The sequence below is a fragment of the Amblyraja radiata genome, chromosome 24, assembly GCF_010909765.2.
Source record: "Amblyraja radiata isolate CabotCenter1 chromosome 24, sAmbRad1.1.pri, whole genome shotgun sequence".
NCBI lineage: Eukaryota > Metazoa > Chordata > Chondrichthyes > Rajiformes > Rajidae > Amblyraja > Amblyraja radiata.
This window is the reverse complement of record NC_045979.1, coordinates 26,590,937-26,654,493: the sequence shown is the minus strand read 5'-3', so window position 1 is coordinate 26,654,493 and position 63,557 is coordinate 26,590,937. Positions and strand designations below refer to the sequence as shown.

The 63,557-nt window shown below is 45.3% G+C and overlaps 1 protein-coding gene and 1 non-coding gene across 2 annotated transcripts; both read left to right on the top strand.

Annotated features, from left to right (window-relative positions):
- Positions 1 to 23,284: 23,284 nt before the first annotated feature.
- Positions 23,285 to 35,814, top strand: srsf3 (serine and arginine rich splicing factor 3). Its single transcript, XM_033042699.1, has 6 exons — positions 23,285 to 23,402; positions 26,543 to 26,750; positions 28,369 to 28,503; positions 32,977 to 33,018; positions 33,723 to 33,809; positions 34,621 to 35,814. Exons 2-6 carry the CDS (start codon positions 26,545 to 26,547, stop codon positions 34,646 to 34,648), a joined length of 498 nt encoding a protein of 165 aa, XP_032898590.1. The 5' UTR covers positions 23,285 to 23,402; positions 26,543 to 26,544; the 3' UTR covers positions 34,649 to 35,814.
- LOC116987119 lies at positions 25,492 to 25,628 on the top strand. Its single transcript, XR_004415652.1, has one exon. It is a non-coding gene; the product is annotated as a small nucleolar RNA SNORA41 (small nucleolar RNA).
- Positions 35,815 to 63,557: the final 27,743 nt, after the last annotated feature.

Below are 63,557 nucleotides of genomic sequence, written 5' to 3'. Positions count from 1 at the left end.
CATCAACGCCGACAACGGGGACGGATTTTATGTAGGGGACAGGAAAGTAGTTTATTTTTATGTATAAAAGTGTTTCTTAAGATGCATTTAATTCACATTTTAAGTTGCGAAACGGTGATTTCCCCCCCCCCCCCGAAGAACCGGCAGTGTATTTGCTGCCGATATGGGGGACTAAAATCACCGCAACCTGAACGTTCCAAATGGTCCCGTTCCAGAAAATCCAACAGGCAAGTTGATGGCCATTAATTTACAGGTATTAAACATTAAATTCCTTCCATTTGGCCTATAAACCCATGACAATGAGATTTAAAAATTATGTTATATTCTGAATTCTTGTGTGAATGTTATTTGGACATTTAGGCTATTTAAAAATGTTGATCTTAAAAGTCATGGGCTTTTAACTGTTCTCGATCACAGCTTTTGTGTTAAGTCAATGAAAAAGCAATAGGGAACAAGATGCCAATTTCCAAGTATGAAAATCTCCATGACTTTTTTAATACTGAAGATATGAAACTGAATTAGGTGTCAAATTAAACTTCTTTTTATGCTTTATCTGATGGGATAAATTAAAGACTTGATTTTTGTAACATTGCTAAACCAAGCATGGTGCAAAAATTAACCTTTGAAAATTATTAGCTCTCCAGGGCAACATCTCCCCCTAATAAAAGAAAAACACAGTCTAAGAATCTTGCCACGCACTCATTCCACTCATCAAAGTCCTTTTGTCAAACACTTGATGACCACCACTCCAACACTGGTCCGTGATCTCTTGTGGGCAATGTTCACCAGGTTTGCCAGAAAATAATGCAAAGTAAATAGAGTCTTACAGCACATAGACAACCTCTTTAGCTCATTGAGCCACAGAGCTAGGAAACAGATGCAGCCTTCTGTGGCAATGAATTCCACAGACCCACCACCCTTTGACTAAAGAAATTCCTCCTCATCTCCTTTCTAAGGTTCAGTCCTTTTATTCTGAGGCTATGATCTCTGGTCCTAGACTCTCCCACTAGTGGAAACATCTTTTCCACATTCACTCTTTTCAGGGCTTTGAGTTCAGAAATTGGGACATCATGTTACAACTGTACAGGTTATTGGTGAGACCGCACTTGGAGTGTTGTGTGAAGTTCAAGTCACACAGCAATAGGAAGGAGGTCATTAAGCTGGAAAGATGAAGAAAAGATTAATGAGAATGTTACTGGGAATAGAGGGCTTGAGTTATGAGAGGCTGGATAGACGGAGACTTTTCCCTCTGGAGTATCGGAGGCTGAGGGATGACCTGCACAAATCAATAATCTGTCAATCTCTGCCTTAAACAATCAATAATATGACATTTTGAGGTAATTCTAAAAGGATTTGCATTAATCACCATTTCTAGAATAATAGAGGATGTAGAAATGACACAAAGTACTGGAGTAACTCAGCAGGCCAGACAGCATCTCTGGAGAACATAGATAGGTGGTGTTTCAGGTCGAGACCCTTCTTCAGAATGATTGTGGTGGGGGGGGTGGGGGGGGAACAGAAGAAGGTTGGACAAGGGGAGTAAAAGTGAGTAAGGGGAAGGAAAGTTACTTAGGTTAACCGCTTAGGAATGAAACAATGATAAACTGTTCCTCTCGATTAGCACTCATTGTCCCGAACAAGAACATTCAACATATTAATGATACAATGATGGAATGATAACACTCCATCAGAGTCATGGAGGCTGCGATCAAATTTAACCAGAAAGCTTCTGTCCACTGCTGGCACCAAAGTGGCGACTGGGCATCGCAGTGGCGCCTGGACGGTACAATGTCACAGCTGGTAGAGACGCTGCCTCACAGCGCCAGAGATCCCGGTTCAATGCAGACCTCGTGTGGTCTGTGTGGAGTATGCTTGTTCTCCCTGGGATAGTTGAATACCAGAACTAGTGTGAACGGGTAATCAGTAGTCGGCATGGACTTGATGGTCTATATCTCTGTTTCCCTAAACCCAAACCGAAGAAAGGTCTTGACCTGAAATGTCACCCATTCGTTCTCTCCAGAGATGCTGCCTGTCCTGCTCAGTTACTCCAGCTTTTTGTGTCTATATTCAGTTTAAACCAGCATCTGTAGTTCCTTCTTACACATCTATGAAGAGCAGATAGATTAGTTTCAACACAAGAACACCTCCTCCACCTCCTGCACCTACACACAACTGACTGACTTCATCCACTTCACCACCAACTTCCATCCGGCACTCCAATACATCTGGACGATTTCCGACACTCCCCTACCATTCCTTGACCTCACCACCTCCATCGCAGGGGACATACTCCTGACCGACATACATTACAAACCCACTGACTCACATGGCTATCTGGACTACACGTCTTCCCACCCTGCCCCCTGTAAAGACTCCATCCCCTACTCCCAATTCCTCCGCCTACGCCGCATCTGTTCCCAGGATGAGACATTCCATACCAGGGCATCGGAAATGTCCTCGTTCTTCAGGGAACGGGGATTCCCCTCCGCCACCATAGATGAGGCTCACACCAGGGTCTCATCCATACCCCGTAACACTGCTCTCTCTCCCCATCCCCGCACTCGCAACAAGGGCAGAGTCCCTCTGGTCCTCACCTTTCACCCCACCAGCCGGCAAATACAACACATAATCCTCCGCCATTTCCGCCACCTCCAACGTGACCCCACCACTCGCCACATCTTCCCATCTCCCCCCATGTCTGCCTTCCGCAAAGACCGCTCCCTCCGCAGCTCCCTCGTCAATTCTTCCCCTCCCTCCCGCACCACCCCCTCCCCGGGCACTTTCCGTTGCAACCGTAAGAAATGCAACACCTGTCCCTTCACCTCCCCCCTCGACTCCATTCAAGGACCCAAGCAGTCGTTCCAGGTGCACAAAGGTTCACCTGTATCTCCTCCAACCTCATCTACTGCATCCGCTGCTCTAGATGTCAGCTGATTTACGTCAGGGAGACTAAGCGTAGGTTGGGCGATCGTTTCGCCGAACACCTCTGCTCAGTCCGCAATAACCTACCTGAACTCCCGGTGGCTCAGCACTTCAACTCCCCCTCCCATTCCCAATCCGACCTCTCTGTCCTGGGTCTCCTCCATTGCCAGAGTGAGCAACAGCGGAAATTGGAGGAACAGCACCTCATATTCCGTCTGGGGACCTTGCGTCCGGATGGCATTAACATTGAATTCTCCCAATTTTGCTAGCCCTTGCTGTCTCCTCCCCTTCCTTAACCCTCTAGCTGTCTCCTCCCACCCTCCCATCTGCCTGCCCTCGGGCTCCTCCTCCTCCTCCCCTTTTCCTTCCTTCTCGCCCCCCCACCCCCCATCAGTCTGAAGAAGGGTTTCGGCCCGAAACGTCGCCTATTTCCTTCGCTCCATAGATGCTGCTGCACCCGCTGAGTTTCCCCAGCAATTTTGTGTACCAACACGAGAAATAATATTGTTTTAGCATTCATTCACAATGATATTTATGCACCAGAAACTGATGATACCAGACCATATTTATGAGCAGAGTAAATGGAAGACCATCCCTCGAGTTGTCATAACCACAGTGACTGCAGCATAGAAACATGCTCTTTGAGTCCATGCCAACCCTTTTGTTCACAAATCCTACTCCAACCCATTTAATTCTCTCCACAACTCCCTCACTTCGGCCCCCCTAGATTCCACCACTCTGGGCCATTTACAGTAGCCAATTAACCTAGCAAGCTGCTCACCTTCGGGACATGCGAGGAAATTTGTCCCCAAGAGGAAATCCATGAGGTCACTGGAGAAAGTGCAAACTCCACACTGGCCACACTGGAAGTCAGGATCGAACCTGTGTCACTGACGCTCTGAGGCTCTACCAGTTGTCAGTGTGGGCTTACTGAGGGAACTGGAAGGTGTACAGTGCTCACATATACATGCTATCCTTATTTTTCAGGTTGTGCACTTGAAGAGGAAGAGCTCTGGTAATTTGCTGCTATTCATTTTGTAGATGGCACACACTGCCAGATTCCGCATACTCTCTGTGGAGAGAGAGTTCAACTGAAATGTTGTCTGCATTATTCCCTCCATACACATTGACTGATCTGTTAAATATTCCCACCACTTGTAGTTTTCGTTTGTATTTTAGATGTCCCAGCATCTGAAGATTTGTTTTACCGTAAGATGTGGGATGAGGGGTGAGCTTAACTTTAGGATGTGGGCTGGTGGGTTGTCATACAGGTTACTTTGTTTTGAGCATGTTGAGCCTCTTCCCTGTGTTAGAGCTGCAGTCACCCAAACAAGTGAATCATAGTCCATCAGATTTTTGACATCTACCTTGTAAATGGTGGAAGCACTTTGGAAAAGCAGGAGGTGAGCCATTTCCCTCAGTGCACAGAAAAGTCCAAAAAAGGTCTAGGTGACAAATAACCAGATAATCTGCTTTGTTTTATGCAGAGATGTTAGTTGAAGAAAATATATTAGCCGGAGTAACACAAGGATGTCAGCACTGGACCTGTGGGATTGGTGTAAAACCATGGGTGGGAAACCTGCAATGAAATGGATGGTAACTACCAGAGATTTGTTTTGTTTATTAAACACAAGGTGCTTAGGGTCCGAGCCCTTACTTATAAAACTGGCCTGGTGAAACCAGTGACAAATTGCCAACGTGATTAATGTCCCTCATGTTGGTTCATTTCAAGTTTCCAACTGCAAATCTCCTGATACTCATTACATCCCACAAGGATATTTGTTTGTGGTTTGCAAAATTCTGAAAAGAAAAACTTAAAAAAAAAAATTAATGAAGCATGAGAACCAGTGGCTCCTGGGTCAAGAAACATGATGTACAAAAAGATAATAGCGAATATAAGTGGTAGCAGTTCCAAGTATGATAGCAGGCAGATGTACTGGATGCCCCTCCCTGTCTCTTCGATGTTTACCTGTGATGCTGGTGGCCCTACTTAAAGTTGAGGACTCTTGGAGATCCTCAGTCTGCTCGTACACCTTCGAACTAGAGGCTCAACTCCACTGGACTACAAAGGTACAATCAGAAGGAAGCTTCGGTGAGACACTTACTGCGCTATCACTCCACGGTAAGTACTCTTCAACCTTACAATATTTTATTCTTCATACAGTGGCTTGCAAAAGTATTCATACCCTTTGAACTTTTCCACATTTTGTCACGTTACAACCACAAACATAAATATATTTTATTGAGATTTTATGTGATAGACCAACACAAAGTGGCGCATAATTGTGAAGTGGAAGGAAAATGATACATGGTTTTCAAATTTTTTTACAAATAAAAAACTGAAAAGTGTAGCGATCAAAAGCCACCTAAACTGACTGGCCGGGCAAGGAGAGCATTGATCAGAGAAGCAGCCAAGAGGCCCATGGTAACTCTGGAGGAGCTGCAGAGATCCACAGCTCAGGTGGGAGAATCTGTCCACAGGACAACTATTAGTCATGCACTCCACAAATCGGGTCTTTATGGAAGAGTGGCAAGAAGAAAGCCATTGTTGAAAAAGCCATAAGAAGTCCCGTTTGCAGTTTGCCACAAGCCATGTGGGGGACACAGCAAACATGTGGAGGAAGGTGCTCTGGTCAGGTGAGACCAAAATAGAAGTTTTTGGCCTAAATGCAAAACGCTATGTGTGGCGGAAAACTAACACTGCACATCACCCTGAACACACCATCCCCACTGTGAAACATGGTGGTGGCAGCATCATGCTGTGGGGATGCTTTTCTTCAGCAGGGACAGGGGAGCTGGTCAGAGTTGATGGGAAGATGGATGGAGCCAAATACAGGGCAATCTTGGAAGAAAACCTGTTAGAGTCTGCAAAAGACTTGAGACTGGTGCGTAGGTTCACCTTCCAGCAGGACAACGACCCTAAACATACAGCCAGAGCTACAATGGAATGGTTTAGATCAAAGCATATTCATGTGTTAGAATGGCCCAGTCAAAGTCCAGACCTAAATCCAATTGAGAATCTCTGGCAAGACTTGAAAATTGCTGTTCACAGATGCTCTCCATCCAATCTGACTGAGCTTGAGCTATTTTGCAAAGAAGAATGGGCAAAAAAGTCAGTCTCTAGATGTGCAAAGCTGGTAGAGACATACCCCAAAAGACTTGCAGCTGTAATTGCAGCGAAAGATGGTTCTACAAAGTGTTGACTCAGGGGGGCTGAATACTTTTGCACGTCACACTTTTCAGTTTATTATTTGTAAAAAAATGTATCCATGTATCATTTTCCTTCCACTTAACAATTATGCACCACTTTGTGTTGGTCTATCATATAAAATCCCAATAAAATACATTTACGTTTGTGGTTGTAACGTGACAAAATGTGGAAAAGTTCAAGGGGTATGAATACTTTTGCAAGCCATTGTATATCTCTTGTAGCTCCTTAATTGCCTTACAACTGCACTAAATGAGTTAAAATACTCTGGATATTTTCATTCTTTCTGCTAAACTATCCTGCCTCTACCAGAAATGTGTGTGAGTGCACGCAATTATCATCTGCTCAGCGAAGCATCAGCAACTATGGATGCCTGTACATTGGAGTCCTCCTGTGCAAAGCCATGAGTATTTCTGTTCCCTATTTCCAGATATATGCAACAAATATACCTGGAATTATGGACGCAAAATGCTGGAGTAACTCAGTGGGTCAGACAGCATCTCTGGATAAATTGAATAGGTGACATTTTGGGTTGGGACCCTTCTTCAGACTGATTGTAGTAGGGAGAGTGGAAGCAAAATCAAAAAATCAAATCGGAGCCGGCAACAGAACACCTCAGTCAAGGAGAATCTGCAAACAGGTTGCCTGTTGACTAGGGTCAAGTCTGAGTAAGGCTGGGTAAATACCGGGGCACAATATTCCTCCCATATCCCAAAGATCTGCGGGTCTTTCGGTTAATTGGACTCGACAAATCCATCCCCAATGTATAGTGAGCAGATGAGATAGAACTAATGTAAACATGTGATCGATGGTCGGTGTGGACCGTGTGTGTCAAAGGGCCTGTTTCCACACTGTATCACTAAAATTCTGACTTCCCACTTTAAGTTCTTTTGGTTTAAACAACCAATGGAGTTTTGTGCTCCTCCCTCCCACATGCACCTCATCTCCCATCCCATTTTCCTCCACTGCCATTGACCATGGTCAGCAACATCATCATCTCTGGTGACCCATCTTCTGCTCTATGCTCATGATCGCAACATATTGTCAGAACTAGGCCATTGCCCCTTGAGGCTTCTCCTCTATTCCGAATACATGGCTGATCCAAGTTGATTTCATTCCAACGTGTACCTGGACTCTGCGAGGCAGATCCAGCCTCTCACAGTAAGGAGATCCACTCAGAACACCACAGTCTTACACGTAGAATGACTTTCAGCAAACCTAGTTAATTTTATTCCACAGAGGACTTGGGACTATCAGTGTCTTGGTGCTCAGGGATGTTCAGTCACTAACAGATTTCAATGTCTTGTTTGAAGGAGAATCTGACATTATGAAGATGTCACCCATCCACACTCTGATGATAATGGTTGCAATTCTCTTCCTTTGCTCATCAGTCAGCACACAGGAAAACGAGTAAGTGGCACGTGTTTTGCGACGGTACAACCCTTCTCGGGGTATGGGTTATATCTGAATGAAATGAAAACAGTTTTCCAAGTTTGTTCCGTCAGAATAGTATGGACTAAGGAATAAGCTGGAGCGAGGTGGCCTTATTGCTTTGGTACATACGCATGCAGGAAGATGCAATATTAATGGAACACAAATGTAACTTTGATATCTGGCTTTCATGGGATGCCCACTAATCTATTAGCAAAGCAATCAATGTAACATAGGTATGACCGTTGGGCCCAGTGAATGCACTAGAACATATACAACTGTTTTAATGAAAAGCAATGGGAGGTTGCTCCTTTCACCCAGCTAACACTGATGCATCAACTAACACCAACACACATTATCTATTCATCAGAACGTAAAGGATGAGTAGTGGACGTTACCCTGCAAGCCAACCCGGCCATTTAGAACATATTCATCTCTAGTCCCTTGATTATCATGTTTGTTTTCTGTCTTAAATGTACTCAGCAGCCACGCATCTGGAGCCCTCTAACAGAGAAAACCCATAAAAACACACAACCTTTTGAATGAATATTTTCCAAGTGCTAGTTTACTAATTCCTCATTCCCCCATCTAGGAAAGGTGTTATCCAAGTTTCCACCCGTTCAAGTTTGTGAAGATGGTATATTTCAATTAGGTTTTATAGCTCTTTCTGGCCAAGTTTACTCAATCTCTGCTCATAATTTCATACCTGCATCTGGAACACGGCTGTGTCTAAAATGACTGCCAAGTATCCCACATTAGATATTAATTGGTCACTGTACCTTTGTGATGTACTGAATTCATGCGAACATTCTGTAAAATTCAATAAAACTTCCTCTCTCTGCCCAGCCTCACTCAGTAAATGACCTCAGCAGAGAAGTTGCAACACTCATCCAAACACATACATTTTTGGTATTCAGATGGTCAATCATACTCTCTTGGGCAGAATGCTACTCATCCATTAAGCTACAAAAGAACTAGACTTATGGATGTTACTGATGAATCTACACCTCCTGCAGGTGTGGGGCGAAGTACTTGGGGAGGGTAAACCTATCATTCTATCAACCTCACATATGTAGGAATTAAATGTGGACGCTGGTTTAAACCAAAGATAGGCACAAGAAAGCTGGAGTAACTCTGCAGGGCAGGCAGCATGAGTGAAGAAGGGTCTTGATCCGAAATGTCACCCATTCCTTCTCTCCAGAGATGCTGCCCGTCCCACTGAGTTACTCCAGTTTTTTGTATCAACTTCACATCACGTGTATCCCCCTATCTTTTGTCTGGCTTTATCCTGCCCCCAAACCTCTTTCAGCCTTCTATCCCCTTCAACAATCAGTCTAAAGACGGGCTTGGAGCTTGGAGATGACGTGGAAAACAAAAAGGCTGCAGATTCATGAATCTGATGGGAAAGGAAAGCGAAGAGTGGAACTGAATAAAGAGGGAGTTGGGAACAATAGGTGGGGGGGGGGGGGGGGGGGGAGTGGTGAGCAGTAGTAAGATTCTGCAGGAGATGTGTGGATGGTGGGCGGATGGAGTAGATGGAAGAGGGAGGAACAAGACAAGTTGTGAGCAATCTGGGACTTGTTGTGGGAAGGGAGTGTGAGAGAGGACCAGGGTGGGTAGGAGAAAAAAGGGAGAGAGGTGATGTGAGTTACCTGAAATTGGAGAATACAGTGAAGTGACTATGCCCTTGGTACGAGTAAACTCCCCAAATGGAATGTGAGGTCCAGACAGAAGGAACAGCAGATGCTGTAATCTTGAGCAAAATACAAAGTGCTGGAGTAACTCAGCGGGTCCGGCAGCACCTGTGGAGGGAATGGACAGGCGATGTTTCAGATCGGGACCCTTCGTCAGATTGATTGTAGTTGGAGGTGAAAAAGGGGTGGGCGCCTGGCAAGTGATGGGTGGATCCAGGGGAGGGGAGTGTAATGGTGCAGATTGGAATATGAGGTGGTCAGGGAGGCCGGGTGGCTGATGATGGGAGATTATGTGACAATGCCTGTGTGAATACAACCGACCAGAGCTGGTAACCTCTAACGAGTCGCCTGGTTTATTTCAGCAAGCGGGCAGTAAAATCGAAGTTCTCCACCTTACGCAAGGGGCTGGTGAATCTAAAGTTCTTCGCTAAATTCGTAAAGCAGTATGGCAAAGCAAACCCTAGCAAGCGGACAGGAGAATTGGAGTCAGCGAAGTTACTCAAGGAGCCGGCGAGTAAACTCGCTAATCTCATGCCGCGGTTTGACACAGCAAACCCTCCGATCCATACGAGATGAATTCAGGAGACCCAGGTGGACCAAACCGGCAAATCAAAAAACACTGGTGCTTCTGGATCATTTCATGGGGCAAAGATCCTGAACAAAGTGGATTAGATTCCAACACATTGAACCAATGCATCCAGGGATCTGCTCATATGTTGCTTGTCCGTCCCCACCATTCGTCTCTTGTGCCTGTCTTTACCTCTACGGTGCGATGCTGATTGCTTCTGTAAAATCTTGGTTCAAGCTCAATTAAAAATCTCTGATTCATTAATGGAACTGTTCTCTTTTTTGCCAGCATGGGCACAGCCCGTACAGTGGAGGGAACATGACGGGGCGAACAGGCGGCAGGGAGATGAGAATGGGGATTAAAGAGCAGAAAGTGGGGGGCAGGTGGGATGGAGTCAAGTGTTGAATTGATACCAGGAATGAAACAATGAACTTCTTACCTGCTACAGCTTTCACGGGTGCAATAAATCATTAGTAACACCAGACAAGCAGATCATAGTAGTGCAAGCCAAAGTCCGTTGCACAAAACTTAAGCAAAGCACACCGTAGTTTATTGCGGAGGTAGGGGATCGTTCTGGTCGGCATAGACCCGGTGGGCTGAAGGGTCTATGCCCGAGTACCGACGAGTGGCCATTACCGTAAATCTCCGAGTTCGAATCAGGGCAAACTCGGGAGAACTCTTGAAATGAACTCGTACCGTGGGACAGGGCTTTAAGGATTGTTACACCTCACTGCTCCAGAGACGCAGGTTTGATCCTGTTCTTTGGTGCTAACTCTGTGGAGTTCGCACTTGCTCCCTTTCTTGTTAAAAGGACTTTGGTGATTGGAATGAGTGCGTGGCAAGATACTTAAACTGTGTTTTCTTTTGTTAGGAGGAGTTGTAGCCTGGGAGAGCTAATGGAAAGTTAATTTTTGCATTCTTCTTGGTTAGGATTTCAAAGGCTATTGATAGAAGAGAATTGGTTTAGTTTAGTTTAGTTTACAGATACAGCGTGAAACAGGCCCTTCTGCCCACTGAGTCCATGCCGACCATTGATCACCCGTTCACACTAGTTCTATGTAATCTCATCCACTCCCTGCACGCTGGGGGCAATTTTCAGAGGCTAATTAACCTACAGACCTGCACGTCTTTGAGATATGGGAGGAAACCATATCACCCAGTGGAAACCCACAAAGTTTCAGAGAGAACGAGCAAACTCCACAGTGACAGCACCCGAGGTCAGGTTCGATCCCGGGTCCACTGTGGCGTCAGAAGCTGTGGACAGAAGCTTTCAGGTTAAATTTGATCCCAGCCTCCATGGCTCTGATGGAGTGTTATCATTCCATCGTGGTATCATTAATGTACTGTATGTTCCCATTAGGGACAATGAGTGCTGATCAAGAGGACCAGTTTATCATTGTCCTTGTTCCATTCCTAAACAGTTAGCCTTGTTAACGGCCCATACTCTACTCCCCTTCTACAACATTTTTCTTCCCCCCCTACAATGAAAAAGGGTCTCAAGCCAAAACATCGCCTCCCCATGTTCTCCAGAGATGCTGTCTGACCTGCTGAGTTACTCCAGCACTTTGTGTCTTCTCTACATCCTTTACTATTCTGGAAATAGTGATTAATCCTTTTAGAATTGCCTCAAAATCTCATGCTCTTTAAATTGTAGACAAATTCTTGAATCACTTAATTCAGGGCAGTTTTGGGACACTCATGAATGAATATAACAAAGGGCATATTACACTTGGGTTTTACAGCTCCAGTACTCATCTATCCTTCCCCATTGTTGGTGTTGTGTGGTATTTCTAAAGTACCTCTAAACCAAGGGTTCCCAACCTGGGGAAATTTACCCCCAGAGGGTACATTTTGCCTACCCAGGGGGTAAGTTTGTTGATTCTGGATTTGTACATATTTTCCCTCATTGACTGACTGTGTTTGGTTCTGGTACACCAGTATCTGTTCATCATCAGTTGTTCATAAATAAGTGAAATAACATTGTTATGTGCTATTAAAGTTGCCAGGGGTAAATGGGACAAAAAAGGTTGGGAACCCCTACTCTCAACACAGTTTGCACTGAGCATTCTGTTCCAGGCAACGACTGAAAACCATTCACAAAACTAATCACACAGTACTAATAAGTATTCCTCATACTGGTCTGTTCTTAATTGCCATCAGTGGCTGGGCATTGCCTCCTTCACTCCCTGCTGCCCTCACCTTCACTCTCTGTTGCTCCCACCTTCACCCTCTGCCGCCCTCACCTTCACCCTCTGTTGCTCCCACCCTCACGTCCTCCCCTTAGTTCCTCCTAATTCTCCACCTCATCCTACTGTGCCACATCATAGATAGAGTTGTACAGCATGGAGACAAGCCCTTCAGCCCCACTCGTCCGCACTGCCCAAGAGGCCTATTTATACTGTTTCCATTTTCCTTCATTTGTCTGACAACCTTCTCTTTCTTTCCTGTCATACATCACTGCAATGGCTGGGCCCGTGAAGATGGTCCCATAATCAGAAATATATATAACAGTGGCTTCTCCATAAACGTTTCATTGCCTAAAAGTCACCCATCTCCTGCCAGCGTATTTATGGTGAGTGGAATGAGTGCCTAGCGAGACTGTGTTTATTGCTGTTAGGGGGAGTTGTTGCCTGGGAGAGCTAATGATGGCAAAGATTGATCTTTGCATCATTCTTGGTTATGATTTCAAAGGCTAATGATAGCAGAGAACATAGGCACAAGATTTGAATTTAAATTTAATCTCAGCCAGAATGTTATCTTTGGGGACAATGAGTGCTAATCGAGAAGTCCAATTTATCATCGTCCGTGTTTCACTCCTTATCACTCAGCCGAGGTAATGTCTCATCCTTTACTATTCTGTAATTGGTGATTAATGCAAATACTTTTCGAATTGCACTAAGAAATTTCATGTCATTGACTGTTATATTGCAGACAAATGTTTCCCAATCTTGAAACACTTCATTCAGGGCAGTTTATGGAGCACTCGTGAATCCTCTCCACTTCACCTATTCTTATCTCCACTTGCCCTTGCCTTCATCTTTGACCCCTGCTGCTCCCACCCTCACATCCTCTCCTCAGTTTCTACAGGCTCTCCACCTCACCCATCAGACAAATCTGTTATTTGGGTCTTATTCAGTACTGTTCACACTGTCACGTAGTATAGTTCTCCTATACAAACTGCACCATTCACCAAAAAGTCCTCATCCATCCAGCAGCTGTATACTGTATAGAGTTATACAGTATGAAAAGATACCTTGATTCTATCCGATGCCGCCTTGTCCAATCCCTTCCAACCTACATCCAAGATCTCACAGGCCCTTCAACTCATTAATACCTTTCAGTTTCAAGGCCCCTATTCACTCATCGTTACCATGAACGTCCAGTCCTCCTACAGTCTCCGCTACATCGACGACAGAATCGGTGCTGTCTCCTGCACCTGTGCGGAACTCCTGGACTTCATTAACGTCGCCTCTAAATTTCACTCTGCCCTCAAATTCTTCGATAACTTCCTGCCCGATGGTGGCAGTGGGAAGAGGCCATGGCCTGGATAATGGGAATCTTTGATAACAGAGGCCACCATCTTCAGGCTGCACACCATCTAGATGTTTTTGATGACGGGGAGAGTTGTGCCCACGATGGGCAGAGCTGAGTGCACCACTCGCTGCATCCTCATGCATTGAAATTGATAAAGCAGGCCATGATGCAACCAATCGGGTTACTTTCTGCAGCCAAGGTCCCAAACAAAGGTCCCTGAAACTCTAGTTATCCAAATGCAGTCATCATAGACAATAGACATTAGGTGCAGGAGTAGGCCATTCGGCTCTTCGAGCCAGCACCGCCATTCAATGTGATCATGGCAGATCATCCCCAACCAGTACCCCGTTCCTGCCTTCCCATATCCCCTGACTCCGCTATCTTTATGAGCATTAGATCATAAGATCCCACTCATGATCATATCATAAGTAATAGGGGTGGAATTAGGCCATTTGGCCCATCAAGTCTACTCCACCATTCAATCATGGCTGATCTATCTCACCCTCCTAACCCCATTCTCCTGCTTTCTCCCCATAACCTCTGACACCAGTGCTAATCAAGAATGTATCTATCTCTGCGTTAAATATATCCACTGTGCCTCCACATCTTTCTGTGCTAAAGAATGCCACAGATTCTCCACCCTCTGACTAAAGAATTCCTCCTCATCTCCTTCCTAAAAGAAAGTCCTTTAATTTTGAAGCTGTGACCTCTAGTCCTAGACTCTCCCACTAATAGAAACAACCTCTCCACATCCACTCTATCCAAGTCTTTCACTATTCTGTACGTTTCAATGGGGACCCCCCTCATTCTTCTAAACAGCCTACCGGCAACGATCCATGTTTGGACGACAAGTTTAAACTCCGAATTGATTCATTCAATAATGCTAGGAGAAAATGTGCCTTTTATATAACATCTGCACAACTATGTTGATCTACCATTTGTTCCCACTGTTCCACACCAATCTCTGGTAAAAAGGAGAATATTCACCCATCAAACTTGATTGTTCCAATCCTCCACTCTTTCCCCAGGAATTTGATATTTTTGCCCTTTAAATAGTTATTAATTTCCCTTTTGAAATTTATTCCACTACTCTGATATTGGATCGCAAAAATTGTTTTTCCTCATATCATTACTCGTTCTTCTTTTTAAAAATCTATTCTGCACTCTGTTTACTTTCCCATTTGCGCTACCTATTGCACTTACGAGTAACATTTCAGGTTGAAGATCTCTCATCAGATTGAGGGTTTTTAATTCATCTCTTCAAACTTAAATTGCCATTTTCAAAGAAAATGTGTATGTACTCCCTGGACCTCTCATTCTTTACTGCAAACTGGTTAAAATCGTATAAATTTATTTATGTTGCTTATTTACCCTTCAACATAAATCACACTTTCCTGCCATGTGCATCTCACTAGATTGTCCTCCTGAAACGAAATACTCAGCAGATCAGGCAGCATATGTGGAGAGAGAAGCAGAATTTCCAGTCAATGACCTTTTAGAGTTAGAAGTAAATTGAATTTTAAGTTGAGGGACACAGGGAGGAGAGAACTAAATGAAGCTTGTATAACAGGGAGGAGATCAGGAACAAATTGAATGACAAGACCTATGACTTGATGACTAAATGTTAGTGGCATCTTTTGAAAGCGAGTTTTTACATAGAAACATAGAAAATAGGTGCAGGAGTAGGCCATTCGGCCCTTCGAGCCTGCACCGCCATTCAATATGATCATGGCTGATCATCCAACTCAGTATCCTGTACCTGCCTTCTCTCCATACCCCCTGATCCCTTTAGCCACAAGGGCCACATCTAACTCCCTCTTAAATATAGCCAATGAACTGGCCTCAACTACCTTCTGCGGCAGAGAATTCCAGAGATTCTGTGAAAAAAGCTTTCCTCATCTCGGTCCTAAAAGATTTCCCCCTTATCCTTAAACTGTGACCCCTTGTTCTGGAGTTATTGTAAAATAACAAAAGGTGTGCCAATAACAAAAGGAGATGTGAATAAGAGATAAATGAAAGCTGAAATTCAATAGAAGCCTTTTACCAGGGCGTCTTTCTGGCATTAAAGAGCAAATTATATCCCGTGTGTAGGAAGGAACTGCAGGTGCTACTTTAAACCGAAGATAGACACAAAAAGCTATAGCAACTAAGTAGGCAAACAGCATCTCTTGGGAAAAGGAATAGGTTGTGGCGCCACTCAGTGGTTAGGCGACATATTAGGCGAACCCTCAGCCCTAGGACTGGCAGGGTCACGTGACTAGGTTTAGTGGGAAGAAGTCATCACGTGGCTTAAGGATGTGCCCGGTGGTATATATAGAACTTTGGGAGTATCCTCCTCAGTTGCGTGTGAGCTGTTCTTGTTCAACTTAATAAAGATCACTTTGTTTAACAACACGTGGTGACCCCGACGACCTAATACGGTTATTTTGGATTCGGAAAATGGAAGAGGACAACGCTCAACCCGAAGTTGCCGCCGATCTGGCCCAGCAAAACGCCGCCACTCTTATGCTGCCCGTGTTCTGGACATCGCAGCTCCAAGTGTGGTTTCAGCAGGCCGAGGCCCAGTTCCACATTCGCCGCATCATGGTTGATGACACCTGGTACCATTATGTGGTCGGCGCGCTGGATCTGGAGACGGCCGGTCGCTTGGTCCCTTACCTACGCGCCCCGCCGGCTGTGGACAAGTACGGGGGCCTCAAAGCGCTTCTCCTGCGTACCTTCAGGCTCAGTCGCCGGGATCGAATGCTCATGCACATGGGCGGGCTTGGCGATCACAAGTCGTCGATGCTCATGAGCGAAATGCTCACTCTGATGGACGGTCATCAGCCCTTTCTCGTGTTTGAACACGCTTTTCTGGAGCAGATGCCGGATGACATCTGCCTGCTCCTCGTGGGTGAGAAATTTGAAGACCTCCCTGCAGCTAGCGGAGCATGCAGACGAACTGTGGCAGTCCTGTGGTTCACTCGATCGGGTGTCGGCAGTGCCTTGGAAGGACCAGTAACCAGGCCCTGTATCCATCGGGAGCTTGGCTGTGCCGCCGGTCCCGGGAGAAGCCGGTGAAGGGAAGTGTTGTTACTACCATCAACACTGGGGTTCCGAGACCGTCAATGCCGCCCACCCTGCTCGTTTCCGGGAAATGCCGGGGCCGGCTGCTAGTAATCGCTGGAGCAGTCGGCCAGATACACCGCCTCTACGCTTGGGACCGGCAATCGGGCCGACAGTTCCTCGTTGATAAAGGGGCGAAGGTTAGCATTTAGCCCCCATCGGGGGTTGACACCCGTTCCAGAAAGCGAGGGCCCTCGTTAACCGCAGCAAATGGCAGCTCCATACAGACGTATGGGGTTCGCACGGTCCCGCCCATCTTTGGCTCCTGCCATTTTGCCTGGCTGTTCATGGTTGCCGACGTCTCCCAGCCATTGCTGTGTGCCGATTTCCTCCAGGCTCAATCCCTGTTGGTGGATGTGAGGGGGCAGCACCTCGTTCATCTGCCGTTTCGTTTTCGTGCCTCTGATTCTGGGTGGGGGGGTGGGGGGGGGGGTGGGGGGAGGGTTCTGTGGCGCCGGATGACATCTGCCTGCTCCTCGTGGGTGAGAAATTTGAAGACCTCCCTGCAGCTAGCGGAGCATGCAGCCGCTTATTGGGCGAACCCTCGGCCGTAGGACTGGCAGGGTCATGTGACTAGGTTTGGCGGGAAGACGTCATCACGTGGCTTAAGTGTGTGCCCGGTGATATATTTAGAACTTTGGGACCATCCTCCCCAGTCGCGTGTGAGCTGTTCTTTGTTGAACTCAATAAAGATCACTTTTTTTTAACAACAGGTGTCTCGCTATAAGGTTATATTTCGGGTCCTGAACCTTCTTCAGACTCTTGTTGAACCAGTATCGGTGCCAGTATGAGGGCATATTTTACGGAAACAAGTGCATTAAGACAAGGTCATGCTCTTCTATTGAAGCATTCTGCACTGGAATCTCTTCCTACTGTACACGTCACTCTGATGGTTACAATGCAGGGGTTCCTTTCCTACCTCTTTGAGGAATCTCTGATGAGAAAATAAATAAATGACAGAGGGTACTACAGCAATGAGCTTGTTCCTGGCCCTTATCCATCCAAACCTTTCCCATCCGTGTTATTATTGTACCCACCTCTATCACTTCCTCTGGCAGTAGGTACCATATACGCACCCACCCTCTGTGGAAAGTTGTTCTTCGGGTCCTTTTACCTCCACAACCAACATGGGTCATAATTGTACTGAGAATACATGCAGTCTGCTGCAGCCCGCAATTACCCTATCTGTATTATCCCACTTACCTTGGTCTTGGTCTGTAGCCTCCTATGTTTTACCAATATAAATGCTCATTCAGATGGTTATTAAATGTTGTACCCACCTCCACCTCCTGCCGGGTTATGTACTACATTGAGTACACAGGCAAATAAGACCGACGTGGATGGACATTTGGTTGGCATGGACAAGTTTGGCTGAAGGACCTGTTTCCTTACTGTGTAGAAACATAGAAAATAGGTGCAGCAGTAGGCCATTCGGCCCTTCGAGCATGCACCGCCATTCAATATGATCATGGCTGATCATCCAACTCAGTATCCTGTACCTGCCTTCTCTCCATACCCCCTGATCCCTTTAGCCACAAAGGCCACATCTAACTCCTTCTTAAATATAGCCAATGAACTGGCCTCAACTACCTTCTGTGGCAGAGAATTCCAGAGATTCACCACTCTCTGTGTGAAAAATGTTTTCCTCATCTCGGTCCTAAAAGATTTCCCCCTTATCCTTAAACTGTGACTCCTTGTTCTGGATGACATGCACAGGTAACACATGTTATTCACAAACTTTCTAAGTAAGGCATGGCTCTGACAGCAGCTGCCACACCCATGTTATTTATTTTTACATTATTAAGTAGATCACTGGTACTAAAAGCAACACATATGATACAGTACGATACAATGTGATATGATAGAATTGTATTAATCCCAGCAGGGAAATTGGTCTGCCAACAGTCATAACACAACGATACATGAAACATTAAAGTTTAACAGTTCTGACGCTTTGAGAATGTTTTCTAAAAATTGAAAATCAAATATACAAACAAAGTAATAATTACATCTTTCAGTGAAAAGAAATCCCCAGTATCTTGACGGATCAGGAACATTGCTTGTAGGTTTGGATGTCCGAGTGTTACACTGTATTTCCTCCCCTGAGTGGCTGCTGCCTGACGTCCTTTGAGACTGAATGGATATTGTTGGTGATCCATGAGATTCCCTGGCTTCAGATTGCTGCCCAAGACCACCGGATGAAAAGGTCAGGGTCTGCCTTCTGTGGGGCGTGGGTGAAAATGTTCCATGAGAGGCTATGACTTTTTAACTTTTTTTAGAGATACAGTGCAGAAACAAGCCATTCGGCCCACCGAGTCCGCACCGATCAGCGATCGACGCATACACTAGCAGTCACTTACACTCTAGGGACAATTTACAATTTTTACCAAAGCCAAATAACCTACAAACCTGTACGTTTTTGGCGTGTGGAAGGAAACCGGAGCACCCGGAAAAAACCAGCGTGATCACAGGGAGAAAGTACAAATCCCATACAGACGACACCCGTAGTCAGGTTCTATGGTGCTGTAAGGCAGCAACTCAACCGCTACACCAATGTGCCATGGAAGGTCTGAAGAAGGATCTCGAACTGAAACATCACCTATTCCTGTTCTCCAGAGATGCTACCTGAGTTGCTCCAGCACTTTGTGTTTTATTGTTCATAAGTTCATAACTTCAAGGAGAAGAATTAGGCCATATGGCCCATCACGTTTTTGTTTTCAAGTATATTGTTAACAGATGTACCTTCAATGTGGAAGCTTTGGAGAGAGTGCAGAAGAGATTTACCAGAATGCTGCCTGAATTACAGGATATTAGCTGTCAGGAGAGGTTGGACAAACTTGGATTATTTTCTCTGGAACATCAGAGGTTGAAGGGACACCTGATAGAAGCACATGCATAAAATGATGAGAGGCCTAGATAGAGTACACAGTCAGAACTTTTATCCAGTGTGCAAATGTCAAGGACCAGAGGGCATAGCTTAAAGGTGAGAGGAAAATGTTTAAAGGGTACGGTCAGAGCAAGTTTTTTAGACAGAGAGTGATGAGCGTGTGTTACACGCTGCCAAGGTGGTGTGGAGGCAGATACATTGTGGTATATAACATATTTTTATATAGGCACATGGATATGGGGGATATGAATCACATGCAGGCAGAGGGGACTAGTTAAACCTGGCATTATATTCAACATGGATATCGTGAGCTGAAGGGCCTGTTCCTTTGCTGCACTATTCTATGTTTTATAAATAGTGCAAATAGGTCAGACAGATGCTATGTATCTGGCTTTGACTTTGTGAATGTGAAGCAGGCTCACCTTATTAACACACTGAGCATTCACTGGGTAGTATTGCAAATACTGCGCATGATTCAAATGGGCAGTATTGCTATCAACATTCAAATGGAAGGATCTCAGTGGGCCAGGCAGCATCCGTGGGGGTAAATGGACAGACGGTATTTCGAGTCCTGTCCATTTTCATCCACAGATGCTGCCTGACGTGCGCGTGTTCCTCTAGCGGTTTGTTCTTTATTCAAGACCTCAGATTCTGGGGTTTCTTGTGTTTCTACTACTCCCATTGATTGGGCAATGTTAAATGTATGCTTAAAAATCATTGTTGTCACTGGGCAGTCCCACTTAGGCACTCACACTATAGATTTCACAAACTTTGTTATCCTGCAATATCACCTCCAAACTTGTAATATACTCATTTTTGGACACAAAGTGCTGGAGTAATTCAATGGGTCAATGGATGGATCAGCATGGATAGATAACGTTTCGTGTTGGGACCCTTCTTCAGATAGGGGCGGCAGTAGATTTACTGCCTTACAGCGCTAGAGACCCTGGTTCAATCCTGACTATGGATGCTGTCTGTACAGAGTTTGTACGTTCTTCCCGTGACAGCGTGAGTTTTCTTCGGGCACTCCGGTTTCCTCCAACACTCCAAATATGTTCAAGTTTGTCGGCTTCGGTAAAATTGTAAATTGAATGAACACTCAAATTGCCCCTCGTGTGTGTAGGATAGTGTTAATGTGCGGGGATCGCTGGTCGTAGTGGACTCGTTAGGTCGAAGGACCAATTTTTGCCCTGTATATCTAATCTAAACTAAAACTAAACCCGAAACATCACCTATCCATGATCTCCAGAGATGCTGCCTGCCTTGTTGAGTTACTGCAGCACTTTGTGTCCTTTTGTGTAAACCATCATCTGCTGTTACTTGTTTCTATCATACTCATTTTATTACTTAATCTGCAACAGAGTCCAACTCAGTTTCAGCTAGATACTGTTTCCAGTGGTACATTTGTACTGTTACACTATTCGACTAGATTGGGCACTCATTTGTTTGCTACCCAAATTAATTCCCCTTCCCATTTGCATCCTGACCTTTCTGCCCAGGGCCGGCTCCATTGCTAGAGTGAGTCCACATGCAAATTGGACGAACAGCACCTTATATTTTGTGTGGTAGCTCGCAACTAAGCGGTATGAACGTTGAATCCTCTAATTTTAGGTAAATTCTACAAACACCCCTATCCCCCTCCTCTCGTTCTTTCCCCTTATCCCCTATCTCCACTAAAAGTTGGTTAACCAGTTCCACAGTTCGCAACCATGTATCCCTCGGGATCATACTGGCCCTTGCCAACAATTAGCCTATCAGGGAAGCTCCCTGCTTGAGGTTATCTCCTGGACTTTTCTTGCTTCCAGTTCCCCCCCTCCCCCCCGTCTTCCTCCGTACAAGCAGTCAGATAAAGGGTCCTGACCAGAAATGTCACTTAACCATTTGCTCCAGAGATGCTGCCAGCACTTGTGTATTTTGTGTTTATCATGGGCACTCATGCTGTTCAAACGATTTAATCAGTTCTTGCCTTCTCGTTTGGTTGGAGCCAACATCATTAAACTTAACATTTACGTCTGGGAACAAAGTGGATTTCTCCTTCCCTTCGGCAGTGTTACTTGTTGCAAATAAATGTTTCAACCTGTTCCAATGTTCGATCTATGACTCAATTGAAAGAATTTAAATTATCATTTGACTAAACTCTGTTACAGCCCAAAGACTCTTGATTATAGGTGTCTGAAAACTGTTATCACCAGGTTCAAGAATAGCTTCTTGCCAACAACCACGAGACTCTTGAAGGCTGTACGATACTCATGGACTGGCTTTGGTTGCTTATTTGCACCAGTACTGGGGTTATTTATGTTTTGCTATTTTGTTTATTATATATCTGTGGGTGTTGCTGCTGCAAGTAAGAATTTCATTGTTCCGTTGTTGATCCATATGGCAACTAAACACACATATATATAAAACCAATATCTGCAGTTCCTTCCCATATATTTATACATATACTGATCTTTTTCCCTCTGTTTACAGAGTACTATGTTTATATATTTTGTTGTGCTGCTGCAAGTAAAATATTAATTTAAATGAGAGATATAGACGGTGATGTAGAGAGATATACAATTAATGAATGAAAGATATGTAAGGGACTGGGGACTGTCCTGATGGCTGCAGCCATGCATGTCTCTTTTGTGTAAAATGGACACAAAATGCTTGAGTAACAGCGGGTCAGGCAGCATCTCTGGAGAGAAGGAATGTGAGACGTTTCGGGTCGAGACCCTTCTTCAGACTGATGTCAGGGGAGAGGGAGGTACATAGGTAAGGGAGTGTAAGGTGTGAAAATAGGACAAATGGAAAGGAGATCAAAGAACGTATAGAATAGATCATTGGTAGACACAAACTGCTGGGGAAAACTCAGCGGGTGAGGCAGCATCTATGGAGAGAGGAATGTGTGACGTTTCGGGTCAAGACCCTTTTTCAGACTGATGTGGGGAGGAGTGGGCGGGAAAAATATAGAAAGTGGGCGGAGACAGTCCAATTTGAAGGAGAACCGGGAAGGGGGAAGGGAAGGAGAATTGGCAATGGGGAGGGGAAGGAGAAGGAGGGAGCACCTCTGCCTCACCTGGAAAGACTGATTGGGTCTTGGATGGACTTGTGTGGGGAGGTAATGGGTGCTGGGGCAGAAGTACACTTGCACCTCCTCCAATCTCATCTACTGTATCCGCTGTTCCAGGTGTCAATTTCTCTACATCGGTGAGACCGAGCGCAGACTTGGCAATCGTTTCGCTGAACACCTCCGCTCAGTCTGTCATAACTAACCTGACCTCCCGGTTGCTCAGCACTTCAACTCCCCCATCCCATTCCCAATCTGAGTTTTCGAGCTCCTCTAGTATCTTTGATTTACACCCCAGCGGTATGAACATTGACTTCTCTAACTTCAGTTAGCCCTTGCCTGCTTTCTCCCTCCTTCCCCTCCCCAGTTCTCCCACCAGTCCTACTGAGTCCGCCCACTTTCTATCTTCTATCTCCCCCCCTCCGCACCAGTCTGAAGAAGGGTCTCGACCCGAAACGTCACCCATTCCTTCTCTACATAGATGCTGCCTCACCCGCTGAGTTTCTCCAGGAATTTGTGACTGCCTTCGATGTTATTCAGCATCTGCAGTTGTTTCTCACACAGAATAGATCATTGTGTTTAAGAAGGAACTGCAGATGCTGGAAAATCGAAGGTACACAAAAATGCTGGAGAAACTCAGCGGGTGCAGCAGCATCTATGGAGCGAAGGAACCTATTTCCTTCGCTCCATAGATGCTGCTGCACCCGCTGAGTTTCTCCAGCATTTTTGTGTACCTTCGATTTTCCAGCATCTGCAGTTCCTTCTTGAACATAGAATAGATCATTGTTAGCCAGGGGAAGGTATCCTTGCGTAGTTTGAAATGAATGAATGGGCGCTCTGCACCAATCGGCTTGTGGAGGGCGGGCCACCCGGCTGCATCACGTGACCGCGGCTATTTCCATCGGTTGCGGTGCAAGGCCGCGGCCATTTTGCTTCGTGAGGGGAGAGCGGTCGGTCGGTCGGTTGGTTTAGAAGGACAGGCGGTCGCAAGCAGAGAATAGCAGGTAACCGAGGACCCCCCTCCCCCCGATCGACGCAGCCATCGGCCGATGACCACCGTGTGATGATGAGGCTCGCCCGGTGGCGGCATCGCGACGGCAAGACGCCGGGAAAGCCGCGTTGTCAGGCCTCGGGGCCCTGGCGCGAAATGAAATGGCGGCGAAGCGGGTGGCCGAAGCCGCTGCTCTTAACCGAGCGGTCGTCGACCCTGACTCGAGGATTGAGCCCCCCGGGAGAGAGGGGGAAGGGGAGGAAGAGGGAGAGAGAGAGAGCGGCTTGGCGGGCGGGCGGGGCCATGAGGACGGCGGCGCCATTTTCTGCCGCCGTCAGGCCCATGTGGGCGAGAACAAAGGGGCGGTGGGGCCTTGCGGCCGGGACCCCACTCCACGGTTGTATGCTTCCTTGTCACCTTCCCCATAGCCAACAATGAAGCATTCTAGACACAAAAAGCTGGAGCAGACAGTATCACTGGAGAAAAGCAATCGAGACCCAAAACGCTCCCTATTCTCCAGAAATGCTGTCTGAGCCTCTTCTTGGTTTCTTGGTCCTCCAAAATATTCCAAATGGAATTTAAACTGGAGGTGGTGAAGGGAGGGCTTAAGCCAGAAAGGGTTATTGGGAAGAAAGAGCTACTTTAAATTTAGTTGCATCTGGTTGGGTAACTGTAGTTGGGTGGATTATTCTGAATTAATCCAACATTTTGTGTCTTCGATTTAAACCAGGATCTGCAATTCGTTCCTACAGAATGAACCATACTACGTTTACTTGATAATCGTCTGCTTTGATGTGTCGTTTTCACATCTTGCCCTTCCATATCTGGTTTCCCTCTCCCTTGACTCGCAGTCTGAAGAAAGATCTCGACTCGAAACGTCACCCACTCCTTTTCTGCAGAAGGTGCTGCCCGTCCCGCTGCGTTACTCCAACATTTTGTGTCTAACCACCGTCCCCCTTACTAACTGCACATTCTCCATGTTGTGGCCGAGGTCTGTCCGGCACCCGGGACGTTAGCTCTCCCAACGCCTGATGCTTCAACTCTACAGATCAGTTCTAGGGCTCCCCTTCCATAACTGCTCTCTCACCGAGCTCGAACTATTTTTCTGCAGACACTTATACATCTTCGGTGTACGCCAGCATCTGCAGTTCCTTCTTGCATATTTTTCTGCATCTTATGGTTGTTTCTCACCCGTTCTTATATTAAAATCACGTTTAATATAAGCTGCAAACCCATTTGCATTTTATTTTCTAGAGGATGGTTCTGCCAATCATTTTGGCATTGGTGGTGTCCAGATTTTACACCCAATTAGAATGTGGAGCTATTCTGAAAATCAAACTGCCCCCCTTCAGCAACTGTGTCCTGTTATATATATAACATATAACAATTACAGCACGGAAACAGGCCATCTCGGCCCTACAAGTCCGTGCCGAACAACTTTTTTCCCTTAGTCCCACCTGCCTGCACTCATACCATAACCCTCCATTCCCTTCTCTTCCATATGCCTATCCAATTTATTTTTAAATGATACCAACGAACCTGCCTCCACCACTTCCACTGGAAGCTCATTCCACACCGCTACCACTCTGAGTAAAGAAGTTCCCCCTCATGTTACCCCTAAACTTCTGTCCCTTAATTCTGAAGTCATGTCCTCTTGTTTGAATCTTCCCTTTTCTCAAAGGGAAAAGCTGATCCACATCAACTCTGTCTATCCCTCTCATCATTTTAAAGACCTCTATCAGGTCCCCCCTTAACCTTCTGCGCTCCAGAGAATAAAGACCTAACTTAATATAATATAATAATATAACAATTACAGCACGGAAACAGGCCATCTCGACCCCTCTAGTCCGTTGATACCTCTTTGACAGAGAATCAGGTTACTCTAGTTTTCTCGGGACGTACCCTTCTAAGATTTCTAAGTAACCCATTAACTCACTCGCCTGTGGCATCTAGAAGCCTTTCATCATGTTGCAATGCAACATTTAAATGACCTCCAGTCTTTCAAATCAGTTTGCAGTTAACAAGTCTAGTTTTGCCATCTTATCTCACAACTATCTGCCTGTTGTAATATTTTGTATACATTGAATACGTTGTAGGGCCACTTCCACAGATACTGGTCTGGAATTGCTTGATCGGTAGTAGTTTCAGCATTCCTCCTGTGGGAAAGTAAACTTTGGCACTGCCTTCAATGAGCCTTTTTCTGATGTTTTTAAAAGGTTAAGCAGTGTTATTAACATAACATATTGACACATACCAGACAGGTGTAGAAGCTAAATTTCAGATTCTCATTCTTTGGTAACTTTAGAGTAGGCGTTAGACCAGTCTCTCCTGTTAATTTAAGTCCCATGTAAGTTTTGTTTGAACTGCTTTTAAAGGCGGTGGTTGTGTGTAAATTTGTCATCACCTAAAGAAGCTCAAATAATTATAGTAATCCTATCTCCCTTAGTTATTAGTTTATTATTGTGTACACCAAGATAATGAAAACTGTATGTGTTGCATGCATTAGAAACATAGAAATTAGGTGCAGGAGTAGGCCATTCAGCCCTTCGAGCCTGCACCGCCATTCAATATGATCATGGCTGATCATCCAACTCAGTATCCCGTACCTGCCTTCTCTCCATACCCTCTGATCCCCTTAGCCACAAGGGCCACATCTAACTCCCTCTTAAATATAGCCAATGAACTGGCCTCAACTACCCTCTGTGGCAGAGAGTTCCAGAGAACTCCATTAGGTAGTATGCATGGAAAAATGTACATGGGCTGTGAAGCAGTAGATTGGGAATTCATCTTCAGCATATGAAAAGTCTGTTAAAGAAAATGATAACAATGGGGGAGAAATTCTCTAATCCAGTGTAGAAACAAGGAACTGCAGCAGTGGTTTAAAAAAAAAACCCAAAATAAAGAGCTGGAGTAACTCAACAGATTTGACAGACACAGACAGCATCCCCGGAGAACATGGATATATTGTTAAATACGATTATGTCATTTTGGGAGGGAGAGGAGCGCAGAGTGACTGGGGGGTTGAGTGGTCTTGATTGCTTTCCAGTAAAGAGTAGATTGAATCAATTTGATGGGCAGAAGGCAGAGAATAGGGGCTGGTTTTGCTTGATGTATTGGCTCCGTTGATAACTCTAAAATGAACTCTTTTTGCAGCCATGAATCATGGTTCGTGTCCTTTAGATTGCAAGGTGTATGTTGGGAATCTTGGAAATAATGGGAACAAGACTGAACTGGAGAGATCATTTGGATATTATGGCCCACTTCGCAGTGTGTGGGTTGCCCGAAACCCACCAGGCTTTGCTTTTGTTGAATTTGAAGATCCACGTGATGCTTCAGATGCTGTCAGAGAGCTCGACGGAAGGTAATGATAGTTTCCTCGCCATTCAATCTCTTCTCAACAAGCCATTCAATTCTGTACACCTCTTCTCCACTGCATTCTTTTCAGTTAACAATTGTGCAAATGTTACTACGATACAGTCTACTACGATGGAGACATTTTTTTACAGTGGTTGCAGCTGTTGAATATTGTTTTTCCCCCACACTTGCTCCACCTAATGACTGGAATGAGAGAATGCAGAAAGACACAGCTGTGAAATACTCTCACTTTCCAAGTGTTCATTTTGTGTGACTGCAGCTCCATGATCATTGCCGGAAATTCTTGTCACTGGACAAATTATTACTGATCCCAGATTTGTGATACAGGAGGCGGTTGAATCCATTAACATTTTTAGTAAAGCTTTTAATAAGTGTAGGTTTAGCACCAAATAGAGCAGTAAAAACTGTCAATTATTGTGACAGTGAAAGTTACAGCAAATTGACTAATGACTATATAGTACATCAGAAACATTTGATATATTCAGCATCTCTTCCAGCCACAGCCTTTGCACTGGTAATAACCACGTTTTTATTCCATTCCAGACATTTGGTTATCCCTACTTTTTGACTTGTAGAGTTGCAGCTGGAAGCTAATTTGCAATATCCTTGGGGTTGAACTATGTAAGCAGTCCCTCTTTCCACAAAACGGAATAGGGAACACAGCTGGATAATTTTCCTGAAGTTAGTACTGATGCTGTTCCAGATTGTGGTGTATACTGGGGCATATTTAAACTTTTTGGGGGGTGGTAGGAGTTCTTTTACCAGATGCAATGTCTTTATAATTGCTCAGAAGGAACCATTGGGTCTATGTTGGCTCATCGGTAACACTCCCACTCATCCCATCCCCGCTCCTGTTTACTTTTGCCCCTGCAGCCTTTTTCTCTCAACTTCTCTGATTCTTTTGCCATTTACCTAGACTGGACAGTAATTTACAAATGCCACTTAACCACCAGCTTATCTTTGGTATGTGTGTGAAAACCCATGCAGCTCAGGAGAGAACGTGCACAGTCAGCACAGACTTCACTGGTGCTTAGTGTTCTTTAGCTACATGGCAATAATGATAACTGCTACCCACTGGGTATCTTGATTGATAAGATAATTAGTCCCTTGGTATATGTGCATGTACATCAATAATATTGCTGATCTTTGATTGTTCTTTGTCTTTTTTGGCTTTGATGATTTCTTGGAAGAATTGCATGGATTTTTTAAGGAGGATATCAACATGTTTGTATATCAAGAGCCTTTTTTCATGGGATTCGATGTTTAAACTTTGGGATCCAAACATTGTTTCTGAGGATAATGTTGCCGTTACGCATGATCAAGATAATCCAAAGACTAAATGAACATGATACACTTTGTCCTGCTAGGCACATACGCACTTGCTTTGCAGAAATTGCTGAGGGCACGGCAAAAAATTGTATATTTTAGCGTAGAATATCTTGATGATTTGTTCAATACAGATGCCATTGTATTCATATTCTGTTAGAATTTCTACTTTAGATTTTCTGCAGACTTCTCAATGCACTGTGTAGACTACCTGGGCTGCCTGTGTTTGTGTAGGATATGTTTTGTGAGTAGGCAGCTTCTGATTTGATGATTTTCAGGAATCTCTGTGGCTGCCGTGTTCGCGTAGAGCTTTCTAATGGTGAGAGACGCATTCGTAATCGTGGCCCCCCTCCAGCTTGGGCCAGGCGTTCTCGTGAGGATTATCGCCGCAGGAGCCCCCCAGTCCGGCGCAGGTAACACCCATGGGCTTTGTCTTCTGATGATAGCTGTGCATGCAAAATATCAAGTAATTTTTTTGTGTGTGTAATTTATCTATTTAAAATGTTTGCTTGATGATGTATTGGCTACTAGTGATGGGCGACATGGTTTTCAACAACAGCCTGAACTTTCCTGCCGTGTTCAGTTGCATTTTGATAAGTTTGTCTTTTAAGTTGTCAGATGTTAAGTTAAGATGTCACCAAGGATGTCATGAAATAACTCAAAACCTGCTGCCACAATCTGATAACCTATTTGCTCCTTTGGAATGTCGATTGAATTCCTTGTAGTGAAATCAGTTAGAGTGAAATTAGAGTTGATCAAGAGGGGAATAATCTTGGCATGGAAATGCCTCTGGCCTCAAGTGCCATGCTATTTCTGCTAAGAGCTAGTTATCACTTAGCTTTGAGTTTCAAGGACGTCCCAGTGGAGATGATCATCCATTGCTCATATGTTCCTTGTGAATATCATATCTGGTTCCAGTTGATTTGCCTTGTGACAATCGTGACATCCTTAGTTGTTGGCCCAATAGCCTCTGTGGGCTTGGAGGAACCCCACGTGTCAGCAGAGTGGTCTACCGCTCGGGTTGTAGCTCTATCTGATCTCTGCCATTGTTGGCTCAGAGCTTTTAACATTTATTTTACAGCATCACAAATTAAATTTCTAAAATACTGGTGCAAAGAGATCAGAATTGGCCAGTGGGCTAAAGGGACTGCTCTAAAAGTAGCCCTGAAATGGGATTGTTTTCACTTTTTTTCAAAAATTTAATCTGGTCTATATTTTTGCAGTCGAGTAACTAGTTAATTGAGTGTCCAGTAAACTGTTGCTTTACCTAATCTGGCTAGCTGCTCTGTACATTTTCTCCAGTGGGTTGCATTTATGCAACAAACAGAATCTATGCATTTGCATGCCAATTCTGTATCTCCAGAATCAATCTTTTAGTAAGTGTTGTTGCAAAATACGGGCTTTCATCACCCGACTTCCCTTGGGATAAACTATATAAAGGTGGAAATTTGAATGTGAAAATTGCATTCAAATAATCTGAGATGCTGTTTTTTTTAAGAATGTTTTCCTTTAAAGGGAATATTGGAAGATGGCCCTTTGGTGACCAGAGGTTAAGATAAAGATATTCAAAATGCTTCCAAACATACTGTGCATTTGAACTGCTGCCAAAATGTTAATGACTTAAATTGTCCGTTTTGGTGATTTAACTCTAGGCTTTATCTGAGCCGCTGGTTTACTAAGCTTATCAGTGCAAACTATCAGCTGAGAGTTTTTGCAGAATGCAATAATCTGAGCTGAAATTGTTACTGAGGTGCACTGCCTTTTTGAAGCTTGTTGCATTCTAGCCAGGGTTCCTTCTGCTGTAGCTTTATTGACCATTGGGTGAGAATTAAAAACAAGGCGGCACTTTCTCCTGGGTGTGGGAGAGTTTTGGCAAGTTGGCGATAAGTAAGTTCATATGCTGTCTGGCATATTCTGCCTGGGGCTCAAGGCTATCCAAGATTCAATGCTGTAACTGTCCAACTCATCTTCATGTTTGAGATGCAACTTAGATTGCTGACATTCAAGTACAGCAGAGTTGGCACATCCCTTCCCCTTTAGGGATCCAAATTGTTCTTGCCACAGAAAGGAGCAGTATGCAGGTTAGTGGCATGTATTTCTTTTTATTGTTTGCATCCAGAAGGAACCCTGAGTATAAATTGCTCCGCATGTTGCTGCATTCTGGCCATTTGCAATCAGAATGATATAAAGTTAATAGGTTAGATATTGTTGTTTTGCATTGTCACTCATCACTAATGGCTAAATGACTTGATAATCAAGATTGGTTTTACTGATGGCTTGTATATTGCACTATTTTTAAAGTTGCCTTTTTTCCATTTATTTATTAATAAAAATGAACCCCCCTTGCAGAGTCACCATCATGCCTCTTCTCACCACCCTTCGAATCTGCATTAGCCAGTCAACTAGCCCTTTCAGCGTCATGTGACCAGCGCGCCCCAATCAGCTTGGCTGGTGTCGGTATCACATGACCAAGGCATGTCCAGTCGTCAGGTTGCACCACCGCCCTTTGGTTCCCCAGCATGCTGTTTCTCAGCCTCTTCTCCAACCATGACCAATCGGCAGCGGCTGCCTCAACTGCCCGCACAATACTGGTCAATCAGCTGTTTACTTTACTCGTTGTCTTCACAACAGCAGCCGAACACTCAGCATTTGTGTCAGCAGCCTTCGGCTAAATAAAAAGCAGGAAAAAAACCACTACACCCCCCTCTGCCAACCAAATACCACGCATCTGGCAAACCTTTTCAGCAAATTCTACCTGGCCGTCAGTCCGGCAGCCTCACCTCTCCATTTCTAGCTTGTTGAAAGCCAAAAGACTAGTAAGTTTTTCCTGCTTTATACAATAGTCTACTGCTGGTATAATGGAGTAAGCTTTTTGACAAGGTAAAGAGACTAGTGTTCTGTTAGGGGCTGGCTGTGTAAAGACTAAATTAAACTTGAAAGCTCTTTAGAATGGGCAGGACAATTTTGCACTAGGGCACAGGAATAACATCAAACTAAGCATTTTATTTTGTGCATTCATTAATTGTGGCACATGATTCCTGAGATATTCTTGGCCTTCAGTGCAAAAATTTTGATAATCGGGCCAGTGTAACTCTGAAGGGACGTGTCCTGTTTGAACAAAATTGGGCACTCTGATTTTTTTTTTAAATTAAAATTTTGTTTATTCTTTGTGTTTCTCTGTAAACTCTCCTGAGTTTTGAAGATTTGTATCTACAGCCATTGGGTTTTTCCTCAAGTCTCTGGGCTATGTTAAAATAACCAGTGATATCCAAATCCTGCCTGTCCTTTTTATGAAAGAACTATGTTCCCTTGAGAGCTGCTCTGGCCCCAGTGATGCTAAAGTGGGAATTACAGCTGAGATTTGTTTGTTAAAAATTTAAGGTTAATCAGAGTAGATTTGTCCTAGGTAAAAAGGATAAGTAAACAGCATGATGGAAAATACCATAAATGGAAACTGGCTGTCCAATAGCTAAATGTGGTGCTTGTGCCACATTGAATTGGCAGTGGCCACTTTGTGCCAACTGTCCCGCAGCAGTCATGGTGATATGGAGGTCCTAATTGTTTTTATTTTTTTGAGAACTAGGCCCTAGTTTTTTTTTTTATTGAGGATAGAATACAGTGGTGGCTTCATCAGACTTTTTTCTGCATCTCACTATAAATTGTATGGGGAGCAAATGCAATAATGTAAAATTTATGCATATTTGTTTGTTTTGGTGATAATGGCGGGGGGTGGGGTGGTAGATGATTGTTGTGTTAACATAACTTTAATGAAAAGCTATAATTTTTTTCTGTTGGCTTCTGAGTAAATGGTTTGTAAGCCACTACTGGATACATTGTTTCCTCAAGTAAGAGAAGTAGGGTTTGCAAGTTTAGGATGCAGAAGTCAGGCCTGGCAGGTACTGCAGTGAGTTGATGAAATTGGACTCGAGCCAGTTAACCCAGACAATTGAGGTAACAGAACACTTTTCCATGTGGGTCTTTATGAATATGTATTTATCGATTTATCATAACTATATATAATGTCAAACAAAGTATATTGCTATTATGGAACCATTTGTGCACCTTGGTGTTCTCGGGGATGGAAATCAAGCAGGAAGATAATCTACAGGGAATTTCTCCCTCATTTGGGATTCATTTACAAACTAAAATATTAAGCAGCCACAGTGTAAGCTATTCACGTGGAGTGCCAGCAGCATTGTGGGTGCTGCTAATGTGCACAAGGCCTCATATGTTTAGTTTTGTTACTAACCAGTGGGCCTGTTCCTAATGTTTTCCATCCCTGCTGTTGAACAGTAGATTCCACTCATTTCTGGAACATGTAGTGTGCAATTGATTTGTTCCACCATAGCAAGGACCTTAGTACTTGTAGCGGTTACATTACACCAATGCAGGGTTTTCCAGGATTGTGTTTCACCCCGGCAGGCCCATCAAGAGCTGAGCAGTCAGCAGATGTCTTCATGTTGGTTCAGCAAGTTAGTTTTCCTTGTCCTTGCTGCTTTACTGTCCGTTTGTGACAACGGTTATGAGTTGTCCTTACAATTCACTAGCTTCCATTTTTGTTCAAGTTAAATTATACCAATTTTCCCGTGAATTTGTTTATTTGCAGCACAAGTAATCACTGAATAGGTTGGAAGGCCTTTCGAGGCCCTACAATAAGGAAAACCCTGCAATGGTTTGACTTCTCGAAACATTTTCCTTGTATTGTGCAGATTATTTTTAATCTTTAAAAAGATTTTTGTGCAGGCGGTTTGTCAGCCCTCAGGTGCATAGGGTACTGCGATTAATTGCCTTTATTAGTGAGTTGGGTTATTGGGACCAGCTGCGGTACTTCACACCAGTCATTGTGCAGTCAGCATATTCCTAACTAATTTTCCTCTCGCTTCCAGATCACCACTTCGCCGGAGGAGCTTCAGCAGGAGTCGGAGCAGGTGCGTGTAATGTTGCATGCAGATGATTATTATAGTAGCAAGGTGTCTCACTCATTCCAGAATCTTCCGTCACAATTACTCAAGCCGCCAATGATACTACAAATATCAAACCACCGTGTCTTTGCTGTTTCTGCAATTCCTTTGAATTGGAACCTGATGTGCTAAGCTCATCTGTGTATGAAAGCTCATAGTTTCTCAGCAGTTAAATTATGTTTGTGGATCATTGCAAGTTTTGTTTTTTAGTAATTGGCCATTTCTGTGGAGTGATTTCTTTGCTTGCGCTCAATTTTTCAGTTTTTCATTCATGCAATTCTTCACTATTTGCAACTCATCACTCCTTTTGTATCACCTGCTTTTTATTTCTGGCCTTTATCCACCATCTGCCAATCAAGCGCCCCCCACCCTTCCTTTACTTGTATTAACCTATTACTTGGCCAGGCTTTGTCCTGTCCCACTTTCTTCCCCACCTGCAATTGGCCTGAAGAAGGGTCCCAACCCGAAACGTCGCCTATCCATCTTCTCCGGTGATGCGACCTGTCCCGCGAAGTTACTCTGGCACTTTTTGTTTTCATTTTAAAAACTATTCGGCAAAGAGGATTTGTGATAAGTGGACTGATGAAAACGGCTATGTATGTTTGATTCAAGTGGCCCGAGGTAGTTAAATGAAGTATTATGATCTCATAACATGTTTTCCTTTTATATAGGTCCCTCTCAAGGGATCGAAGGAGAGAGAGGTCCCTATCTAGGGAGAGGAACCATAAGCCATCTCGCTCATTCTCCAGGTCTCGCAGGTAGGTTAGAATGCTCACGTGCTCTGTGGAGGGAGGGGCACCATGGGGGAGATGTGGAGGAAGCAAGAAGCATTCATCCTGGAGCAAAAGTAGCTAAGCTTTCACTTGAAAGTTCCTTTTCTAGTTTGCAAATCGTTTGTTTTATACCGCAGTAGTCTAGATCGTATTGTCCGCAGTCTAACTGCTCTGTATGCAGAACATAATTTTACACTGCCTATACCTGAGTAACATTATTCACAGGCATGATATTCTTCTGATTTATATTTGAATCCATATTTTTTTATTTTCCTATTTTTCGATTTTTTTGCCCGATTATTTGGCGGACAATCAACCGCTTTCTCTAAGTGAGTTGTGTCCAATCACCGACCAGCTTCCCTTACTGAGGCAGAAGATGGCTTCAGCCAAAATCACTTTTTCTGTGCTAGGCAAAGAGACATTTTAGGTAACATTGGGTTGGGGGGGGGGGGGGGGGGCGCTAACTGGCCTCCTGGACCCCATGCCAATGCTTCCTACTTTTTTTTCTGGAGGTGAATTTCATGCCTGTATTCAGTAATATCTAGTTAAAGGATGACATTTTGGATTTTGTAGATCCAGAGAATTATGTTTAATTTTTATAGAAACCTTTTTTTAAAAGCACTAAGCTTGGGGAATAAGGTGGACCTGAAGGGGGAATGTGTGAGGATGTAGGGACAAGACATTCTGGTGGTGTGCAGCTTGGTCTGTCGAAGGAAAACATGGAATATTCATCTCGGATGCAGCAAATGTGCAGTTGGCTCTATTCTAAGCTTTGCTTTGTTTCTTTCTATTTTAGCCGCTCCAGGTCAACTGATAGGAAGTGAATCTGAAGCACAGTTGCCTTTGAAGATCTCTGTACAGAATGTCGGAGTTGTTAAGAATGTGATTTGCATTTGTTTAATAGACTCTTAAGACATGTAGTTAAACATTTTTTTACCCTGTTTTAGCTGTTCATTGTTTTTTCTTTTCATGTATTCAGTAACCATAATGTAACCAGTGATCAGATTTTCATATGCAGAATTTCAGACGTGAATTCAAGGCAGAATTGAAGTTTTTATAAAGGTGGGATTGTATTGTGGGCAGATCACTGACTTCTACAGGGGTTACACTTCGTCTCTTGCTGGAATTGCTAAGCTTGTACATCTTCAATTGAGAATTACATCCCGTCTCCTCTTCGCCCCATCCTCCCACAAGCAGGTCTGACCAGCAGTGGTTTTTGTTCAATTCTTGGTTATTGTGAGATAACCATTCCAAGTCCCGAGGGCATTTTTAACATTATAGCGTACCTGTGCCATGCTATCTGTGGGTTGAGTGCTGTGATTAGTTTTTGTATGTATTAGTTTTTCATGTTTCCTGAAGTGCAGTGTAGTGTAACTGTTTGTAAATCCTGCACTTGTTACTTTGTGGTAGAGTTCATTTGTGTAGTGATTTTTGCGGCATTATTTGGAGGAGCATAGTTATAGATTGGGTACAATGGAAACAAGATTGTGCTATTCCAGTGTGTATTTGGAAGTGTTCCTTGAATTTCAACAGAAAATAAGTACATTAAAAGATCGTCCTGCAGGCTTTTAAAATGACTTGTGATGTGATAGCTCTTTGAAAGGATAAATTTAATTAAGAAAGTGACATTTCTTGCTGTTGTATTAACTTTTCCTGCATGAAGTTCACAGATACTGGCTACAGTGTGAGGAGAGAAGAGTTTAGTATTTCTGGTATGGGTAATTTCTGACTTGATTAATTGTGATATGACCTTGTGTCCAGAGATTGAAGACTGTTGTTTCCTGTGTCAGAAATGCTGGTGCTTAATCCTTCACTCGTCATTGACTGCATTGTAAATATATGCGCTGCCCTGATGTGCATTTTGGCCACTGGACGTATTGAAAACTTGGAGCAATACATTTTCTCCTTTCTGCACTTGATCCTGCCATTAAACTGCACCATTTGTATGCTGTTTTGTGACTTTCTTGGAAATAAACTTTGGTTACAGAAATAAATGTTGTAATTTCTTGACTTTGATTCTGGGCGGCAGCTATTCTTCCGATTGAAGAAGGGTCTTGACCCACAATGCCACCTATCCATGTTCTCCAGAGATGTTGCCTGACCTGTGTTACTCCAGCATTGTCTCTTTTGAATAAAAATAATGTCCGAATTTAAAGCAGGCATGGCCTCAAATTGGGTGAATGATCTTGATATGAGCCTCTCCACAATAGTTGATGAAGATGACAAATCAATCATATCAGCCCTCAAAGGTGATGGACCACTTTCAATCTCCACTGTGCTGAGGGTACATGGAGTGGTGAAAGATTGTGTTGCTGTCTTGTGGCTTCAGCAACTATGATTTGATCCTGACCCATGTTTGTGTAGCTTGCATGTTCTCCCTGTGATTGTGGGGTTGACAAAAATGCTGGAGAACTTAATTAAATGCTAGGGGTCGGGAAGAAGAAAGGAAGAGGTGGAGCCAGTGGGCTGAGGGAGAGCTGAGAAGGGGAGGAGAAAGTAGGGACTACCTGAAATTAGAGAAGTCAATGTTCATACCGCTGGGGTGCAAACTACCCAAGCAAAATATAATTGTGGGGTTCTTGCTTTTCACTGGTTTCCTGCCATGTCCCAAGAATGCCAGTTATTAAGCAAATTTGGGAAGGTGGTGAAAGAGGGATAGACAGGAGTGGAAAATCAGTTACAAGAGAATAAGGGGATGAAAATCAAAATCTGTAGATGCAGCACAGGAACAGGCTCTTGGGGTCAGAGTCTGCAGATCTGGCACGTGACATCAGAGTAGGCAAGGTAGGCAGTGCCTATACCCTGACTAAAATTATAATTATAAATAGTAAAGGCATGGGAGAATTATGCCTACCTAAGAGATCGATTTCTCATAATTCGCAGAAACAGCAGGTACAGCAAACACAGTACCTGGAAACAAAGGGGAAGCCTCCATTGTGTCCGGAAACGTGGCCGTCGGGCAGGACTTCAGGTCAGAATGAAGCGCAGGGGCCTCCGGCCCCCTCTCCCTACTATCCTACTGGCTAATGTACAGTCCCTTGAAAACAAAGTGGAGGACTTAAGGGCAAGACTGCTTTATCAAAGGGAGCTGAGGGAATGCTCTGTGTTCTGTTTCACAGAGACATGGCTCACCCCCAGCTCCCCAGACTCAGCGGTCCAGCCTGAAGGGTTCTCCATCCACCGCATGGACCGTACCCTGGCATCTGGGAAAGGGAGAGGAGGGGGCGTCTGCCTCATGGTCAACTCTGCGTGGTGTTCCGACGTGGCAGTCCTGTCCAACTCATGCTCTCCACACCTCGAACATCTGGCGGTGAAGTGCCGTCCCTTCTACCTCCCGAGAGAATTCACCTCCGTTATCCTGACCGCGGTCTACATCCCACCCCAGGCAGACGTCCGTCTGGCACTGGAGGAGCTGCAGGCCGTGGTCAACAAACACCAGACGTCTTACCCCGAGGCATTTACCACCATTGCTGGGGACTTCAATAAGGCGAACCTCAAGAAATCACTCCCCAACTTCCACCAACATGTCTCCTGCTGCACCAGAGGACCAAACACCCTCGACCACTGCTACACCACCATCAAGAATGCCTATCGTTCTATCCCTCGCCCTCACTTCGGTAAATCCGACCATACCGCGGTGCTGCTTCTTCCTGCCTACAAGCAGCAATTAAAGAGCGCACCCCCAGAAGTGAGGACAGCACAGAGCTGGTCGGGGGGGGCAGAAGAACAACTCCAGGACTGTTTGGAGTCTGTAGACTGGGCAATGTTCAAGGACTCGGCAACGGACTTGAACGAATACGCCACAGTCGTTACAGACTTCATAAAGAAATGTGTGGAGGACTGCATCCCTACAAAAACCTTCCGAGTGTTTCCCAATCAGAAACCTTGGATGAACTTTGAGATCCGCACTCTCCTGAAGTCCAGACACAGGGCATTCACCTCCGATGATACAGTGGCCTACATGAAGACCAGATACGACCTTGGTAAGGCCATCAGAAAGGCCAAAAGGGACTTCTGCTCCAAACTGGAGGACGAGACAGATGTTCGGCAGCTGTGGCAGGGTCTGAATGCAATCACCTCCTACAAGGCAAAACCAGGAGGCAGCTCGAATGCCGGTGTAACATCACTCCCTGACGAGCTCAATGCATTTTACGCACGCTTTGACAGGGAGAATACTGATGTGCCTTCCTGATCCCCCATTCGCTGCGATGGCATTTCAGTCTCAGTCACAGAGGCCGATGTCAGGAAATCCTTCAGAGGGGTGAACCCCCGAAAAGCACCTGGTCCTGATGGTATACCCGGCCGTGTTCTAAAAACCTGTGCGGACCAACTGGCGGGAGTTTTTACGGACATTTTCAATCTCTCACTTCTGAGGTCTGAGGTCCCCACCTGCTTTAAAAGGGCATCAATTATACCGGTGCCCAAGAAGAGTAAGGTGACATGCCTCAATGACTATCGACCAGTGGCACTAACGGCGGTGGTGATGAAGTGCTTTGAGAGGTTGATCATGGAGCAAATCAACTCCTACATCGACAAAAACCTGGACCCACTGCAGTTCGCGTACCGCCACAACAGATCAACGGTGGATGCGATCTCGCTGGCCCTCCACTCCGCACTGGACCACTTGGACAACAAAAACTCATATGTCAGGCTGTTATTCATTGATTACAGCTCGGCATTTAACACAATCATCCCCTCCAAACTGGTTACCAAACTCGCAGAACGGGGTCTCTGCGCATCCCTCTGCAACTGGATCCTCGACTTCCTCGTCCACAGACCACAGTCTGTTCGTATTGGTGGAAATGTGTCAGCCTCAATAACAATCAGCACGGGAGCACCTCAAGGCTGCGTGCTCAGCCCCCTGCTGTACTCACTCTATACCCATGACTGCGTAGCGAACCACAGTGCGAACTCCATCATCAAGTTCGCTGACGACACCACTATTGTGGGGCGTATCACTGATGGGGATGAGTCAGAGTACAGAAGAGAGATCGAGCAACTGTCCATATGGTGCCAGCGCAATAACCTGGCCCTCAACACCAGCAAAACCAAGGAACTGATTGTGGACTTTGGAAGGAGTAGGAGGGGGACCCACAGCCCCATTTATATCAACGGGTCGATGGTTGAAAGGGTCAAGAGCTTCAAATTCCTGGGCGTGCACATCTCTGAAGATCTTTCCTGGTCCGAGAACACTAATGCAATCATCAAAAAAGCACATCAGCGCCTCTACTTCCTGAGAAGATTACGGAGAGTCGGATTGTCAAGGAAGACTCTCTCTAATTTCTACAGGTGCACAGTCGAGAGCATGCTGACCGGTTGCATCGTGGCTTGGTTCGGCAATTTGAGCGCCCTGGAAAGGAAAAGACTACAAAAAGTAGTAAACACTGCCCAGTCCATCATCGGCTCTGACCTTCCTTCCATCGAGGGGATCTATCGCAGTCGCTGCCTCAAAAAGGCTGGCAGTATCATGAAAGACCCACACCATCCAGGCCACGCACTCATCTCCCTGCTACCTTCAGGTAGAAGGTACAGGAGCCTGAAGACTGCAACAACCAGGTTCAGGAATAGTTACTTCCCCTCAGCCATCAGGCTATTAAACCTGGCTCGGACAAAACTCTGATTATTACCAACCACTTTCTGTTATTTGCACTATCAGTTTATTTATTCATGTGTGTATATATTTATATCATGGTATATGGACACATTTATCTGTTTTGTAGTAAATGCCTACTATTTTCTGTGTGCTTAAGCAAAGCAAGAATTTCATTGTCCTATACAGGGACACATGACAATAAACTAACTTGAACTTGAACTTGAACTTCTCCCGTGCCTTTCATCCGCAGTACAAGTAACACGCGAACGTATGCAACTCGCGTGCCGTCAACACTGCTTCAAGCTATCAATGACAACAGTCTATAGAGGCAGCTGCAATTCTGCCTTTGCACCGTGGGCTGCGTGCGCAGTGCAAGTTTCTTGGCGGGTTTTTCAAACATGGATTGTCATTATCTTAAGAGTAACAGAGAAGAAGGGTTCGTATACAAATGTAAGTAGTTCCTTCGCTCCATAGATGCTGCCTCACCCACTGAGTTTCTCCAGTATTTTTGTCTACCTTCGATTTTCCAGCATCTGCAGTTCCTTCTTAAACAATGTGGTAAGTACATTTCCTTGAGCTATATGTTTGTAGATAATTTATGAGGAGAAGGCTTTTGAAGACAAATTACTTTATAAAAATTGACTGATTGCCTACTATAGAGAACAGTCTGCGCATGCGTGTTTTTCAAGATTTTTTAAAAATCGACTGACTGCCTACCCTGAATAATTACTCATGACAAGTGCCTGCTGCAGACCATGATGCCAACCTAACCCCATCTGCTGACACATGGTCTGCATCCTATTCATGACTAAATACCTTTTAAATGTTGCTATTCTATCTGCTCTTATGGCCTCCCTGGCAATCTTAAAAAATAAATTCTGCAATTATTGCACTTGCCAAACTGATGGAAGTTAAATAACTAGCATTTCAGGACCAAAGGCACTTTGACAGAATAAGGAAAGCCATAGAAGCTTCAAGGGTGGTGGGAGCTTCAAGGGCGTTCCCCTGAATAATATAGGAGTTTCAAAAGGTAGAGCAAGTCTGGCTTGGTATGTCCTCTACTTCCAAAGGGGAATAAATTTAACAACAACAAAATTCCAACATTTCAAATTTCCTCACTTCTGTTATTCTAGCTACTTGTCAGGATGCCCATCATGACCTTGAGATTATGAAGTATGGGATGCAGAAATAAGCACAGTTAAACAAGTCATGCATCAAGACTTAGACTGAGTAGCAGCATATCTGATCCAAGATCTCCATTATGTAATTTATAGGATTCCAAGAGTGTTTTATTGTCATATGTTGTGGGTAGAACAATGAAACTCTTGCGTGTAAGAAAGAACTGCAGATACTGGTTTAAATCGAAGGTAGACGCAAAATGCTGGAGTAACTCAGCGGGTGAGGCAGCATCTCTGGAGAGGAATGGGCGACGTTTTGGGTCGAGACTCTTCTTCAGACTGATGTCGGGAGGGAGCGAGACAAAGGTAGAATAGTCGGAATGTAGTAAGACTAGTGGGAGAACTGGGATGGAGAGAGAAAGTAAGGGCTATCTGAAGTTAGAGAAGTCAATGTTCATACCGCTGGGGTGTAAACTACCCAAGTGAAATATGAGGACCAACTGGCTGGAGTTTTTACGGACATTTTCAACCTCTCACTTCTGAGATCTGAGGTTCCCACCTGCTTTAAAAGGGCATCAACGCCCAAGAAGTGCAAGGTGACGTGCCTCAATGACTCGACCATTGAACCGGCCTCCCCCCCGGTGGAGGGGTAGACCTGACGCCCCTCGACAACAGCTCATTGAACTAGCGACAGCGCCTGGACGGCGTTACATAAACTGCTGCCTCAAACACAAGAAGAAGAAGAAGGCGACATCCCGATTTTATTAAACTTCTGAGGATCGCATCATTAATCCCACATAGAAAATAGGTGCAGGAGTAGGCCGTTCGGCCTTTCGACTAATGAACACATCAACTAATTGGATTAATGGCCTCTTCCAGCCTCACATTTGACTGAAGATATGTTTATAGTTCATAAGTTATAGAAACGGAATTAGATCATTCGGCCCATCAAGTCTACCATTTATTCATGGCTGGTCTATCTTTCCCCCTCAACCCCATTCTCCTGCTCATAATACTCTAAATGGGGTCTGACCATTACCTTATATAGCCTTAGCATTACATCCGTGTTTTTATATTCTAGTCCTCAAAATAAAGGCTAGCCTACATTATATCTATAATCTCTCAATCTGAATAATATGTGTTTTGGATTGACCCTAATTCAGGCACAATTTTAGTCTGAAGAAGGGTTTCGGGCCAAAACGTTGCCTATTTCCTTCGCTCCATAGATGCTGCTGCACCCGCTGAGTTTCTCCAGCTTTTTTGTGTACCTACAATTTTAGCTGACGTTGTCAGGGCTGCAGCCTCGTGTGTATCCACTAGAGGTCCATGTTGGATTATCCCTCCACAGGGTTACAGCACATCCTGGGGAAAGTGCAGGTCCAGAGGAAAGCATCAAGAATATTTCACTGTCCGGGAACAGGCTTTGAGGGATATGGGCCTAACGCAGCCAGGTTGGACTAGTGTCAACAGGGAATGTTAATCGGCATGGGCAAGGTGGGTCGAAGGACCTGTTTCCACGCTGTATAACTCTATGACTAACAGAATAATATAAATCTCGCACGCTGCAGCTTAGGCACATTAACACAACAATTAAACAATAAATATAAATTAATCAAAAATGCAAACTGATGTATGAAGCCTTTGCAAAATTCATAATAGGTCATTTCAAAGGTAGCATTGTAGTTGGAATTGAGTTGTGTGGTTCAAGAGTCTGATAGTGGATGGGAAGAAGATGTTCCTGAAACTGGATATCTCAATTCTCCTACAGCAAGATGAGTGCGTGGCCAGGCTGGTGTGTGTTTTAGCGGCCTTTTTGAAGCATGCTTCCTGTACTGTAGATCTCTTCGAAAGTGGGGAGGTCAATACCTGTGGTGGACTGGGCAATGTGCACCACATGCTGCAGCTTCTGTCACTCTTATTAACACAGGTTACCATGCAATGTCATGTTGCAACCGTGATAGCATGGTTTGATATAAGTAAAAGCCACCGTGCCATGATGCAACCAGTCAGTATGCTCTCTACTGTACACCTGCAGAAGTTCGAATGAGTATGCGGATTGGTAGGTTAAAATCAATGCTGTCTGTACGGAGTTTGTACATTCTCGTGACCGCGTGGGTTTTCTCTGAGAGCTTCAGTTTCTTTGTTGCGGTCTGATTGATTTTCTGGTGTGATTTACATGTATTGGCTTCCCTATGTGCTGCACACTGGACACAGTTTCACAAGGTCATTTTTTCCAGCTGTAATATCTTGGTGTTGTTTCCTGGATCGGTGTTCCTGTTTTGTATGATGTCCTGTGTTTGCTCCCACGGATATCATTTCATACCGTAAGTTTCTCTGTTGGATTTCTTGTTGTGGTGTCTGGCGTATAAATTCTATAGTCTTTCCACAGAGGCCAGTTCCTGAGTATGATCCCTTTAGACTTTATAGGTACAGAGCTGAAACACTGAGCCCACGCCGACCAGCGATCACACTGCACACTAGGAATAATTTACAATTTTTACTGAAGCCAATTAACCAACAAACCTCTCTGCAGTGGCGGACTGGGTCTAAAAATATTGGTTGCCAGGAGACAAAGGGGGCCCACTTGCCATCGGGCAAGCTGACACCCTGGCCAGTCCGCCATTGCCTCTACGTCTATGGAGTGTGGGAGGAAACCCATGTGGTCTCAGGGAGAATGTACAAACTCCATACAGACAGCATGCGTAGTCAGGATCGAACCCGGGTCTCTGGCGCTGTAAAGCAGCAACTCTACCACTGCGCCATCTGTGGCTGTAAATTGTTGCGTCTGACAACTCAATAACCCAGTGGAGTTTGACTTCTCGCCTTACTGCTGTTGGCAGGTTACCTGTTATCTTTGAGTGCGAGTGCAGTGTGCACCATACGATTGACCTCACATCACCCGTTTTACAGGGCTGTAAAGCCCCAATCTCTATCACTGATTTCCTCATTCCCTTCGCTGGACTTGGCTCTCGTTCAGTGTCATTGCTGTGCGCACTCCAACTGGGATCAAGAGTCAAGAGGCAATATATTGTAATATGCCCCAAAACTGGATCAATGACATTCTTACTTGCTGCGGTTTTATCGCACATCAGCGCCACACAACAAATAAACATGCAATAAACAATAATAGTAAGATTAAACGAGAACTTACCAGTTTGAAGTTTGATCTGTATTTTATGAGGAGTTACGATGAGGGATTACGTGAAGAACCCGCTCAGCGCGCATGCGCGGCATACTTCCAAGCAGCGGTGTGGAATCACAGATAGACACAGTTATTGAAGTAAACATAGTAAAGAAAAGGAGACATCAGTTATCAGTTTGACCTAGATTATGAGGGTGGGAGCGGAGGGCACGTAATCCCTCATCGTAACTCCTCATAAAATACAGATCAAACTGATAACTGGTAAGTTCTCGTTTAATCTTACTATTTTACTTTGGAGTCACATGAGTGACTACGTGAAGACTTCAAAGCTCTGTGATTTCAAACCGTGTAGCAGTTTTATTTCACTCACTGCCTAAGTTCTTGAGGGAGGAAGTGTGTTATCGTAACCAACCAATGAATCTGTTTTTCGAGAAACAAAAATGGTATTTAGTAACAATAACAAATTAAATTGCTCCCACGGGCTTAAATTAAATATTTGCAGTTTGTAAAAAATTTCTGCAAACAAGTCAGGTTTCGTCAACGGCTTATTGTAAAAATTTCTGAATGTCGTTTCCCTCGACCATTCTGCTGTCGTCAGAATATGGTCAACCGGTACGTCCATTCTTTCGGCCGTTGATGTAGACGCTGCCCTGGTGGAATGAGATTTGAAAAATGTTAGTGTCTATTCCGGCAGCCTTTAGTACCTGCTTGAGACATCTTGCAATGGTTTGGCTCGTTACCCGGCCATGAGGTTTTTTGTGGCTGACCCATAAGGCTTTTTCACTCCCTCTGATGTTATAGGTTGTGTCTATATAATCTAGTAGATAGGTCATGACACACAACGGCGGCTCTGGCGGGTAAGCCCGGAACACCACAACTGGATTGGCTATACCTGGCCTGCTCTGTTCTACCAGACCCTGGATGATGAACGAGATCTGGTCTGGGGTGGTCACCATGTTGTCCAGTCGCAATCGATGTAGTGACTGGACCCTCTGAGTGGATACAAGTGCCATCAACATGAGCGTTTTCAGGGTAGTTTGTTCGAGGCTGAGGGATCTGGCTGGTGGCCATCCCCTGAGGTACGTCAGGACCACACTGACATCCCATAAATGGGTATACCTTGGTCTAGGGGTTTGATGTTATAGATGCCCTTCATTAATTTGACCACCAGTGGATGGGATCCCATCGGCTGTTGTCCTGGTGATGGTTTCAAATAAGCAGACAGGGCACTCCTTGCTGTGTTGACGGCACTGTAGCTGATTCCTCTTTGTGGTGTAGGTAGGCCAGGAACTCCAGTGCGTTGGTGACTGTTGCTGTTGTGTACGTGGTCCCTGTTTCCTGGCAGTACTTCTCCCATTTCTTGATGCTGGTTAAGTACTGCTTCTTAGTGGATGTTCGAAAGGGATGCTGACATGGTGTTGATGGTTTGTTCTGACAATCCCAGTACCAGATAAGGTCTGTTTAAAACCCTGCAACCCATGAGTTTGATTTTCTCATGGCATGGGTGGCTTATGCCTGATACCGGGTGAGTTAACAACTCTGGGTCACTGGGGAATACCATGGGTGTTTCAACAAACATGTCATGCAGTACTGGGAACCATGGCTGTGTAGGCCAGTCGGGTACTATCAAACCCTGATGCAGAGTCCATCTGTATTTTTCGTAGTACCTGACTGATGAGGCAGAAGGGAGGGAAAACATAGAAGAAGGCATTTCCCCAATCCAGTGTGAAGGCATCTACTACCGCTGCTGCCTCTGGGTCTGGTTCCCAAGCGACATGCATAGGTATCTGGTGATTTAGCCTTGATGCAAATAAATCGATATCTGGCGTGCCATATAGCGTGATAATTTTTGCAAATACTTTGGGTTTTACATCCATTCGATGTTGTCATTGAATTTGCATGACCTGGTGTCTGCCACTGTATTTAGCTTACCTGATAAGTAAGTTGCTGACAGCCAAATATGTCTTTTTGACACACCATTGCCAAATTGTGTTGACCAATTTGTCGCATGATAACGATTTTATGCCTCCCATATGGTTAATGTAGGCCACCACCGTAGTATTATCCATTTGTAACCGTACATGCAGTGATGCATATTTGATGTATATGCTTTTAACCCATAAAAGGCACCCAACATCGCTAAATAATTAATGCCCCGTGTAAGTAGTAATGATGACTTTAGGTTAGTCCATCTACCACCTGTTAGATAATAATAGGGCTGAAACTATGCCAACTGTTTTGATATAGTTTCAGTGGGTAATTTCATGACCCGATCATAATGACCTGCATGATATTTTAATGCCTGTACCTTTGCTCTTTGTAGATTTTATAATGCAATGGTCCGAATTGTGTAGCCAGGAATGCTGCTACCATTTTCCCAATTACTCTTGCTACTTGTCGAATAGTTGGTTGCTCGTTGACCATTAAATTGCGGCATAATTGTGCCAATTCAACCGTTTTGTCTTTTGGCAAAGTTACAGTCATATGGACTGAATTAATTGTGAAGTCTAAGTAGTCCATGATAGTGGATGGCTTCAACTTTGATTTATCTGGATGTAAAACAAACCCCAGGGTTTCGAAAACTGTTTTGTAGCTGAAAAACAGCTGACATAGCCAATTCCATGGTCTTCTTATTAGTTTTGCCAGGGCTGGTTTTAGTATCCTGATGAATAACCTTGAGCTGACGTTACCCCATGGGGTAATGCTTTAACTGTCATAGTTGCCCCATCCAGGTAAATTTTAGGTATCTGCGTAGATCCTTTTGAATGGGTACTGAATAGTAAGCATATTTGAGGCCAATGCTTGCCATAAAGTATCCTTTGAAATTAGATTCCTTATTTTACATATTTTTGTAGGCACCAGACCCACCTACCTCCATGGATATGGGCATTTCTTCTGTCTCTTCCCAGACCAGCGAGTCTGGCGCGTTGTCTGACGTGGCGGTGATGTTGGGGGGTGGCGCATTTTCCATGGGGTCCTGCTCTGGGCCGTGGTCTAAAAGACTCCCGGGCATAAAAAAATGAGGTCCCCGAGCTTTCACCAGTCCCATATGGTAGACGTCGACTGGTGGACGCGATGGGGTGCTGCCGCTTGGGTATTGTATTTTTGGGGTTTGCTCGTCCTGGGGCCTGCCCTCATGAGGCCGAAAGTTTTTATTCCCATGAGGTTTTTTGCCAAAGAGCAGTGAGTCTGACTCAGTGGCTGGGGTTTAGCACAACCCAAATTCGGGATTTAGGGCAGGTCTTATGATTTATATACGGAGGTAATTTATCTCGCTCTGCGTGTTGCACAACAGTGCGAGAGTGATTTGTTAGTCAGTGGTCATCTCCGTATTGTCCACAGAAAACGAGCAAATGGTGTGATGGCTGACGTCAGGAGCCTGAAGATCCGCTGTAGTATCAGCTCCTGGTCCGAGTATTTGTCCCGACGTGCCCCCAGATTTGGCTGTTGGCTGCCGGCACTTTGAAGGACTATAATTTATTGGAGCTGTACATTTTAAAGCCTCATTAACCACCTGCTCCTGTAGGTGCCTGTCGGAGAGGTGGTCAACGCTGGCCGTTAGTTTTTAGGCTCTAATGGCCTTCCTGCACGTGGGGTAGCCACGTAGCGGTCCACACACACCCAGCAGCTCTTCCTGTTCCTGCACCCCTGGCATACTCCCGAATTCCTCAGCCAGCGACTCCCTCTTCATGACCAGCCCAGCCCTGGTCACCCCAAAGCTAACCACACTAAGGAGGAAGCGATGGGCAGTGCCTAGGCACTGTGGAGGGTATGCCTGAACCCTCCAGCGAGACTGCCCCTCACGTAGCGTGTCTCGCAGGAGCTCCTGCTCCAGGAGCCGCTCCAGCGGCTCAGGCGGCTGTCTCTCTCCCATGCGGGTGGAGTGACGTCCCCTCCGACAAGTTGGAAGCCACCGGCCGGATGCCTCTTCGGATGGCTAAACATCCAGCCCGCAGCTCAGGCACTAGCGGGACTGGGCTCGGCGCAGTGATGGGGATAGCGGAGCGCCCGGTACTTGTTCCTACCGCCTGTTGCTGCCCCCCCTGCAATGGAACGCTCCTCCGCTGGAGTCGAGCGGGGGACAGGTTCTTCTAGAGCTTTTGTGACTTGTAGAAGCGAGAGCGCCCCTCAAGCAGCGCGTCTTGCAGGCACCTGCTCCAAGAGCCGCTCCAGCGGCTCAGGCGGCTCTCTCTCCCCCCGTGCGGGTGGAGAGACGTCCCGTCCGAAATCGGGAAAACACCAGCCGGATGCCTCTTCGGGTGGCTATGCATCCAGCCCGCTGCTCAGGTACTAGCGGGCTGGGCTCGGCACGGTGTTGGGGAATAGCGGAACACCGGGTAAACGCTCCTACCGCCTGTTGCTGCCCCCCTCCCCGACGGAAAACGTTCCTCCTCGAACGGGGGACAGTTTTGTTCCAGAGTCTTTTTCTCTGCCTGTAAAACACAAGCAGAAAAAGGCTCCCCTGTAATAGAAACCCGACCTCAGGGTACTCACCTGACGGTCCGTTTCATTCTGTAGCGGGAGCACCTAACTCCCGTTGCAGCCGCTGTTGCACTGCTGGCGTTAATGCCGCGCATGCGCGCTGAGCGGGTTCTTCACGTAGTCACTAATGTGACTCCGAAGTAAAATACAATAAATGATCAGCGATATTACGTAACTGGACTGTAATCCATAGAACAGATTGCAAACCATAAAAAGTCCACGGTAGATCATTAGATGCTGAGGTAGGGTTGTACAGGATGGTTCAAATGGCTGATGGGAGGAAGATGTTCTTGATCCTGGAGGTCACGGTTCTCGGGTTACTGGTCTGTGGCTGCTATAGTCAGGGCACTTCTGCTGGTCAGTCCAGGGTGTTAGCTAGGCCCATGGATTCAGACAATTTTGATTAAGTGACTTGCATGACAGCGAGCCAACAGCTATCCCTTGCCTTTTTCTCCTACCTCATGCCAGAGTATTTAACCCGAGAACCATTTAATTCAGCTAATTAAATTGTTTGAAATTAATAAACTTAGTATTAGCAACCGGGAAACTCCAGATTATATAATGTCTAGTTCACTTGGGTTTCATTGAGTGAAATCCATCCTCCTGACCAGGTCTGGCTCACTCATGGCATTCGCCCCACAGTGTTGTGGCCGACTCTTAACTGCCCCCCTTCTGATGTTTAACAAACGGTTCTGCTCCCCTATAGCCGCTGCAGGTTGGGAGGATGAAACTGAGGAGGCTTCCCATCTTGGGGCTGAGCATCGGACTTGGAAGCGATGAAGGTACAAGAAGGTCCATCCACCTCCAATGATCTACTGTGCACAACGCGGGTGGGCGGCGCGACTCACGTCGCAGCGGCCTCTGCAGTCCGTCTGTCGTTTTTTTTTTTTTGTCTCGTTTGTATGTAGTTTTTTTGTTTTTTTTAACTGGGTATTTGTGTGGGGGGCGGGGAAACTTTAAAAAATATTTTCCCTGCACGGAGAACCCGACCTTTTCTCTGTCGGGTCTCCATTGTCGTTGGGGCCGAGCACCGTGGAACGGCCTCCAACCGGAACGACCTGGGGCTCCAGTCGCGGAGCTGCAGACTTACCCACCATCGTGGAGCTGGCCGAGTTCAGAGCGGGAGGAGCGGTGGTGGTGAGCTGCTGCGGCCCGACCCAGGAGATTCGGGGGCTCCAGCCGCCGGCCCGGTGGACGGTGACACCGGGAGCCCGCGGGTCCTTGCTTGGGGACCGCTTTTCGGGGCTTCCGCAACGGCGACTTCTCCCGCCCGAGTTGCGGGGTTGAGGATGACCTGGAGCGGGGCCTTACATCGCCCGGCGCGGCTTTAAATGGCTGCGGGACTTGTTAGCGCACGCCGGGGGCTCCAACACCAAGACCCGGAGCGCGGCCTTGCATCACCCGGCGCGGCTTTATAATTGCCGCGGGACTTATTTACCATCGCCCGCCGGGGGCTTTGACTCTGACATCGGGAGGAGAACGAGGAGTGCAGGGGAGAGATAAGACTTTGCCATCCATCACAGTGAGGAGGAGATTCACTGTGATGGATGTTCGTGTAAATTGTGTTGTGCCTTGGTTCTTCTTCTTGTTTGTATGACTGCAGAAACCAAATTTTGTTTGAACCTCTGGGTTCAAATGACAACAAATAAATTGTATTGTATTGTTCCCATGAGCATCCAACTTGGCAATGCTGGCCCATACACCAGGTTAGCCAAAGATGAAAGGTGGATTCCCAGGAATATCTTTCAGCCAGGGTTGAGTCTGCTCCACCAGTGGCAAGGTGGCAAAGCTGGTAGAGCTTGGGTGCAACCCCGACCTCTGGTACTGTCTGTGTGGAGTCTGCATGATCCCCCTTGTGACCGTATGCATTTGCTCCCAGCACTCTGGTTTCCTCCCAGTTTTAAAGTTGCTAAGTTAATTGGTGATTTAAATTGCCCCTGGTGTGTAGATGAGCGATAGAATCTGGGAGGAAATGATGGGATTCTTTGGAGAGTAAAATGGGTTTAGCGTAGATTGGTGGAAATGCATTGTTGACGGCCAATGTGGACGCAGTGGGCTGAAGGGCATGTTTCCATAATGTATGACTCTCTAACTTAACTACGTTATTAACCAAATACATTTGAACTCATCCATCAGAGGATTAGTGTAGATTGGTAATGGTGTATAGATGCGGTGGGCCGAATGGCCTGTTTCCATGCTGTATCTGTATGACTATCTACTAATGCCAAACACTGACCATCACCAACCTTAGCATTTAGCGCTGCTCAAACCAGCATTCCACTCTACACTCCGCAATTGTCCCTTGGAGTTCTGATTCAAAAATGCCGGCATTATCATCCTTTCAAGATCATGCTCATCATCAGTAAAGGTTAGTAACAAGTTGAAATTTCAATAAGTATATAAATAAATACATGGATGAGAAAAGTTTAAAGAGATATTGGCCAAACGGAGGCAAATGGGATGAGACATCTTGGCTGGCATGGGTGAGTTGGGCCGAAGGGTCTTTTTCCATGCCATAAAACTCTCTGACTCCATATATTGGATTAATCTTGTGAGACTGGAACCTAAACCCTTGGTATCTTTCCACACTATTTCGACTTGCATGTTGCTTTTAAAGAATGTAACTTCTGTAAGTGGAGACTCCTCTGTACTTTTTGTTATCAAGGCCTGTATTGTTTGTTGTAAGTTCTGTACTTATTTTGTTTTGAGTTTTTCTTTGGTCTTTATCTCCAGAACCCATCTTGTGTGGATTTTCTATTGCTTTAAGATAACTTCACTGACAGCGTTAATTAGTTAAATTAAAATGTTGTCCTCTGGGTCGAGCATACACTCCAACCATTGGTCCCAGAAGGTGTCCTGATACCACCTGCCCCTTCTCCAGGGAAGACAAGGGCAAGAACATAGTCTCTGAAGATGGGCAAGCCATCAGCATGGTCTTTTGCTAGGTGAGGTCCAGGAGCAGACCGACCAGGTGGTCCCCAAACCTAGTGTGTCCAAAGATCAGGAGCATAGGGCTGAAGTGCAACCAGAACTTGAGGAGAATGGATACAGGCCCTTCGGCCCACCGAGTCCGCGCCGACCAGCGATCCCCACACACTAACACTGGGGACAATTTAAAATCTTACCACGCCAATTTGCCTACAAACCTGTACGTCTTTGGCGTGTGGGCGAAAACCGGGGCACCAGGAGAAAACCCACGCAGGTCACGGGGAGAATGAACAACCTCCATACAGACAACCCCCGTAGCCAGGATCGAATCTGGATCTCTGGCACTGTATGGCAGCAACTCTACCGCTGTGCCATCGTGCCACCCCTGCACTACCTGCTCACAGATCCAAGCCTGGAGTTTGGATTCCAATCCAGTTATTTATCCGGACATTAACTTTAAAAACCCCAGCCTATGCCAGCAAAATGAGGGAATTGCCATGTGTGAACTCCACAGGGCTATTTGACAGACGTTATAGGGTAAGCAGACTATATATAGAGGTCTGGACTACTGATCCACGGCATGAGTTTGTATCTTATCATGGCACAAGAACTAAATCTGAAATAAAAAGCTGGTATCAGTATCGGTAACCGTGAACCTAACAGATCAGCACATAACACAAGAACACTAAAAAAGTGGAGCAGGTGTAGGCCACTCGGCCCCTTGAGTCTATCCTGCCCCAGCTCTCATCTCCTCTGTGGCTGCTCCCCATAGCCCTCAATTCCCTCATCTCTCAAAAGCTTATCTACTTTTTTTCCACACAGAGAGTGGTGAATCTCTGGAATTCTCTGCCACAGAAGGTAGTTGAGGCCAGTTCATTGGCTATATTTAAGAGGGAGTTAGATGTGGCCCTTGTGGCTAAAGGGATCAGGGGGTATGGAGAGAAGGCAGGTACAGGATACTGAGTTGGATGATCAGCCATGATCATATTGAATGGCGGTGCTGGCTCGAAGGGCCGAATGGCCTACTCCTGCATCTATTTTCAATGTTTCTATGTCTACTTCCTTTTTAGACTTTTAGACTTTTGAGATACAGCGCGGAAACATGACCTTCGGCCTACAGAGTCTGGGGCGACCAGCAATTGCTCCATACATTAACACTATCCCACAAACTTGGGACAATTTAACAACTTACCAAAGTTCAATTAACCGGAGGTTGCAGGTAGTGGAAGCAGGTAGGGAGACTGACAAAAACCTCCGGGAACCGCACGGAAACCTTGGGTGGGGCGCAAAGTCTCCAGAGGTTTCCGTTCAGGTTTCCTAAGTGGGACAGGGGGGGCTGCAACAACTCTATCGCTGCGTCACGGTGCTGCTTTCTACAGTACCTCTTTAAATGCCTCTGATGACCCAGTCTCCACATCTCTGTGGGAGAGGGAATTGCAGAGTTTCACCAGCCTCAGCGAGGAGAGATTCAAACGCTTCTCTCTTTGGGCAGTAGATACACAAGCTTAAGAGTGAGTCCCACCAGCTTCTTCCCCGCCATTTTCACTCTTGAACAGACCTCTCGACTCATATAGAAACATAGAAAATAGGTGCAGGAGTAGGCCATTCGGCCCTTCGAGCCAGCACCGCCATTCATTGTGATCATGGCTGATCATCCCCTATCAATAACCCGTGCCTGCCTTCTCCCCGTATCCCTTGACTCCACTAGCCTCTAGAGCTCTATCTATCTCTTAAATCCATCCAGTGACTTGGCCTCCACTGCCCTCTGTGGCAGGGAATTCCATAAATTCACAACTCTCTGGGTGAAAACGTTTTTTCTCACCTCGGTCTTAAATGACCTCCCCTTTATTCTAAGACTGTGGCCCCTGGTTCTGGACTCGCCCAACATTGGGAACATTTTTCCTGCACCTAGCCTGTCCAGTCCTTTTGTAATTTTATATGTTTCTATAAGATTCCCCCTCATCCTTCTAAGCATATGTTCAGAATATGTTCAGAATCTAAGCATATGTTCAGAATATATCCCCTTTCACACCTTTTTGAGGCATTTGAACTCTTTATCTACACTTACTCTGTAGCTGTCACGCTATATCTTGCAATCTGTTTCCCTTTCTCTTTTGCACTGCCTGCTGTATTCATCAATGGTCTTATTGTGCTCATGTTTTGTAGAGTTTAGAGATACAAAGTGGAAACTGGCCCTTTGGCCCATCGAGGTCACCCCGTACACCAGTATTATCCTACATACTATAGGACAATTTACAATTTACGGAAGCCAATCAATGTACAAACCTCTATCTCTCTGGAGTGTGGGGGGAAACCGGAGCACCCAGAGAAAACCTACACGGTCACAGGGAGAACGTACACATTCCATACAGACAGCGCCCGTAGACAGGATCGAACCCGGGTCTCCGGTGCTGTAAGGCAGCAAGTGCCGGCCCATTTCTAGTATGAACACATAAACAACAGTTTTCACTGCATCTCAATACATGTGACAATAATTCATCCTTGGGATTCTCCAGGAGTCGAACCAACAGATTTTCCACCGATATACTTTAAACTAGATTTGTTTTAGCGGTTACACCATAAAATAATAACTCTTCTAGTGAACTGATGTGTTTAAAGGGCCTGAAGGAACAGGTCCCCCGGAGAGTTGATAAGGAGTAATGGCAATGGGATGGAGCCCCGCAAAGTTTATATAGAGCATGAGAACGTAACCTGATAGGCGAGATGGCCAACCGTTAGGATATCCGAGCAATCTGCAATTAGATTGTCGGGATTCCAAAATTCCTACTGCATGAAAAGTTTCAGGAATCACCTGTACATTCAGTAGTGTAGGTGTTGAGTGTTCAGCCTTGTTAGGAAACTATAATTTGTTGTGTGCCAATGCATGCCTCTGCAGAAGATGTCACAGGTAGAGACAGTGGATGGGGGAGTGAGAAGGAGAGATGTGGAAATGATAAGAAGGGAGGGGAAGAATATAAAGAAGATGAAGTCATGGAGAGCACAGAGGAAGAGGCAGAAGGGGAGGGAAGGGAGAAAATCTAGAAGAGCATTGGAAAGGTAGGAAGGTACAGTTGAGCTAGGAACAGCTCTGGAGTTTGTACTTCTTCCCGTTACTGTGGGCTTCCTCCGGGTGCTCCGGTTGCCTCCCACATTCCAAATAGGTGCAGGTTTGTATGTTAATTGGCTTCGGTAAATTGTCCCTAATGTGTAGAATAGTCAAGAGTGTTTTATTGTCATATGCCCTGGATAGAACAATGAAATTCTTAATTGCTGCAGCACAACAGAATATGTAAACATAGTACATAAACAAGAGGAAAAAAACGTTCAGTGTGTATATACACATACACACATATCCCAAAAAAGAAACAATTATAGTGCAATAATAGTAATAATAATCTGTTGTAGTTCAGAGCATATTTGTAATCATATTTAATAGCCTGATGGCTGTAGGGAAGCAGCTGTTCCTGAACCTGGACGTTACAGTTTTCAGGCTCCTGTACCTTCTTCCCAATGGCAGTGGTGAAATGAATGTGTGGCCAGGATGGTGTGGGTCTCTGATGATGTTGGCTGCCTTTTTGAGGCAGCGACTCCGATAAATGCCTTCGATGGTGGGGAGGTCAGAGCCGGTTATGGGCTGGGCAGTGGTCACAACTTGTTACAGTCTTTTCCGCTCCTGGACACAACTAGTGTATGGGTGATCGCTGGTTTGCGTGGACTTGGTGGGCAAAGTGCCTGTTTGTATCTTTGTTATCTTTTTGTTTTATTGCTGTATCTTTTTAGTGTAGTTTCGTTTAGAGATACAGCACAGAAACAGGCCCTTCAAGTTCATGCTGATGAGCAATCCCTGTAAACTAGCGCTTCCTACACAATAGGAATAATTGTCAATGTTTACTAAGTGGGAAAGGTGAGAGAGAGGGGGAGAGGAGGAGGCGGGAAGTGAGGGAAAGGGTGGAGACCAAAGATCTTATAGCGGAGCCTCCTAACCAAGCCTATCGTGAGCTTGCTGAACCACATCTTCTTACCTGGTACATCACAGCCTTTAGGGCTCATCTCTGAAACCAACTATTTCAGATAACCAGCTTTACCAGTTCATGTTAGAATTCCCAGTCTTGATGCACCTGTTTAAATTAAGTTGGTTCTCTTTCTCTTTACAGATGCTACCTGCTCTGCTGAGTATTTCCATTCCTTTTTATTTTCGTTTTCTGCCAACTGCAGAGTTTTGCATCTCTGATTCCCACTTTGATTATTTTTCTCTCCAGTTGATCTTTCACCAAACAGATCACCTGTGATTAGTAAGCCTTCACCCCCCCCCCCCCCCAACACACACACACACACACACACACACACACACACACACACACACACACACACACACACTCCGCATTTTTGGGCCATTCAGTCTTTTTCAGTCCCCACCCTTGTGACCTAATCACCATTGTTCGTTCCATCTTGGCATTGAAACATGACCTGTTTGCAACTTTTCCTACTGCTGGAGGTAAGTCAATGACCTGGAGGGTAACTGTTTCTCTCTCTAACAGGGTGGTACAGTGGTGCAGCGGTAGAGTTGCTGCCTAACAGCACCAGAGACCTGGGTTCAATCCTCACTATGGGTGCTTTCTGTATGAGTTTGTACGCGAGTTATCTCTGGGTACTCTGGTTTCCTCGATACTCCATAGAAATACAGGTTGTAGGTTAATTGGCTTCGGTAAAATTATAAATTGTCCCTAGTGTGTAGGGTAGTGCTTTTGTGAATGGGCTGATCGCTACTCGGCACGAATAACAGGAGGTGGGGCGAAGGGCCTGTTTCCGCACTGTATCTCTAAAGTAACAATGTAATTAAAGGTAGAGTCACTGCCTTACACCTCCAGCGACCTGGGTTTGATCGATGCTTCCTGCGGAGTTTGACTTGTGTGGGATTGATTCCCCTGTGTGTTCCCATCTCCCTATAGTGTGGATTGGTGGGTTAATGGACTCCTGTAGAGTCGAGGGAGTTAATGGGAATGTGGGAAGAATAAAATGGGAATTAAAGCAAATGAGTAGTTAATACTCGGCGTAAACCTAGTGGGTGAAAGGAAGGCAGACACAAAAAGTTGCAGTAACTCAGCGAGGGTCAGGCAGTATCTCTGGAGACAAGGGACAGGTGATGTTTTGGGTTGAGACCCTTCTTCAGCCTGAGAGCCAGAGGAAAGGGGAATGAGAGATATAAACGGTAATTTGGACAAATGAATGCAAGATATGCAGAAAGCAACAATAATCAAAGAAATGTGGAGCCCACAAATTGTTGGCCATGGGATTGCGATAACGAGTTAATATGGACAGTAGGTAAAAGGTCCTGTATCCAAATTGAATGACCACACTATCCTCCGCTTCCTAATCTGTTGAGTAATTTTCGATTTCCAGATATTTACAGTTTTTGCTTTTCAGTAGCTCCACACCTTTGTGATGTTTTGGAATTAATTCCAAGATCCTTGCATCCTTTACTATCCTCAAAAGATCAGTGAAAATATTGTGTGGGAAAGCTGCCCGATATCAACCCTGAGATTACTGTCGGTAGACAAAAATGCAGGAGAAACTCAGTGGGTGCAGCAGCATCTATGGAGCGAAGGAAATAGGTAACATTTCGGGCCGAAACCCTTCTTCAGACTGATGTAGGATGGGGGGGGCGGGGGGGAAGAAGAAAGGAAAAAGGAAGAGGAGGAACCCGAGGGCTGAGGGAGAGCTGGGAAAGGGAGGAGACAGCAAGGGCTACCGGAAATTGGAGGATTCAATGTTTATGCCTCTAGGGTGCAGACTGCCCAAACGGAATATGAGGTGCTGCTCCTCCAATTTCCGGTGGTGCTCACTCTGGCCATGGAGGAGGCTCAGGACAGAGAGGTCGGATTCGGAATGGGAGGGGGAGTGGAAGTGCTGAGCCACCGGGAGATCAGGTTGGTTAATGTGGACCGAGCAGAGGTGTTCGGCGAAACGATCGCCAAGCCTACGTTTGGTCTCACCGATGTAGATCAGCTGACATCTACAATAAATGAGGTTGGAGGAGATGCAGGTGAACCTCTGTCGCACTGCTGCTTGGGCCCTTGAATGGAGTCGAGGGGGAGGTAAAGTGACAAGTGTAGCATCTCTTGCGGTTGCAAGGGAAAGTGCCCGGGGAGGGGATGGTGCGGAAGGGAAGGGAAGAATTGACCAGGGAGTTACGGAGGGAGCGGTCTTTGCGGAAAGCAGACAGTGGGGGAGATGGGAAGATGTGACGAGTGGTGGGGTCACGTTGGAGGTGGTGAAAATGACGAAGGACTATTTGTTGTATGTGACGGCTAGTGGGGTGAAAGGTGAGGACTCGCTGGTTTGATCTTGCGTGCTGTAGCATGAGGTTGCATTCTGGATTTGCCTTTTCAACATGTTCAACAAACCTTCCATGTTTTATGATCTAATCTCACATACTAGATAGAGTGGTTATGGTATGCTTATGGTATGCTTGCCTTCATTGATCAGGGCATTGTGTATAGTTGTCTGAATATCATATTGCAGCTTTATAGGACTTTATAGGTTAAGCTGCATTTGAAGTATTGTGTGCACTTCTGGTCACCCCATTGCAGGAAGGATATGGAGACTTTGGTGAGGGTGCAGAAGAGGTTTCCCAGAATCCCAAAGATAGATACAAAACGTTGGGAGTAACACAGTGGGACAGACAGCATCTCTGGAGCGAAGGAATGGGTGAAGTTTCGGGTCGAGACCCTTCTTTACCAGAATGCTGTTTGGATTGGAAGGTATTAGTTGTAAAGGGAGGTTGGGTAAAATTTGATTAATTACTCTGGAGCATTAGAGGCTGAGGAGAGACTTAGTTTATGTAGCGCTTCTTTGCCCTCTACATGAGCTGCGCCCCAGGTTCGTAAACTTTAATTCCCTTATAGGTGTTAGTTAACCCTTAATTTAAGTATTTATGCACTCTCTTAATTTGGACAATAAGGCACCTTTAATTTCAATATTAAATGGTATACCCTACTGTAGAAACAGTTAAAATAAATCAACTGACAACTATGTTCCAATGAATTACCTTCACATTTATTCTATTAATTAAAATAAATGATATGTTGGTCAGGGAAATACAAAATAAAATATCAATAACCAAAAATATGGTGTTTTACTGGTGTTTCTCACACAGATATTCAAAAAAAAACAACACTCAATAAATCAATATTTTATAGTACCTTTAAGTATTAATTACTATGTGGGCCCACACACTCACTCACACAAGCCGGCAACATTAAAAACAAAACAAGAATAACCCCACGTTGCAGGCCTGGTCGAAGTTGGAGAGCGTCGCGGCCAAATACAGTGGAAGCCGACAAGTTCACCCGTGCAGAAGCTCACCAGATGGCGGGGAGTTGGCTGACCAGAGAGGACCCCATGTGGCAGAAATCTTCCTTCTCCCTCGTTGTCTCCAGGGCTCAGCTAACCGCTGCTCTCACTCTCCTCGTAATCACAAAGTCCACACAGCGACAGTCTTTAATCCACCCCTCCGAGCTGAAGGGGTAGCAGTTAGCCTAGGCTTCTTATCTCTCTCTCCTGGACTTCGATTACCCACAATTCCCAGCTTCCGCCCCCAAACCAATCACCACACAGGAAAAATGATCTAACTCATTAACAACAAATCAAAATGCAGAACACATATTCACAGCAAAACTTATATAAATTTCTTAATAAGAAAAACTAATATGAAGTTACACAGGGCTACATTTAGTTTAGAGATACAGCACAGAAACAGGCCCTTTGTCCCACCGAGTCCACGCCGACCAGCGATCCCCGCACACTAACACTATCCTACACACACTAGGGACAATTTACAATTTTACCAAGCCAATTAGCCTACAAACCTGTACATCTTTGGAGTGTGAGAGGAAACTAGAGCTCCCGGAGAAAACCCACGCAGGTCATGGGGAAAACGTACAAACCCCATGCAGACAGTATCCGTGATTAGTAAGGCAGCAACTCTACCACTATGCCACTGTTTCAATATATTGAATCCTGAGAATATGATATTCTAAATCTTAGAGGGATTTGAGAATTTGATAAATTCCTCAAAGAACAGTGGAAGTAGAATCATTGAACACGATTAAGGCAGATATATATATAGGATTTTAATAAACAATGACTGAAACATTACTGGAGATTGGCAGAAACATGGATCAGATCAGAGCAGCTGTAGCTTTATTGAATGATGGAACAGGCTGGATGGGCCGAGTGGCCTACTCCTCTCCTTAATTCGGCTACAAGGATTAGTACTAGGCTGAAATGTGAGCCTGGGTTTTTGTGATTAAGTCTTTGGAGTGGAATTTGAACCTAATTGCTTCTGAGTCAGAGCCTTCAGCTGATACATGGTAGAGTGGAAACACCCTGCCGATGACGATGAATTTAATCAGTCAGTCATGGGCCACAGCCTGTGGGTGGGGCATGGCGCACAGAGACCTGGAGTGCACGCGAGGGTTGCCAATCTAACAAAGACATTGATGATTAACCAGCTCAACAATGCTGCCAATAAAACCATAGGCAGACAGTGTTGGAGTAACTCAGCGGGTCAGGCAGCATCTCCAGCAATAGAAGATAGACACAAAATGCTGGAGTAACTCAATGGGTCAGGCAGCATCTATGGAGAAAAGGTACAGGTGGCATTTCAGGTCAAGACCCTTCATCAGACTGAGAGTCAGGAGAGGGGGGGATCTAGAGGTATGAAAAGATACAGAACAAATCAGAGCTGGCACCAATGGTCAAGGAGACCACAATGGTCCATTGTTGGTGGTGGAGGAGGTGATAACAAAGGGGTACGAACAGTGGAAATAACAGGATGACTAGGGTGGGGGGAGAGATGGAGAGATGCTGCCTCACCTGCTCAGTTACTCCAATACATTGTGTCTTTCTTTTTGTAAACCAGCATCTGCAGTCTCTGAAACCATCCAAAACGGCAGTGATCAAACTACACAAAAATTGCAGACAGTGAAGAAGACTGTTTGTTAAAGGATAAAGCAGGATATTGATCAGTTACAGATATCGCAGAAATGACAGATCGAGTTTAACCAGAACAATGTAAAGTGTTGCACTTTGTGGCGTCGAAAGTAAGGGGTACGTTTACAGTTAATGGCATGATGCTTAACAGCATTGACGTACAGAGGGATCTCGGGGTGAAAATCCATAGCTCCCTGAAAGTGACAACACTAGTAGATAGAGTGGGAAAGCAGTTGTATGGTATACTTGCCTTCATCAGTCACGGCATTAAGAATCAGGAACTCATGTTGCGGCTTTATAAAATTTTGGTTAGGCCACACTTGGAGTATTCTGTGCAGTTCTGATCACCCCATTACAGAAAGATTGTGAAGACTTTGGTGAGGAAACCGAAGAGGTGAGTGATTGAATCTCGGGTAAGTTGCAGGAAATGTGGGGAGATTAATAGATATGATGGGCCGAAGGGCCCATTGCTGCGTTGCACAACTTTGTGACGCAACATCAGAAATCATGTCATAGTTATTTAAAAAAAAAATAAATAATAAAACTGGCTTAATAACATCTATGAATTTACAACTAAAACAGTTACCTGGCTTTGATTGCACTTTGCCTAGTATAGCTCTATCAGTGCTACTTGTGTTGTTCCTGAAGACTCAATAAATGCTGCTGGCATGGAACCCATCTGTGGACTAATTATTCTCCCCATATTCCCTTCAAGGACCAGGGCAGCATGGTGGTGCAGCGGTAGAATTACTGCCTTATAATGCCAGGGAACTGGGTTCGATCCTGACCATAGGATGGTCTGTACGGAATCGGAGTTTGTATGTTCTCCCTGTGGCCTGCATGGATTTTACTCCGGGATCTCAGGTTTTCTCCCACACTCCAAAGACGTACAGGTTTGTAGGTTAATTGGTTTGGTATATTTGTATATTTGTAGATTGTCCCTAGTGTGTGCAGGATAGTGTTAGTGTGTGGGGATCGCTGGCTTGGTTTGGCGTGGAATCGGTGGGCCGAAGGGCCTGTTTCCGTGCTGTATCTATAAAGACTCAACCCCAAAGATTCTTTCACTCACCTATGCACAGTGGACAATCTGCGCATGGGAGGAAACTAGCACCCTGAGGAATCGTGCACAGTCACAGGAAGAACGTGCAAATTTCACGGAGACGGCACTCGATGGTTCAATGGTTCTTTATTGTCACGTATGCACAACACAGTGAAATTATTTTTTTACATAGCTCACACATGCATAGATGTCATAGATTGGCGCTAATTACAAAAATGTATGTACTGGAGTGTCCCTGATCCGGGTAAGCCCCAGGCTGCTGGAGGTCCCCCTCCCCCTCCCAGGAGAGGGGTAACTCCTTCCCCCTCATTGTGTATAAAATCATGAGAAGAATAGATCGGGTAGTTGCAGTCGCTTGCCCAGACTAACGGAGTCATAAACCAGAGGGCATAAGTTTAATGTGAAGAGGGAAAGATTTTATAGGGCTCTGTGAAGTCGGTGGAGTAAATTTTTCACACAAAGGGTGGTGGGTGTATGGAATGAGTCGCTGGAGGAGGTAGTTGAGGCAGGGACTATTGCAACGTTTAAGAAGCAATTAGACAGGTACTGTACATGGATAGGACAGGTTTAGAGGGATATGGGCCAAATGCAGACGTGGGACTCGTGTAGATGGGACATGTTGGTCAGCATGGGCAAGTTGGGCTGAAGGGCCTGTTTCCACACTGTACAACTCTATGGGCAAGAGGGAAGGACAATGAAATCTAACTTGTCAGGGTTATCTACAAGGAGTTAAAATAAATTATTCAGAATTGATTTTTTTTTTACACAGGCACTGGAAAGTTTTTAGCGAAGCTCTATGCAGAATTCACCAGGTGATGTTTGTCCGAATATACCTGCCCGATGTGTGGAGCCAACTGGAAAAGAACCAGATCCAAGGCAGACAGTGTCAGATCACTCAGCAGGTCAGGGCGGTACGTGGGAGAAGCAGGTAACTGCTCCACTCAGCGAACTGTCATCAGGACTGGGGAACATGGGAGGGGGAGAAATAACTGAGGGAGGGCGAGACTAAAAGACACAGCTAGCAGAGTCAGATCGGTAACACGGAGACATGGGTGGTGGCAGGACAGGCCGTGGAGAGGCGGTGGGTCTGTGGAAGGGCCAAGGAGAGGCGGGATCAAAGAGGGACCTACGTGACTCTGAGTACTTTTCTAACTTTGTCGGAGCCAGAAACATGGTGACTCTTTTGTGTACTTTGTGTATTGGCTGCAAAAATAAAGGATCTCACTGTACCTAGGTACATGTGGCAAGCAAGTATTATGGTCAGGGGTTATGGTGAGAAACCAAGAGAATGGGGTTAAGAGGGAAAGATGGATCAGCCCTAATTGAATGGCGGAGTAGGCTTGATGGGCCGAATGGCCTAATTCTGTTCCTATCACTTATAAACTCATGAATTGTATTGAATCATGTACAGTATGTGGCATAGGACGAAATTCCGCTCTCCTTGTGTTCTTTTGCTTATAAGCTCCTCTCCTTTCCATCTGTTTGTGCTTCTTACTGTGGATCTTTGGCTGCACTTCTTTACCTCGGAGTCAGAGGCTTCGGAGTTGCATCCCACTCTGCTGAGGCAGAGGGAGGGAGTCAAACAGGAGGAGGTATTGCAATGTTTCCCGGAGACTGGATTGAAGGGGGGTGTACTGGAAGGTTTCTCAAATGTGGCCATGTGAGTGGAGAATAGAAACAAAAACGGCGTTCTCTCTTTGCTGGCATTGGATTACAGAGCTCTTAGCAGTCAACAGGACATAGAGGAACAGATATGTGGGCAGATATCAGAGATGCAATCCGAGAAGGGTTATCATATTGGGCCTTCTCCCAAGTAGTAACTGGGCTTGCCTTTGTGTTAAAGGCTTAGAGGGGATGGTATTTTTGTTGTGAGTCCAGGAGAGCTCTTTGATGCAGTATGTAGATAGACCAACGAGAGTAGGGGCATTAATGGGCCTTATCTCAGGGAATATAACTGGTTAAGTGCAGGTAGTGTCAGCAGGGGAACATTTTGGAGAAAGCGACCATAACTCCATATAGTGAGGCCAAATGCAAATTGGAGGAACAGCACTTCATATTTCGCTAGGGCGGCTTATAAACCAGTGATATGAACCTTGGTTTCTCTAACTTCAAGTAACCCTTGCATTCCCTCTCTCCCCCAACCTAGTCATCCTGCTAGTTTCACTGTTGTCCTGCTTAGTTTCACTCATTAGTTCCACTTGTTAACACCTACTCCAAACCAACAATGGACCATTGTGGGCTCCACCTTTCCTTGGTCAACGTTGCTGGGTTTGATTTGTTCGTTGTGCATGCCTTGCATTCATTTGTTCTTTATACATCTTCATATCTCTAGTTTCCCTCTCCTCTGACTCTCAGTCTGAAGAAGGGTCTTGACCCAGAACATCACCTATTCCTTTTCTCCAGAGATGCTGCCTGA

Bases quoted from the DNA above. Each gene is read 5' to 3' on its own strand.
- srsf3 (XM_033042699.1), top strand. From the start codon at position 26,545: ATGAATCATGGTTCGTGTCCTTTAGATTGCAAGGTGTATGTTGGGAAT. The intron at 33,019-33,722 runs GTGCGTGTAATG...CCTTTTATATAG, and splicing joins TTCAGCAGGAGTCGGAGCAG to GTCCCTCTCAAGGGATCGAA. The intron at 33,810-34,620 runs GTAGGTTAGAAT...TTTCTATTTTAG, and splicing joins TCATTCTCCAGGTCTCGCAG to CCGCTCCAGGTCAACTGATA.